The sequence below is a fragment of the Aquarana catesbeiana genome, linkage group LG11 (assembly GCF_042186555.1).
Source record: "Aquarana catesbeiana isolate 2022-GZ linkage group LG11, ASM4218655v1, whole genome shotgun sequence".
Classification (NCBI taxonomy): domain Eukaryota; kingdom Metazoa; phylum Chordata; class Amphibia; order Anura; family Ranidae; genus Aquarana; species Aquarana catesbeiana.
In genome coordinates, this window is record NC_133334.1 from 54,519,702 (window position 1) to 54,580,649 (window position 60,948).

Sequence of the window (60,948 nt, forward strand, 5' to 3'; positions counted from 1 at the left end):
CGTGGATCTGTGTGTGTAAACACACAGATCCACGTCCGGTCAGGGGAGAGGAGAACTGATTGTATGGTCCTTGTATATAGGAACACCGATCTGTCTCCTCCCCTCATCAGTCCCCTCCTCCCACAGTTAGAATCACTCCCTGGGACACACATTTAACCCCTTCAGTGCCCCCTAGTGTTAACCCCTTCCCTGCCAGTGACATTTATACAGTAATCAATGCATTTTTATAGCACTGATCGCTTTATAAATGTCAATGGTCCCTGTAACGCGCCCCTGCTCGCTCGGTTCCACTCTCCCGACACTCCTCTGCGGCTATAGAATCAGATTGCAGATTGCAACATCTGATGGTTCGGTCATCCAATGCTCCAGGACTAGAACTACAGCTATGTGACGTTCTAATCCAGTTGTGTAGCTCAGAACAAACACCAGGCAGGCTGTATGTAAGTTCAACCAGGAATCTCTTTTATTGAAAAATACAGGCTCTTTTATACAGTAAAAGAGGAGGTGTATACCTCCTGCTCATATTACTCTGAACATACACCTGTGACCAGAAACCTAATTAACATGGGCTAATTAACTAATCCCTTTAGACAGCCTAGATGACTCAGACATGATCTTTAGGCCAGACTGGCCGTCTTGCAGCTCAGAAAACCCAATCAACATTATCACAAATCCACACCGAACTCTTTTTCACACAATAGCAGAGTTATTTAACACAAACAACAATGGGGATCTAATGACTCTTAGATCCCATACTAGAGACTTATTTACAATACACATTCTAGCAGGCAACAGACAGACAGGTGGCTGGAATTGACATCAGCATCTCCTAACAGTATTTGTCCCAGCATTATGAATCAGCCACTATTTCTAATATGGCAAATCCAGGGTCCCCAGAGTCTGTGTGTCCTGGGGGACCAGAACCCGAATCCACAGTAATACCACCTCAAGGGTCCCCAGGCATACAGCTCACAAAGAGCACCGTTCCCCCAAATGCCAGGGCCCACGATCGATCGGCAAGAGGCTAGCATTCAGTCCCCTCCAAAAGTCTCTCTCCCGGCTAGGTCTGTCACAGTCCCAAAATAGTGTCAAAATTGTCCGATCTGTCCGCTGCAATGTCACAGTCACGAATAAAAAAGATCGCCACCATTAGTAATAAAAAAAAAAATTATTAATAAAAATGCCATAAAACTATTCCCTATTTTGTAGATGCTATACATTTTGCGCAAACCAATCAATAAACGCTTATTGCGATTTTTTTTTTTTTTTACCAAAAATATGTAGAAGAATGCGTATCAGCCTAAACTGAGGGAAAAAAATGTTTTTTTATATATTTTTGGGGGATATTTATTATAGCAAAAAGTAAAAAATATTGCATTTTTTTTCAAAATTGTCGCTCTTTTTTCGTTTATAGCGCAAAAAATAAAAAACGCAGAGGTGATCAAATACCACCAAAAGAAAGCTCCATTTGTGGGGAAAAAAATTATCAAAATTTATTTTGGTACAATGTCACATGACCGTGCAATTGTCATTCAATGTGTGACAGCGCTGAAAGCTAAAAATTGACCTGGGCAGGAAGGGGGTGAAAATGCCCGGTATTGAAGTGGTTAAGCAATTACAGCAATGTTTTTTTCTTCTGGGATTAAAGTTTTACATAAATGAATTAAAGCTGGTTATTGTAAGCACCCCTGTCAGTGGTACATGATTTGTCTCAAACCTCTTACTACCACTTTTGTTGCACAGCTTGGTACTTATAAAGGAAGAAAATCAACAGACTTACTGGCCAAATGACCAGGTGAAAATAAAAGGAAAAAGAAACTAAAAAATAAACATAATGCAGCCACCACATCTAAGAATTTATGAGCTGACCTAGAACAAGTAGACAGGTCCAAAAATTAAAATAGAAACATAGAAAACTGACGGCAGAAAAAAGTAACCCATCGAGTCTGCCCGTTTTTTTTGTGTTTGTTTTTTGTCTTGTTTTTTTGTTAACTTTTTTGTCTGAGTATAGATCTATGTTTGTCCCAAGCATGTTAGCAGCCATTTAGTGTTATGCCCTGTACACACGATCGGACATTCCGACAACAGAATCCTGGGATTTTTTACGACGGATGTTGGCTCAAACTTGTCTTGCATACACACGGTCACACAAATCTTGTCGTAAAGTCAGAATGTCAAGAACGCGGTGCGACGAGCTGAGAAAAAGGAAGTTCAATAGCCAGTGCGGCTCTTCTGCTTGATTCCGAGCATGCGTGGAACTTTGTGCGTCGGAATTGTGTACACACGATCGTAATTTACGACAACGGATTTTGTTGTCGGAAAATTTGAGATCCAGGTCTCAAATTTTGTGTGACGGAAATTCCGATGGAAAATGTCCGATGGAGCTTACACACGGTCAGAATTTCCGACAACTGGCTCCCATCGAACATTTCACGTCGGAAAATCCGACCGTGTGTCGTTGCACTACCTCTGCTGGAAGTCTTAATGCTTAATCCTTGCCACAATGCTTGTCCCAGGTCAGCAATAGAATATGAGTATTGATGTAATTTGCAGAAGGAGTCCTTTAATGGCAGCCCCCATGTTTACGTCCTGACACCTTTCCTTTAGGCAACTCTTAACAAACTATGAAAAACATAATTTTATGTTTAGAAAACTGCATTGATTTTGCTGTATGTCTAAAAATATGTAATAAAACTCTGAAGCAACTGATATTGTTTCCTTCATTTTATGTATTTTAGAATTAGCTGTAGATCAACTGGAAATATGCTTAAAATGCTTAAAGTGGTGCTCCGCCCAAAAAAAAAAATTAAGAGCCAGCAGCTGCTGGCTTTTAACAATCGGACACTTACCTGTCCTGGAGTCCCGCAATGTCGGCACCGCAGCTGATGTTTCCATCAGCTGTCGGGTGCTGCTGCCACCATTGCGGGTAAGAGTACCCAGTAGTGTAGCCTATCAGCTTCATGCCGGGAACCCTACTGCGCATGCGCGAGGCCCCGCTCCTCTCTCCTACTGGCCGGGGGAGGCAGGAGGAAGCAGGAGGGAGCCCCGCGTTGACGTCACGGGCCGCGGCCTGGATTCCTGGAAGTGGGAAAGGATACCTGTCAAAGATCTTTCTCTGGTTTGGGTATAAGTGAAATATAGGCCTGCATACTTTGTGGGACAAAAGGCACTGATGTGGATACTGCATTAAAAGTCCGCTTCATAATGGGGGTAAGTTCTTCTTTAAATGTTTTATAGAATCTTGGGGTAAAGCCATCAGGGCCTGGGCTTTTCCCAGGTACTAATGCATCGATTACATTTTGTATCTCAGTCTCCGAGAAATCCCGATCTAATTGTACCGTTTCTATCGGTGCTAGTACAGGGAGTGCAGTTTCTCTTACATGTTGATAAATATTTTGTTGGAATCCCTCCGGATCACTAATTGTGCCATAATTAGGTATGTTCTATAATTTCGTGTAAAAAGTCTGAAACTCCTTTAGTATCTCTTTTGAGTCGTACCTCATGTCTCCTTTTTCTGACTTGATCTTGACAATAGGCAATACATTGCCCTGATGGCGCAGAGCCCTTGCAAGAAGTTTACCTGGTTTATTACCCTGCTGATAATATAAGGAACGGTTGCGATCCCTTATATGTAGTGTTTGCTCGTTTATCAGTGTTTTTAATTCTGTTTTCATTTCCGTTAATACAATTAATATTTCACGTGTTGGGTTTTGTTTATGTTGGGTTTCTATTTTGGGTATTTCTTTTAATAGTTGCATCATTCTATTACCTTTTAGTTTTTTCAGTCTGGCCTCATGTTTTATAAAAAACCCTCGAATTACACATTTTAATGCTTCCCACTGGTTCGGCAAAGATGTGGTGTCTTTTATGTGGTCGTGTAAAAAGTCTGTTATTGCCTTTCTAATTTCTGTCACACATTTCTCATCATACAGCAAATTATCATTACGCTTCCAATTTCCCCTACTACTTCTACTCTTAAGTGGGTCCAATACCAAAAATACTGGCGCATGATCTGACCATAACGAGCTACCTATCTCGGTAGATAAGGTTACCTCCATCCCCAATTGGTTTATCAAAAAAAAATCCAGTCTATGGTATGTCCCATGAACTTTTGAGTGGAACGTAAAATCTTTTTCCATTGGATGTATTACCCTCCAAATATCAATCAACTGATATTTTGCCATTGTTTCTAAAAAATGTTTTTTCTCCCTACCCAACTGTACTACTGAAGGTGCTGTAGTATCCTTCTCTTTGTCCAGAACAAAGTTAAAGTCTCCCCCAATTATTGTTATCCCCTCTGCCTTTTCCATAAGCTCCTTTAACATTTGTGTTCCTACTTTATGCTGACCTTGATTAGGTAAGTATATGTTGATAAAAGTATATTTTTTACCGAAAATAATACGTTTGAGTAGTATTGCTCTTCCATCTCTATTACGCCATTCTTCCAGCACTTGATGTGGTATTGTCTTATGTATTGCAATAGAGACACCTTTTGATTTTGAATACATAAAGGAGTCATGATACCATGTAGTGTAAAATCTATTTTGTAGGTTAGAGCCCTTGCACACTGGGGCGGTTTGCAGGCGCTATTGCGCTAATAATAGCACCTGCAAACCGCCCCGAAAGTGCCGCTACTTTCATTCCAGTGTGCAAGCCCCGAGGGCTTGCACACTGGAGCGATGCGCTGGCAGGACGGTAAAAAAAGTCCTGCTAGCAGCATCTTCGGAGCAGTGAAGGAACGGTGTGTATACCGCTCCTTTACCGCTCCTGCCCATTGAAATCAATAGGACGGCGCGGCTATACCGCCGGCAAAGCGCCTCTGCAGAGGCGCTTTGCGGTGGTATTTAACCCTTTCTTGGCCGCTAGCGGGGGGTAAAACCGCTCCGCTAGCGGCCGCATACCGACGGTAAAACGCCGCTAATAATAGCGGCGTTTTACCGCCGATGCCGCCCCCCACCCCAGTGTGCAAGGGCTCTTAGGGACATGGTCCGTGCGGAAATGCGTCTCCTGGAAAAATATCACACCAACTTTTTGTTTATGGAGAGAGTATAGAACCTGAGACCTTTTTGTTGCTGAGTTAAGGCCTCTAATATTGTAAGAGCATATTTTCATATTTCAAAGTCCGAAGGGACAAACACAAAAAAAAAAAAAAAAATAGAAAGGACACACACTCACACCCAACACCCGAACTACCCTAAAGCTATTTGACTTATATAAAGTCTGTCTTACTAACTAAAGTAAGTTCCCTATAAAGGGGTCACCGGACACCGACGTCCAAGATCCACCGCTCTATCGGTGGCGCACGCTGCATTTTTAAAGTTTAATATCTTTTTTTTTTTTTTTTTTCCCTTAATTTCACCTTTTCCTTCCTCCCTCTCTGCTGACTATTCACCATATCCTCATCCTGAGCTAACAGGAAGGGAAGAAAGTAGAGCGTGGGTGAGGGGGGACACAGGAGAGGTCTCTCTAAACATATACATCTCAAAACTTACACATCTCATACATTTATCTATATTCCCCTCTCCATCCCGTCCCGCCACGAGGGAAGTTTCTTTCCGTCACCGCGGGGGGGGGGGGGGGATACAGAGACGCAGCAAGAAGGGAGAGGGAGAGGGGAGAGGAGAAAAGAGGGGGAAAAAAAAGAAAAATTCTTCCTTCCCTTATTTTTTCTTTCTCCTCTCTCCCCTTTATGACCCCCAACGGGGAAAGACCCTTAGCACCCGTCCTAATCATATTATTATTTGAAATCCGGCTACATCTTCATTCTAAACTTCTATATTTGTGCCTATATTCCTAAACCAACATCTTTAATCACTCGTGCACAACCCGTGTCAAATCGACCTGGTGTATTCCCTCTGTATAACATGTGCTTAGTGTCAACCAAAATATTCTAAAAGATTACCCAATTAACATCTATATTTCTATATTGTGATAAAAAAAAAAACACCCCCCCCCCCCCTCAATTCCACATTTCCCCCAACCCTCTCAGTGTCAAATCTGTCGATCTCTACAGTGATGTTACATAATAACGTTTTGCATTGTGCTAACCACCTACCAAAAATAGTGCAAACATCCTACCAAAATATCTACCATATTTGTGCTATATCATTACATTATTTATAAAAAAAAAAAAAGGGGGGGGAACCCCCCATACTACAAATTCCTCCCCCCCCCCCCAAAAAAAATTATTTACTTTTATTGTACCTACTTCTTATTTAATTAAATAGTTAATAATTATTTATAACCCATCCTCCCCCACCCCCCTCTCCCCCACACACTGCTCTTCAAAACTTTCTAGGCAATTTCATATAAGAAACGGGCCAGTCCGGCAGTTCTATTTCTGATAATTTAAGAGTTGCCAAAAACTGTGGTAGATCTTCCAAATCACTGAATGTTGCAGTTGATTCCTCTCTTTGAGCCTGTAGTTGAAATGGAAATTTCCATCTATACTGCAAATTATTCTTTCTGAGTTGTTCCACCAGGGGTTTTAGTGCTCTCCTCCGATCCAATGTATATTTCGATAGGTCTTGGAAGAATAGTAACGGATCTCCCTCATGCTGGATATTTTTATTTTGACGTGCTGCTAGCATGATTCTGTCTTTTATGTGAGCATAGTGCATCTTACAGATGATCTTACTAGGATCTACTCTCCTTATTCCTGCACGGTCTATTATCAGATCTTTTACATCCATATCCTGAATTATTTCCTGAAAGATTTTTTGTAACGTTGTTATAAGATCTTTAGCATTCACTTCTTCCTTTAAACCTCTGATTCTTATGTTGGATCTTCGGCTTCTATTTTCTTGTTCGTCTAGGCTATTTATTAGTTGATTTATTTGATTCCCTTGTTTTTGTATTTTTTCTTTTATCTTCGTTAGTTCTTGTTCTGTTTTTGAAACTCTGTTATCTAATTTAGATGTTTTTTCTTGTGCATCTTTTGTGGATATCTTGAGCTCTTGAATCTCTATTTTGTATGTTTTTTCCAATCTGTGCACGTATTGGTCCATATCTGCTCTAGTTGGGAGAGATTAAATGTATGTTCTCATATCCCAGTTTTCCTTGTCCTCTTCCTTTTGTTCACTTAAAGAGCCTGTTGTGTCTATTGGTGAGCTATTTCTGGGATGGACCATTTGCTCTTCCCCTGACGATCTAGATGTTGCCGATATTTCCTCAATGTTTGAGATTTCCTGTGATGTATGTAAAGCTTGAATTGTTCGGGGCGATTGTAGTTGTAATTGTTGAAAGATTTCCTTTATATCCGCTGTTTGTGTAGATTGAGCCCCTGTAGGGTTTTTATTTTTACTTTCTATTTTATCTTTCTTGTTCTTTTGAAGCTGAGGTGTTTTATTTCCTTTCTTGGGTGCCATATTTTTATTAGAGCTACTATCTATCTTCTCTTTTGTAGAATGGTTATTTTATGTGTTTTTGTGATTGCTTATCAGCCTTAGCTCTTGCTTAGTATTATTGTGCCACATATATTGAGTTATCCTCTTCTAATAAACTCCACATGCCCCATAAATGTTTGTACTTGCACAGAGCCCTTTAATCTTCTCAGTGACACTCTTTCAAGAAAGTTTAGAAACTACAGCACTTTATAATTTCTTATACAGTCTTACACAGTCTTTATGCAGATTTCGCTGTTACTCTACATATCTTCCATAGTCATACCTGGTATGCCGTGACGCCCCTGCAGCTGAAGTTTCCTCTATGTAGACTATGTAGACTGAAAGCCGGGAGATCACCTGGTCTTTCTGATCCCTGTTGTTTGTGTCCCGAGAACCTCCACCGGAGTGCGCGTCCTCCCAGCGAGCCGCCCCTACCGCCTGTGTATGCAGACAGGCAGAGACTCCCGCACGGCTTCGCACCATCTCTCGGCTCCGTCCTCGGTCCCACTCCCAGCACCCAACAGGTACCGTTCCTTCCTCGATCTCCCTGATCTACTTACGCCTCTTCACAACACCGCTCCAATTGTGACGGCTTCTTATCGGATGGCTCGGTCTCTGTCAGAGGTAGCCTCTAGCGCTCAGCCTAGTAGTTAGGCATGTGTATCAGCTGGCCAGGCCCTCCTACTCTACGGCATCTGCAGCATCTGCAGCGTGTCTGCCCCTCGATCTCCCTACGTGGCCATCTTGGGCATCAGCTCCTCCCCCCACCTGCGTCTTTTTAAAACCGCAGCCGGAGGGAAATCGCAAGGTGCTTTTTGCACAATGCGATTTCCTGCACCTGCAAATACATTGGGTGTTTGGGTGCTATTTTATATATATATATATATATATATATATATATATATATATATATATATAGTATCTCACACAAGTCAGTACACCCCTCACATTTTTGTAAATATTTTATTATATCTTTTCATGTGACAACACTGAAGGAATGACACTTTTCTACAATGTAAAGTAGTGAGTGTACAGCTTATATAACAGGGTAAATTTGCTGTCCCCTCAAAATAACTCAACACACAGCCATGAATGTCTAAACTGCTGGCAACAAAAGTGAGTACACTCTTAAGTGAAAATGCCCAAATTGGGCCCAAAGTGTCAATATTTTGTGTGGCCACCATTATTTTCCAGCACTGCCTTAACCCTCTTGGGCATGGAGTTCACCAGAGCTTCACAGGTTGCCACTGGAGTCCTCTTCCACTCCTCCATGACGACATCACGGAGCTGGTGGATGTTAGAGACCTTGCCCTCCTCCACCTTCCATTTGAGGATGCCCCACAGATGCTCAACAGGGTTTAGGTCTGGAGACATGCTTGGCCAGTCCATCACCTTTACCATCAGCTTCTTTAGCAAGGCAGTTGTCTTGGAGGTGTGTTTGGGGTCGTTATCATGTTGGAATACTGCCCTGTGGCCCAGTATCCGAAGGGAGGGGATAATGCTCTGCTTCAGTATGTCACAGTACATGTTGGCATTCATGGTTCCCTCAATGAACTGTAGCTCTCCAGTGCTGGCAGCACTCATGCAGCCACAGACCATGATACTCCCACCACCATGCTTGACTGTAGGCAAGACACACTTGTCTTTGTACTCCTCACCTGGTTGCCGCCACACACGCTTGACACCATCTGAACCAAATAAGTTTATCTTGGTCTCATCAAACCACAGGACTTGGTTCCAGTAATCCATGTCCTTAGTCTGCTTGTCTTCAGCAAACTGTGGGCTTTCTTGTGCATCATCTTTAGAAGAGGCTTCCCTCTGGGACAACACCCATGCAGACCAATTTGATACAGTGTGCGGCGTATGGTCTGAGCACTGACAGGCTACCCCCCACCCCTTCAACCTCTGCAGCAATGCTGGCAGCACTCATATGTCTATTTCCCAAAGACAACCTCTGGATATGACGCTGAGCACGTGCACTCAACTTCTTTGGTCGACCATGGCGAGGCCTGTTCTGAGTGGAACCTGTCCTGTTAAACCGCTGTATGGCTTGGCCACCGTGCTGCAGCTCAGTTTCAGGGTTTTGGCAATCTTATTATAGCCTAGGCCATCTTCATGTAGAGCAACAATTATTTTTTTCAGATCCTCAGAGAGTTCTTTGCCATTAGATGGCATGTTGAACTTCCAGTGACCAGTATGAGAGATTGAGAGCGATAACACCAAATTTAACACATCTACTCCCCATTCACACCTGAGACCTTGTGACACTAACCAGTCACGTGACACCCGGGAGGGAAAATGGCTAATTGGGCCCAATTTGGACGTCTTCACTTAGGGGTGTACTCACTTTTGTTGCCAGCAGTTTAGACATTAATGGCTGTGTGTTGAGTTATTTTGAGGGGACAGAAAATTTACACTGTTATACAAGCTGTACACTCACTACTTTACATTGTAGCAAAGTGTCATTTCTTCAGTGTTGTCACATGAAAAGATAGAATAAAATATTTACAAAAATGTGAGGGGTGTACTCACTTTTGTGAGATACTGTATATATATTTACAAATCATAAATAAAACTTGAGAAAAAATGGCTACATTAATAACTACGTTATGTACAAATAGGGGTCTATTTATCAATGATTTCACCTGACATTCACTTACCCAAAATTCACCAATTTTTTGCCACACAAGATTAGAAAAAAATGGGTGAAACTTTTGTTGGGACCTTGTCATACATGCTTGCTTTTTTCCAAATTTTTATAAAAGCAATACAAAGGTATCTAACACCTTAAAGTGGAACTTTACTCTCCTATTCAACATTTTTTATCCTTATGCTGCTAGCATTAGTAACTGGATAGGAAAGCAGTGGCAGCCCATCCATAGAGGGCACACGGGCACCGCCCCCTCTACCCATGCGTCCGGCCCCCTGATCTACATATCAGGGTGCCAGACTATGGATTCCAATGGGGGGAGTGTTTTTTGAAGCACCTGATTAGAGCCAGAGGCTCTAATAGGCTTCAAAAAAGGGTGGGCTCGGGGCGCAGAGCAATGCGCTCCGAGCCCACCCAGTTGTGTGACGATAATGAATACATTTTCCCTATTTTCACACTAAAGTTCCTCCCCGCCAATCAGGAGGCAGGTCGTGAGACCTGTTTCCCGATTGGCCAAAGTGCCAGGCAATCCTATTGGATTGTGGTCAAAAACCATTTAAATGACCATAACATATACATACACAAATTACCATAAATACGTGACATATAGGATTACTTTTTTTGTATATGTGCAATCAGACATCAAATATGTTGAACAAGGTCCATACAAAAATGTTCCTTTTTTTTAAAAAATGTCTTTCACCAGTAAAAGAATGAAAAGGCATCAATAATATTGATATAAAACACCACTCTTCTGTTGATGTGAAGCATGCACTGTTGTCACCCTGGAGAATGTGATAATAGGGAAATTCCTCCACCAAACAAAACGATCTGCCCCTTACCAGATATTTAGATCTCTTGTTTAAGGAGATCGTATATGCAGGTGGCTGTGTCCCCCAGCCACTGGGTCTTTATCAAAATTAAGGCTCCTAGGGTCTCTACTCAGGGGGTCCGCTGGATGTTAAGCTGGCACTCAAATCCGAATACGCATTAAGTTAGAAAAAATGCATCCTATGAATAAGGTTCCGCCAATATCTTGGCTAAAGGTTGGAACCTCCACAATGAGTCTTTCTGGTAACACCGGTTATTATAGATGATCTTTTACATATGTAGCCAGCTCCCCAGGATGGTCCCACAGCAAATATTTGTATAATATTTTGGAATGGAGGTTGTCTCACATTTAGGGTTGCAGCAGCACTAACACTTTTTTGAGTCTTTCATAGACACGGGTTTTTTGGTTTTTGGTTTACTGAACACTGTAAGGGATAGCGCAGTATATATCTTTTGGTTTTGAATCCTATTGGATGCCTAGCGCTTAGGAGGAACAGAGAGGAGACACACAGCGGAGGAAGCCGTGGGAGGAGTGGACACCGGAGCTGCTGCCTGCACCCCAGAAGATTAGGAGAGGACACCACAGCCCGCAAGCCCTAGATCGGGTAGGGGCGGTGGGGTGCTTGTTTTCTGCCCCCCCAAAAGAAAAACCCACCAGCCGCCACTGTAGGAAAGTATATCATACTGTATTTACTTGTTTTGAACTCTATTTTTACATTTCTTCAGTTGCTTCCTGGTTTCTTGCCTAGGCAAATGATGTCATGCATCCCAGGAGTCTTCAGGAGGGGAGGAGAAGAGGAGGGATTTTCTCAGCTAAGCACAGTCTCTTGCATGCATGCATGCATACTTGAGCTAAGGGCAGATGGATTCCAGGAAGTAAATGTTACATTTGCCCTTACTCAAGATGGCCACGGCCAGAAATGCTAGGGGGGGGGATGGGTGTTTTTTTAAAGTGCTTTCTCAACAAAGTAAAGCAGGAAGACATGTATGGATGGGGGAGTTTGCTTTCAATATTAAAAATGAATAAAATAGTGTTTTTGGTTAGTGGTGCTCAGATACAGTAAAGATCCACTTTAAAGGGGGTAATAGAGAGTTCATCATTTCAGGCATGAAGGACTGCACATATAATTTAGCGTGATTTGCAATTTACTTTCTGATCTTTCCCATTTAGAGAAGCAGTGCTGATCATACAACTGTAAGGGTGACTTGAAGTTTCAGCTGGTGTACAGTGCATAAAGGGAATAAAAAAAAAATATATATATATATATATATATATATATATATATATATATATATATATATATATACAGTATATACACATATAATGTATTTATACAGGCAACTGAAAGAAAAAAGACTATTAACTTGCAACATATTACGCCGTCACCTTCTGTGGGGATGTATTGGCTACAATAGTGTTACAATTAATGTAATAAATAAATAAATATATATATATATATATATATATATATATATATATATATATATATATATATATATATATATATATATATATATATATATATATATATATATATATATATATATGGCAAGCATACTGTATGTGTTGGCCTATTGCAATATTTACAGCACATACAAATCATGTGAAATGTTTTATCTCATGTAACAAATTGCTTCCTCATTTGATATGAAATACATTCTAAACACGTTTATCAGTGGATATGTCATTATACATTATGATATTATTATTGTGGGAATTTCTCTCCCAGCACAGATAATAAGCCATTAATCTGTCAATAAGGTATTATATAGTATATATATATATATATTTATAAGTTTGGTGCTGCGTCAACAAGTAGACTCAGATGAGCAGAGATGGCAGGACGGGAAGTGTTGATTCTCTATGTGTCGGTCATCAATGCTGTACTGGGGTCCCACATGCAGGGTGGGTCTATGTCATTCAGAGCACGTGAGAAGTATTCAAACGGATGGGTGGTAAGATTTCCTGATTTTGGTAAATATATGTATAAGATTTTCACATTTTAGATTGAGGTTTACAAAAGATAAAACTGTCATCTGTTTTATCAGACCAACTGTCATCTGGGGAAGTATTACATTGCTGGCTTACCCACTTGCTTCAATTCCTCCTGGAATCCATATTCTTATTAAACGTTTCTAGCTCAGTGATTGAAAGTATTGAAGTAAATGTGTTAGCATGACAGCCAGTCAACTAGCATTTTTGTAAGGAGGGGTCAGTAATGGCAACATATATGTTTTTCATGTGATAGGTTTCCTTTGTGTAGTTGATTTTGGAGTTATAATTGTAATTTGAACCAGTAACATGGTATGTACTTGTAGTGTGTAGAAGCATATGTGGATTTCCCCATTTACACAAGGAAAATCCGATACATAAAGACATGGATGAGCGAGTTTGGGGTGAAGGAATTGACTGACCTGCACAGAGTCCTGACCTCAACTCGATAGAACACCTTTAGGATGAATTAGAGCGGAGATTGTGAGCATTCTCATCCAACATCAGTAGTGCCTGTTCTCACAAATATGAAGCCGTTATAGCTGCAAAGGGTGGGCAAACTCAGTATTGAACCCTACGGACTAAGACTGGGATGCCATTAAAGTTAATGTGCGTATAAAGGCAGGTGTCCCAATACTTTTGGTAATATAGTGTATATACTGTATATATATATATATAATATACAGTATATATTTTCAATATAATTGAAGTATACATAAGTGTCAAAACACTAAAGCAGCTCATAGATTATGCAATTTTCTTTTTTTCCTCCCTTAGCATAGTCAGTGTTGATGGGGGAGTCCCAGCACTATTCGTGTTGGCAGAACACAATAATCACTGCCGGCGTGTATAGCCTGCATGAAAAAATCCATCAGGCTGATGGATCCTGATCGACTTCAGGATGGGATGGAGTCTGTATTGGGGGTTGTCTGTACAGGGGGATATCTGTGTTTGGGGGTGTCTGTACTTGGGAGTTTGTAATATGTTGGCAGAGGGGATCTGTACTGGGGAGGTCTGCACAGCGGGATTAAGCTGGGAGGGGGGTCTGTACTGGGGGATGTCTTATGTCTGTACTGAGGGATGTCTGTACTGGGGGATGTCTTATGTCTGTACTGGGGGATATCTGTACTGGGGGATGTCTGTACTGGGGGATATCTGTACTTGGGGGTTTGTAATAAGGGGTTAGGCTGGGAGGGAAGTTTGCTCTGGGGATGTCTGTGATGGGGATGTTTCTACTGAGGGGTTAGGCTGGAAGGGTCTGTCCTCTGTTAGCCATAAGGGGGCTTCCTGTGATGTGTCATGGGGATAGACACTTCAGTTTTGGTTACTGAAGCCCCCTGATTCCCTTGTGAAGACTGAGGAGAAGAATAAATTCAATTCCTTTCGCCATCTCCCCATCCTTTGTAACCAGATGTCCTTCCTCATTCTTTACGGGGTCAATATGGTCTGTCCTCCCTTTTTTACTGTTTATATACTTAAAGAATTTCTTGGGATTTTATTTTTGATCTCCCCCGCTATGTGTCTTTCGTGTTCCATCTTAGCCGCCCTAATTGCACCCTTACATTTCTTGTTGCATTCTTTATAAAGTCTGAATGCTGATGATGATCCCTCAAACTTGTATTTTTTGAAGACCTTCTTTTTTGCTTTTATATGCATTTTTACATTGGAGTTAAGCCATCCAGGACTTTTTTTTGCCCTTTTAACCACTTACGGACCGCCTGCCATTGTTATGCGTCACTACTTTGAAGAGGATTACCGTTGTTATGGTAGCAGCTAGCTACCATAACCCCGGTATCCTCTTCAAGAGTGGGCAGTCCGCTTCAAGATTAAAGAGGTCTCTGTGGCGGATTCGCCGCAAGATCACTTTTATCGGCGGCTGGAGAGGGCCCCCCCTCCCGCCGCTCTCCGGTACCCTCCACCGCTTACTGGAGCCGCCGGCGGAGGCGATCGCGTCTGCTCCCTTATGTGACATGGAGACGAGTGAGAGGAAGATGGCCCCTACCCGTCTCCATATCATTGCAGGGTGGAAGTGACGTCAAAACGTCACTTCCGCCCAATGCTCTTAAAGGGACTATTTCTTTTTTTTTTTTAAATGACATTAAAAAAAATATTTTTTTTTTTTATTGCATTTTAGTCTAAATATAAGATCTGAGTTCTGAGGTCTAAGTATGAGATATGAGGTCCTGTCATGCTTTTTTTCTATTACAAGGGATGTTTACATTCCTTGTAATAGGAATAAAAGTAACCCAATAATTTTTTTTTAAAGAACAGTTAAAAATAAAAGGTAAAATAAATAAGAAAAAAAAATTAAATGCGCCCTGTCCCGCCGAGCTTGTGTGCAGAAGCGAACGCATAAGTGAGCAGTGCCAGCATATGAAAACGGCGTTCAAACCACACATATGAGGTATCGCCGCGATTGTTAGAGTGAGAGCAATCATTCTAGCCCTAGACCTCCTCTGTAACTCAAAACATGCAACCTGTAGAATTTTTTAAATGTTGCCTATGGAGATTTTTAAGGGTAAAATTTTGTTGCCATTCCATGCAATTTTGAAGCGTGACATGTTGGGTATCAATTTACAAGGCGTAACGTTATCTTTCACAATATAAAAAAACTGGGCTATCTTTACTGTTGTTTTATTTTTTAATCCAAAAAAGTTCATTTTTTCCCAAAAAAGTGCGCTTGTTATGCCGCGTACACCCGAGCTGACTTTTTGACCGGACTGGTCCGCCGGACCAAGTCCGGCGGACAATTCGACTGTGTGTGGGCTTCATCAGACCTGCAGAGGACTTTTTCGGGTCGAAAATCTGACGGACTTTAGATTTGGAACATGTTTCAAATCTTTACGTCGGAACTCCGCCGGACCCAGTTCCTATTGAAAAGTCTGCTCGTTTGTATGCTAGTCCGATGGACGAAAACCGACGCTAGGGCAGCTATTGGCTACTGGCTATCAACTTCCTTATTTTAGTTCGGTCGTACGTCATCACATATGAATCCGTCGGACTTTGGTGTGATTATGTGTAGGCAAGTCCGTTCATTGGGAAAGTCCATTGGAAGTCCGCCGAAAGTCCGTCGGATCAGCCCGGTCGAAAAGTCCGCTCGTGTGTACATGGCATAAGACCGCTGCACAAATACGGTGTGACAAAAAGTATTGCAACGACCGCCATTTTATTCTCTAGGGTGTTAGAAAAAAAAATTATAACGTTTGGGGGTTCTAAGTAATTTTCGAGCAAAAAAATTGTTTTTAACTTGTAAACACCAAATCTCAGAAAGAGGCTCGGTCCTTAAGTGGTTAAATTTTTTACCCAATGGGATGAACTGGCTAATGCCCTTATTTAATATGCTCTTAAAGTAAACCCATCTCTCCTCCATGTTCTTTGTTCCTAAGATTTTATGCCAATTTATGCCTTCTAGCAAGGTTCGTTTAGGTTAGGGAAGTTGGCTCTTTTTAAATTCAGTGTCTTTGTATTCCCCTTATGTTTCCTATTTGTGTGATTTATACTGAAGCCAATTGACTTGTGATCGCTGTTTCCTAAATTGCCCTGTATTTCCACATCCGTGATCAGGTCTGTATTGTTGGTAATCAGTAGATCTAGTAACACTTTATTTCTAGTTGGTGCGTCTACCATCTGACCCATGAAATTGCCCTGCAAGACATTTAGGAATTGGCGAGCCTTAGACAAATGTGTGGTTCCCTCTGTCCAGTTTATGTCTGGATAATTAAAATCCCCCATTATGATAACACTTCCCTTCCTTGCTGCTAATCCAAATTGTGATAGTAGGTCCACCTCCGCCTCCTCACTCAGGTTAGGGGGCCTATAACATACTCCCATAACTCCCATTTGGTACATCTACCTACAGTATGTCCACTGTCCAGCACTAAAAGGGATGACCAACACTAGCAGCTCATTAGGCTGTGCTGCTGTGCAAATCTACTGACCAGGAACATGCTGACAGGAGGATAGAGTAGAGTGAACAGATTGGAACTGAATATTTTTGTTATGCTGTTTTTTAGGTTGATTTAAAATACGAAACAGCATTCACTGGCCCATCATATAGATTTTCCTGGGGCTGTAATTCTGGAAATTGTGGTAGTGAGTTTCAGAACACCATTATACCTATGGAAAACAGGACCTCCAGCCCCAGCAGTTGGTACCAGAATGAAGGGTATATGAAAAGACGTGTACCCATCGACAAACCTTTCCAACTAAGGTAAGATCTGTGCTGTTGAAGTATAACTCAGTTTTATTTTATAAACTTGGTTCTGAAAGGCAAGACCGTGTGATATTAAATTCTATTAGCATTACCTCTTTGGTTCCATTTTGCTGTCAAAGGGTGAGTAGCTACTCATCCAAGGGTAAATCAGTTTGCAATGAATGCTGAGCTGCACCCTGGAGATCCCACCCCTGGGCTGGTGCTGCGGGAGGACATATTTAGGAACATTTGATGACATCACAGAGATTTTATACAGGTAAATCTATGGCTTTCAGTGCAAATAATTAAAAACTGAAGATAGGATCAATACATTAATTTAGAACTGCAAGGAGTGCAGGCTCACCTACACCTTCATTGAGTCCAATTGCAAAAGTAATTAAAGGAGCCTTTGTGGAGGGTAGTATGAATCATCTCCCAGTCTTCTGCTGTCAGTTCTATACCCAGGTCTCTTTCCCAAGAGTGTGCTGCTTCGGTTAAATATCTTTTTTATCAAAACTAGAGAATAAATACATTTTAAGACAGTTTTCACTGGGAAGGTGTGCTTGGAAGGGTAGGGCGTCAAGTAAGGGTGAGATAGGAGGCCTACCCTGGGGTGGGTTCTTCTGGGCTACGCTAGGCACCTTGAACAGGGTCACTGCCTTACACCTGGGGTAACTTTACTTGTACAGATGACTGAACTCTAGTAAAGTCTCTTAATGTTAAAGAGGTTGTAAACCCTATAAAAAAAACTGTAAGACAAAAGCATAATGAGCTAGTATGCATTGCATACTAGCTCATTATGAAATACTTACCTTAGAATTAAGCTCTCTCAGTGGAGCCTGCACACCGCTGAGACGGCGGACATTTTCCCCCGTGTTTCTTCCCGGTTCGCGGGCTCCGCCGCTGTGACTGTCCGGAGCAGCGATGAAGTCACTCCTGCGAATGTGCCCGGGAGCCACCAGTCATGGCACACGGCCCTGAAGAGAAGGCACGGGCGGTCATTTCCTCAGAGCGCATGCGCCGAAGGCATTTGCGTATATAGTAAATATCTCCTAAACGGTGCAAGTTTAGGAGATTTTTACAGTACCTACAGGTAAGCCTTATTATAGAAAAAAAGGAAGACCTTACTTCCTCTTTAACCACTTCCCATCCGCGCTATAGCCTAATGACGGCTACAGCGCGGATATACTTTGCCGGGAGGCCGTCAATAGACGTCCCCCCTTTGCACGCTCCCCACGCGCCCCCTGTAAGGCATGCACGGCGCACGCTGTCATCACCAAGTCAGAGACTCGGGTGATCACAGGTCCATGTAAGGGGCCAATCCCGGCCCCACCACGTGATCAGCTGTCAACCAATGACAGCTGATCATGTGATGCAAACAAAAGCTCGGTAATCTTTTTTTTTTCTCCTCACACTGTCAGGAGAAAAACAAAGCTGATCACCGGCTTTTGTGCAAGGGACATCGGAAGAGGCACATTCGCCTCACCAGTACCGCCTGCCAGTGACACCTGCCAGTGCCACCCGCCAGTGCCCACCAGTGCAAAACAGTGCCACCTATCAATGCCCACCAGTGGTGCCAATCAGTGCCTTATCAGTGCCACCTAGCAGTGATACTTATCAGTGTCACCTACCAGTGCTGATCAGTGCCCATCATTGCCACCTATTAGTGCCCATCACTGCTACCCATCAGTGCCCATCACTGCCACCTATCAGTGCCCATCACTGCCAGCTATCAGTGCCACCTATCAGTGCCACCTATTGGTGCCAATTCTCAGTGCCCACCAGTGCCACCTATCAATGCCCTTCAGTGCCACCCATCAGTGCCACTTCTCAGTGTCACCTCTCAGTGCCCACCAGTGCCACCTCTCAGTGCCCACCAGTGCCACCTATCAGTGTCCACCAGTGCTGCCTTATCGGTGCCCATCAGTGCCGCCTTATCGGTGCCCATCAGTGCAGCCCATCGGTGCCCATCAGTGCAGCCCAAAAGTGCAGCCTATCGGTGCCCATCAGTGCAGCCTCATCAGTGTACATCAATGAAGGAGAAAAATTACCTGTTTGCAAAATTCTATAACAAAATATAAAACGTTTTTTTTTTTTTTTTTAAATTCTGTGTATTTAAATTTTTTTAACAAAAAATAAAAACCACAGAGGAGATTTGTGGGGGAAAAAATGATAAAAATGTAATTTGGGTACAGTGTTGTATGACTGCGCATTGGTCATTCAAAGAGTGAGAGCACTGAAAGCTGAGTATTGGTCTGGGCAGGAGGAGGGTTTAAGTGCCCAGTAAGCAAGTGGTTAATATACACCACCACAGTCACTGATGCATGTAGGAGGAACACGCAGAGCCAATGCCCTCTCCACCTGTCCAGCTTATCACTGCTATCTATCTCCCAGTGACGGTTAGGTGTCATGCCGTGCACGTAGTGCGGACTCAATGTGTACACTTCACTTAACTCTTCCTCTTCCATACCTGTGCACAAGCTGAAGACCCTTGCAGGGCCGATCTGCTCACGTTGCTATGGGAGACAGACCTTCTCATGGAGAGAATGCCGACAACAACTCCTCCTGCAAGAGGCTATGCCTTCTGCCACATGTACACACTTACGACAGGCTGCTAGAAAATCCTTCATTACCCTTGGTAACACTTGTATCTCACTCATGTACTGCTGTCTTCAATGTGCTTAGCTGACCCGAACTGTGGACTATGTGTGTTGGTTACTTGCATTACACCCCTTTGAGTAACTTTAGACCAGGCAAAGGCAAAGTTTCAGAACCATTACTTTAATAACTTGGCATGACAGTCAAACCAAGGCAACTAATCCCTAACTCAGAGTCGTGTCTGCCCCAGCATACCTGCACTAAATAAAGTCCATAACTGACTGGGTCCATGATGGTAGTATCCAGGATTGGCATCTTCAGGGGGGACTGCAGGTCCCAGCAATCCCCCTAGACTGCAGAAGGATCCTGAAGGAAGATGTTCATTAGTTGGCATTCTGGTCCCGGTGTTCCGTCAGATATGGCGACCCGTCAGAATTGGTAATGGAAGTGACATTCCATCGCCGCCATCTTGCTACACCCCGCACTCCTCAATAGTAATGATACACCGAGAAGGGGGCAAGTGGACATCTTGTTACACCCACCGGAGTTTTGCAAATTACAGTTATTTTTAACACAAAACTGAGCTTATATGCTTAAATACAGTTTTTGGAAATCCGACGAATTGTTTAGATGTTAAATTTTAAAAGCAGCGGCAAACCTGCTGACCTCACAGGTTTGCTAATGTGACAGAACACCTCTGATTTTAAAATTCAACATGTAAACAGTCTGTCGGATTTCCAAATACTGTATTGTACTGAGGAAGCTCCCAAGTCTGGGGGGGGTGACCTTGGGCCTTGGCTCAGGTGCAGTCGGGACCACTTCCAAGAACACGTGAAAAGGTCCTGGACCGGAGGCACGAGAGAGAGGGCAAGGAGAGGACAGTGGGAGAGTGCACTGCTGAGAGACTCCAGGGAGGACAACTGGTCACAGCCAGGAGGGCTGGTGAGTGAGGCACAGTCAGGAGGACTGGAGAGGCACGCTGGGGAGGACTGGGAGCTTGCAGTCAAAGATGGGTGCAGAACCAGAAAAGTGGACTGTGGTATGGGCAGTGGAAAAAGGCAGCTGCAGCCATGAGGGCTGGCAGGGCCTGAAGAGGGCTGACTGGGATCAGTAGCCATAGTGAGGACAGCTAGCATGAGGACTTTCTGCTACAGTATAGGGCCCGCGGGACCTGCCTTCAAAAGGGCGTTTACTTAGGGCCTGGCTGAGCAAGTGTGAGGCCCAACCAACAATATGTGCTAGCTGATCCTGGGAACCAAGAGATGTGCTGGAGGTGACTAAAGCAACAGTCTGCAGCAAGAGATGTGCTGGAGGAGTAAGGAGTGATAGGCTTCAAGCAATTTGCAAGTGATGTGCAGAAGGAGGCTGAAGGAGTATGTACAGGGAGTGTACATAGTTGCCCCAAAACCAATTACTGAGTATTTGTGCTGGGCAACCCATATCTCCCATCCCCATCCAAGTTATTCCCCTAAATCAGAGATCCTCAAACTACGGTCCTCCAGCTGTTATGGAACTACATATCCCATGAGGCATTGTAAAACACTGACATTCACAGACATGACTAGGCATGATGGGAATTGTAGTTCCTGAACAACTGGAGGGCCATAGTTTGAAGACCCCTGCCCTAAATAATATATAAAAAAAACAAAGTTCACTGACTGCTTTATGTCACGAAGTGCCTGAGAGTGAATGCCGGGCTGGACAGGGTGACAGACAAACCACAACACTTAGCAGCCCCAACGGGGGCACCGCTACATAAGGCTCCATGCACAGTAGCATTTTTCATAAGCTCAAAAAAGTTAGAAAATAAAAAAAACGCTGTATGAAAAATACTGATAATAGCATTTTTGTGCCAGCTTCTAGTAGCATTTTAGAAGCATTTGGGCTTCATGCGCACTAGTGTTTTTTTAAGCTCCTAGAAGCAATTATTAGCTTTTTTCTGCTCCTAGAAGCTAAATAGTGTTAGCCTATATGTCTGTCCATGCACATTATTACTTAAGGCTATTAGTGTTTTTTGAGCTTCGGCATCTAGGAGCAGAAAAATACATTTTTTGTAGAGTTTTTCGGAGAGTTTCTCCAGCAGAAAAAAACGCTGAATGCTTCTAAAAACGCTGAACGCTCCCAACTGCTTCTAAATGCTACTAAAATGCTACTAACAGCTTTTAATTTATTTATTTTTATCTTCATGTACTGCAAAAACGCTAATAAAATGCTAGTGCTCCTAAAAGTTTCTAAATGTGACTAAAATGGTACTAGAAGCTGGCACAAAAATGCTACTATCAGCATTTTTCACGCAGTGTTTTTTTCTAGCTTTTTTTGTGTTTATGAAAAACGCTAGTGTGCATGGAGCCTTTGAAGCATTTTTTTTTTAATTAGCGTTTTTGCAGTACATGAAGAAAAAAAAAAAATTAATAAAAGCTGTTAGTATAGTATTTTAGTAGCATTTAGAAGCAGTAAGGAGCAGTTAGGAGCATTCAGCGTTTTTTTCTGCTGGAAAAATGCTCCAAGAAACGCTACAAAAACAATTTTTTTCTGCTCCTAGACACTGAAGCTCAACAAACAAGGCATAACCAGTGGCGGCTGTTTTTTTGGCTCTATTTTTTGGGGGGGGCCACAAACAAACCACCCGACCCCCTCCCTCACCCCCCCTGTTCGTTCATTCGGACAACCCCCCCTTCGCTCAGTTGATCGCAACCCAGCTCCCCCGTCGCTTGCCCGTCTGTCCACCCATCATTCTCGCAACTCACCCCATCCAGGTCACGAGCAGCTTCAGCGGCTTCCCCTTACATCTCCCTCTCGGCGCCCCCCCCTGCTCCCAGCCAATATGGTTTCTTCTCCTCCCGGCCAATCGGATCTTAGGACCCGCTTCCTCATTGGCTGGGAGAAGAAGCAGGAAGACAATAGTGAATATTAATTTGCTATTATCACACAACTGGGTGTGCCCCGAGCCCACCATTTTTTTAAGCCAATTAGAGCCTCAGGCTCTAATCAAGTGGTTAAAAAAAAAAAAAAAACATTGGAATCCATGCGTCCGATGCCCTTCGTGTAGATTAGGGGCCGGGCACCTGGATTAGGGGGGCTGCGCCCCTTATGGAGCGTCCGCCACTTACTATTTAGCTTCTAGGAGCAGGAAAAAAATTGCTAATAACAGCTTCTAGGAGCTTTGAAAAAAGCCAGTGTGCATAGAGCTTGTGACGCTTGGGTAAGCAGAGCTACATTCTGTGATAATATTATGGCGGTAATAAACTCAAAGCACCCCTGTGCCTTAAGAATATGTGTCAATGACTGCTATTATTATTATTATTATACACAATTTATATAGCGCCAACAGTTTACGCAGCGCTTTACAATGTAGAGGGGGGCCCTACACCCATATACAATAATTTATCATGCTCACTAGTGCTACTTTTCATCTCTATACACAGAGAGAGCAGTTGCTGCTGGGTATATAACGTTTACACTGATGGAGGATGGAATCTTTTAACAGCAGTGGATTTAGGAACAAGATCTGATACCAAGAAACCCAACACCTCTCCTGTGACTACTATTATTCCAATTATAAGGTACAGTACCACATTTACAGAAAACTATATATAAGAAATCGCAATGCTAAATTATATGTCAATATCATAGCTCCCAACTGTCCCTGATTTGGAGAAATGTCCCTCTTTCCCCCTCATTTTGGTCTGATCCATATAATTGTATATAAAATGCACTTTTTATCTTTCAAAAAGTGTTTCCCAGTGCTAAACCTTTCATCTGATTTCTAAATTGCTGCATTTCTAAACTTTATAAGCCAATATAAAGGAATAGTAGTGGTAAAAAAAAGCCCTTGTGGATTTAATTAATCTTTATTCTTGGTTAATTCTCCTTTAAGGGGTGTGGCAGGGGGCGTGTTCTATGCCTACATACGTTTGCTAGTAGGTGTCCCTCATTCCCATCTCAAAATGTTGGGTCAATATATTGCCAACATTTGTTCCAAAAAGATCAGAAAATGTTAAAATGTCAAAAACCTGGCTGACTCTTTTGCTGCTAGCTAATATTTCTAGAGGATTGCAGCAGTGAGATCTGCAGCACAGGGCTGCCCACAGTACAATCCCTTTAAAAGTAATTACAAAAAGTAAAGCAGTTTTCATGTAAAATGCCTAGTTGCTGTTGGTCACATTCAAGTGAACTTGTTCAATTGAACAAATTAATCCAAAATAATGACACCTAAGATATTGTTGAGGCAGAGAGTTTCATCAATACAGCAAAAATCAATCAGTGCTGCCCTCTTCAGATGGGGGAATCCTTCCACCAAACAACAAGATAAAAACAAGAGGGTGCAAAGGTCTAGTGCAGTGGTTGCCCACCAGTAGTCCACGGACCACTGGTGGTTCACAAGAAAATGTTGGTGGTCCCCAGGGGTTCTGTCGCAAATCAACATTGTGACAGATGTATATTGATCAATGTTGTCTACAGTGCTGTTCCCGATGCCTCCTCTGTAGTTCCGGCTCCTGTGAACTCAGAGGGAGGCGTTGGGAGTAGTACAGAGAGCGGGAGGTGAAGAAGGAGGGGACTGCCAATGGCAGTGCTGATCACTAGGGTTACACCAATACCGTTTTTGTGCTGGTGAGTAGGAGTACTGATACTTTCGTTCAAGTACTCATGGGTACCGATACCTTTGCAGTGCGATTTGAGTCCAAAGTATGGCATGCGATTTGAACAGGAATGTGGTGCGATTCCTGTCCAATTCACATGAGATTTTCCCCACCGCTCCTGTGTGGTCCCAGTATAGAAAGACAGGGAAGCGCCTGGGGGTCCTTTCTTTCTTTCTATTTCCTATCCCCTCTTTGCCCCCCTGCTTACTCATCTCATTTCTGGGTCTCTAGCCCGCCCTGTTCTCCACCTAACCAACACCCCCCCCCCCTAGAAATATTAGCTAGCAGCGAAAGAGTCAGCCAGGTTTTTGACATTTTAACATTTTCTGATCTTTTTGGAACAAATGTTGGCAATATATTGACCCAACATTTTGAGATGGGAATGAGGGACACCTACTAGCAAACGTATATAGGCATAGAACACGCCCTCTGCCACACCCCTTAAAGGAGAATTAACCAAGAATAAAGGTTAAATAAATCCACAAGGGCTTTTTTTTACCACTACTATTCCTTTATATTGGCTTATAAAGTTTACAAATGCAACAATTTAGAAATCAGATGAAAGGTTTAGCACTGGGAAACACTTTTTGAAAGTGCATTTTATATACAATTATATGGATCAGACCAAAATGAATGGGTAGAGGTACAATGTACCAGATACCCATTCACATGGGGGGGAGTCTGGGAATCTGGGGGCCCCCTTGTTAAAGGGGGGCTTCCATATTCCGATAAGCCCCCCGCCCACAGACCCTGACAAACAAGGGCCAGGGTTGTCGGGAAGAGGCCCTTGTCCCCATCAACATGGGGACAAGGTGCTTTGGGGGGGACCCCAAAGCACCCTCATGTTGAGGGCAAGTGGCCCGGTATGGTTCATGAGGGGAGGCACTCGCTCGCCCCCCCCCCCCCCCCTTTCCTGTCCTGCTAGGCTGCTTGCTCGGTTAAGGGTCTGGTATGGATTTTGGGGGGAACCCCACGCCATTTTTTTTTTTTTTTTGCCGTGGAGTTCCCCTTAAAATCTATGCCAGACCCAAAGGAAGTGGTTTAGGTTTTTGGGGAACCCCACACTGTTTTTTTATTTTGGCTTGGAGTTCCCCTTAAAATCTATACCAGACCCAAAGGGCCTGGTGTGGTCTTTGGGGGGAACCCCATGACGTTTTTTTTCTTAATTCTGTCACGCAGCACTTCAGAAGTTACAATACAATACAAGAGGGTCAGGAGTACACTGCTCATGAGAGCTTACAATCTAATAGCAGATGGGTATAGACATGTATGGATCCATCCATATTCTGAAGCAGGAGACATGTGGAATACAGCCTTATACATGTCTGTAAGTGCTCATGTCCCAGGCAAAGCAGACAGCAGAGAACCTACCTCTAGTCCAAGCCTAAATCTTTAGATATTCAGCTTTATGCAAGAATATAATGCACTTGCCTTTTACTAATAATGTTGCAAATAACAATTTATACTGTTTCTATTTTAAGGATTCCACAGAACTGTGCAACCACTATTACGTTATTGGCCCATGACCCCGATGGAGACCTTGTAACCTGTCGATATGGATATTACTCTGGGGAATGCGGATTATGTAACCAATATTTTTCTGTAGATCAGGCAAGTTTCTAATCACCACAATGGAATAGTTACTAATCATCCAATTTATCTGCTTAAAGGGAAACCATAAAAGTTTCCAATTGATATTATATTATTTTGCTATTTGCACGTTTATAAACTGCTTCTTTTATATATTTTTCTATTGCTTAGTAAGCACTTTATTTTGCAAATACACATTTAACCACTTCCATACCGGGCATTTTGACCCCCTTCCTGCCCAGGCCAATTTTCAGCTTTCAGCGCTGTCACACTTTGAATGAGAATTGTGCTGTCATGCGACGTTGTACTCAATTTTGATCATTTTTTTCCCCACAAATAGAGCTTTCTTTTGGTGGTATTTGATCACCTGTTTTTATTTTTTGCCCTATAAACAAAAAAAGAGCAACAATTTTGAAAAAAAAACACAATATTTATTACTTTTTGCTATAATAAATATCCCATTTTTAAAAAAAAAAAAATTTCCTCAGTTTAGGTCGATATGTATTCATCTACATATTTTTGGTAAAAAAAAATCGCAATAAGCGTATATTGATTGGATCGCGCAAAAGTTATAGCGCCTACAAAATAGGGGATAGATTTATGGCATTTTTATTTTTTTATTTTTTTTACTAGTAATGACGGTGATCTACGATTTTTATCGTGACTGCGATATTGCGGCGGACATATCGGACACTTTTGACACTATTTTGGGACCATTGACATTTATACAGCGATCCGTGCTATAAAATGCATTGATTACTGTATAAATGTCACTGGCAGGGAAGGGGTTAATATAGGGGATGATCAAGGGGTTAACTGTGTGTCCCAGGGAGATGATTCTAACTGTAGGGGGAAGGGACTCACTAGGGGAGGAGACCTCTGTAATGGGAACACACGGATCAGTCTCCTCACCTGACAGGACACACAGATCCACGGTCCTGCTCGGTTAACGGGCAGTCATGGGTGCCCGGTGGACATCGCGGCCGCCGGGAACGCACATCGGGTCCCGAGTGATGCGCGCACTTCCGGCGGCGCGCGCACGCTCTCCACAATGCAGGAAATCCCAGGACGTCATATGACGCCCGCCCGGAGGGACGAAGGGTTCCTGCGGGCGTCATTTGACAATAGAGCGGTAGGGAAGTGGTTAAGCATGCTGCTTTTTTTTAAAAATTTTATCAATTGCATGGTATTAAAGAGGAACTGCAGTCTATTCACATAATTTGTAATAAAAACATCTTTACCATTCTGAAGCTTCCCTCCAACCACTTTGCATATTATTTTATATATACTGTGATTCTGTACTTGCCAAATATGCTGCAGAAATCTCCCTCCACTGAGTCTGGCTGCAACCATTTCAACTGTGGGCAGCTGAATCTGCTGCCTGTTCACTTGCTGGATTTACACAGACACACAGCTCCAGCTCTGCAGCTGAATGAATGAATGAATGACTTGTATAGCGCTGCAAATGCGAACTGAATTGCCTCAAGGCGCTTGGTCCATCCTGTGGGTTCAGCTTGTTAGAGGAGGTAGGTCTTGAGTTTCTTCCTGAAGCCATGATGGTTTTCTTCAATACGGATGTTGGTCGGTAGAGCGTTCCATAGGCGTGGTCCTTGGACTGCGAATCTTCGTTCTCCCTTTGATTTGTAGTGGGATTTGGGAACATGGAGGAGGTTTTGGTGGGTTGATCGAAGACTGCAATTAGGTACGTAGCATTTTATTTTCTCGCATAGGTATTGAGGCGCATTTCTATGTAGGCATTTGTGGGTGAGGCAGAGGTTCTTGAATGTGATCCGATCCTTTATGGTTAGCCAATGTAGGCTCCTCAGGGATGGGGAAATGGATTCCCCGGGTTTTATCTTGCTGCGGTGTTTTGGATGAGTTGTAGGTGTGCAATCTGGTATTTAGGTAGTCCGGCGTAGAGGGAGTTTGCGTAGTCGAGACGGGAGTTAATGATGGTTCCAGCTACTGCCGCTTTGTCCTCTTTTGGAATGAAGGGGATGAGTCTTCGTAGCAGGCGAAGGAGATGGTGAGATCCGCTGACTACTGATCCTATTTGTGCATCCATTGACATTTCTGAGTCAAAAATGACTCCAAGACTTTTGACTTTGGTGCTTGGGGTGTTTTTTGAGGTTTGGTTTGCGTGTAGTAGGAGAAGCTCTGTTTTGGATCCGTTGAGTTTGAGGTAGCAAGTGGTCATCCAGCTCTCATTGGCCCTCTTATGACTCACCCCCCCCTTCCTGGCCAACTCTCACGACAGTGATGGAGGGAGCTGTGCATGATGTCATAGTCCTAGGCTTTTTTCCAGACAAGAAACAGGAAGTGGGCTGTATAAGGTATTTACTGGCAGAAAAAAAAAAAATGTTTTACTATCCAAATATTAAAACAACAAGGGCAGAAGATTTAATAGATGGAAAGATAAAAAAATGACTGAAGCTCCACTTTAAGGTTGAACAGAACATACTGGGCTATATTTTAAGGAAATTTAGTACAGTGGAACCTCGGATTGCGAGTAACGCAGTTAACGAGCGTTTCGCAATACAAGTTTTTCTTCTTCTTCAAAATTTCTGACTTGGTTTGCGAGTGTTGACTTGTAAAACGAGCAGGATTCAAACCTCTGCGGTGTGCAGTACCGCATTTGGCCTGAGGTATGGGGGTGCTGGTGACCTTCGGAGCCGTTCGGAGCCGTTCGGAGCCGTTCGGAGCTGTTCAGAAATGCTCGGAAACACTGCATCCGAACGGTCTCCGAGTATTTCTGAGTCTCTCTGGGTCTCTCTGGCCACATGCGGTATTGCATGCAATAGAAGTCAATGCGGAATGAATTCTCTTCATTACCATTGACTTCTATAGGGAAACTCTCTTTGATATGCGAGTACTTTGGATTACAAGCATTACCCTGGAACGGATTATGCTCGTAATCCAAGGTTCTGTACTGCCTTTTACTTTTGGGTTATCTCTGTCTAAACAGAAATCAATATGGACTCATATTTGCCAGCAGAGGGGGGTATTTATTCTGATTCAGTAAGCTGTGCCAGTGTATTGCTAATAGACTTGAATAGCAGGGGAACTAATTATACAGGCCAATCACAGCATAGTAGTACATCATTACAGAATAACCAGAGTCAGTAACTTTTAACACACCATATGATGGCTGCAAGTGGTAAATATTCATATGTGATGATGTTGTGGCTAATCAGTGTGTGTATATATATATATATATATATATATATATATATATATATATATATATATATATTTATATACTGTAATAATTTTTACCCAATAGGATAACTGCATGCAGACCGCCTACCACAGATTTACTACGCTAAAGCAGCCCCGCTGCACTGGATCACGTATTTGTATAAATGATCCAGCACTTCTGGGTAAGGGGAGCCTGCATGCGCGGCCCCCGCCCCAGCTGTGCTGTAATTTGCTCGAACACACCAATCGACTGAGTGAATGACAGAAGAGAGCTCTGTGTTGTTAAACATCACAGGGCTCTCTACAGACAGCGGGTGCTAAGTAGCGAGTAAAAACAATACACAGTGAACACAGTAAACATTGTAGGCACACAATTAACCCCTTGATTGCCTCTAAATGTTAACCCCTTTCCAGCCAGTGTCATTAGCACTCATCACTGTATTAGTGTTACTGGAGATGTCAGTTCGTCAGTTCGTCAGTACCACCCCAGCGTCAGTTAGTTACAGACTGCCCATCCTACTACTGCAGTCCCAGTGATCGCCATTATTAGTATAAAACAAATTCTATCCCTATATTCCATAGTTTGTAGACGCTATAGCTTTCACGCAAAGCAATCAATATACACTTATGAGGATTTTTTTTTTTTTTTTTTTTGCAAAGACATGTAGCAGAATACATTTTGGCCTAAATTTATGAATAAATTTGATTTTTATTTTTTATGTTTTATAACAGAAATAAAAAAAATATATATATTTTTTTTGCAAAATTTTCAATCTAATTTTCATTTATATTGCAAAAAATAGAAAAACCTAGTGGTGATCAAATACCACCAAAAGAAACCTCTATTTATGTGGGAAAAAAATGATATAAATTTTGTTTGGGTACAGCGTTCCATGACCACACAATAACCAGTTAGAGTAGCGCAGTGCCGAATAGCAAAAAATGGCCTGGTCATGAAGGGGGTAAAATCTTCCGGAGCAGAAGTGGATAAATAAATACAGAATATTTCTGAGTAAGATTAGACAAACCAAAGGTAAAATCACCTTCACGGTAAATCAAACAACTTATCTATATTATTTTGTACTATGTTTTTGGGTACTATATACATTATCTTTCCATTGCACCGTTTTGATCTCTTTTTTCTCTATAGTCCTCATTGACAGTATGACTTATTATGGAAAGTCTTTACATTTATGTCCTTATATATGTTTGTACCCTTGCATTTGTTTGAATAAAAAGTGATTTGACTCAAATAGCTTATCTAAAAAATGAACTTGTATGTAATTCAATAAGAATGTTGTTTTATGCACACAGAAAATTGAAAATACAGATTCAGAAATACAAAACAGACTTATCAAATACGAATTGCTTTCTTAACTGGTAACAATCTGTTTAACTTTTTTTTTTTCTAGAGGCGCTGTATTATATCTTTTCCATCAGGGATGCGCACAGGCTCCTATGTCATGGAAATGGTTTTGGAAGATTTCCCCAACAAAAACATTCACCTTACCTATTATGACCGGACAGTGGTCTACAAAAATAGCCCTTACCATCGCAACACCCGAGAAGCACCAAACAAATCAGACAAGTATTGGTACTGGGATTATACAAGTGAAGAAACATGGACAGATTCATATGAATTCACAGACTTTGTCACAGATTATCCTGAGACTGATTTGTTAACCACATTTACAGAGGACACAGAAAAAACGACTGAGACTTACAATACTCCCGAAGACACTACAGAAACTTCTATAGATACTTCTACACCCTTTCAACTCCCAGAAACTACTGAAGGCACTATTGCAGAAATAACTACAGAATATTTTGAGGGAACCACTGTTGATCAAGAGACAACTCATCAAATTTCCACTGAGGCTGTGACCATCCCATATGAAACTACTGGATGGGATTTCTACACAACTGAACAACAACCAGTCTATACAAACCCCTTGAGTAGAATCCCTCTGCAGTTTTTAGTAGAAGGTGAGTTAAGAGACAACTGTCAATGTCAAACCAAATATATTTTTGTGAAATGTTCTGTAAAGATGCAAAATGTAAAGCAGCCAGTGGTAGATCCTTGGTCCGGGAGTGTTTCCGGTTCAGGGGGACACTTTGTTGTTTTACAAACACAGTGTTCTTTCCCTTTTTATATCACAATAATGTAATTGTCACTAATAGTACTCACCGAGGCCGAGATGCCGAGAGCGGTTCACCCTTGCGACTAAGCGCAGTCCGCGTACCCTGGAGGTGGTACAGGGAGGGAACGGCACGAAGAGGCACAGGCTACCCCAATGGACTGTTGGTGATTTGCTTGAGAGTCTTGGTAGAGAAGAGCCGCTGTGCAGGTACTGGTAGACAGAGGTACAACTGGGACAACAGATAGGAAGTCCAAAACCAGGCTGAGGGTCAAACACAGTAAGCAGTGGTTTTGAGCTGCAGGGTTTGCTGGTTGGTGTCTGAAGACACGGGTAGTCCAGGTGCAAGCAGAGAGTCAGGCTAGGAGACAGGAGGCAGTCCAAGTAACAGGCCGAGGGTCAAACACAGGAGACTGGTGGAAATCCAATAAACAAGCTGAAGTCAGGTCCAGGAGAGAAGCAGAGAAATCCAATGGCAAATCTGGGTCACAACAGGTAGTCAGGCAAGGCACAGGAGACAGGTTCAGGTAATACAGGGAGCTGAGACAAACCAGCAACTTGTTTGATCCTTCTTTTAACTTAAAGCGGAGTTCCAGGCAAAAATTGAACTCCTTTTAAAACATAAGCACATTCGACTCCCCCCCCCCCCCCCGTTTTTGGATAGTTTTTGGTATGTTTTCCTCAGGACTTCCATCCTATGTCACTTCCGCTGTTTTTTGTGTGCCCTCCTCCTTCCGCCTGTGTGTGTTCCAGAAGATGACGGGATCATTCAGAAAGCGCCGCATGACTCGTCCATGCGCAGTAGGAAACTGGCTGTGCAGCCACAAGGCTTAATTTCCTGTTTACCTTAGTAAGGATATCGGCGCTCCCGGGGCGGATGGATGGGTTAGCTTCGGATGCCGACATCACAGGCTCCCTGGACAGGTAAGTGTCCGCATATTAAAAGTCAGCAGCTACAGTATTTTTGGCTGCTGAGTTTTAATTTTTTTTTCACCCAGGCTGGAACTAACCACTTGCCAATTCTGGCATTTCTCTCCTACATGTAAAAATCTTCATTTTTCTTGCTTGAAAATTACTCAGAACCGCCAAACATTATATATATATTTTTTAGCAGAGACCCTAGGGAATAAAATGGTGGTTGTTGCATTTTTTTTTTGTCATACGGTTATTAGTTATTAGCACAGCAATTTTTCAAATGTGATTTAAAAAAAAAAAAAAAAAAAAACCTTCATGAATAAAAGAAAAAAAAACACTATCTACCCCAATTTTTTGTATAATGTGAAAGATGATGTTACGCCGAGTAAATAGGTAACAAACATGTCATGCTTTAAAATTGCACACAGTCATGGAATGGCGCCAAACTACAGTACTTAAAAATCTCCATAGGCGACCCTTTAATTTTTTTTACAGGTTACCAGTTTAGAGTTACAGAGGAAGTCTAGCACTAGACACATTGCTCTCTCTCTCTCTAACAATCGCATCGATACCTCACATGTGTGGTTTGAACACCCTTTACACATGTGGGCGTGACCTACGTATGCGTTCGCTTCTTCGTGTGAGCACAAGGGGATGGGGGTGTTTTCAACATTTTATTTATTGTTTCATTTTATTTTTTATGTTTTTATTTTTACACTTTCCCTTTAATTTTTTATTTTTTGGATTACTTTTATTCCTATCACAAGGAATGTAAAGATCCCTTGTAATAGGAATAGGGCATGACAGGTCCTCTTTACTTAGAGATCTGGGGTCTGTAAGTTCCCAAATCTCTCCTCTATGCCTGAGATCTAAAAAAAAAAAAAAAATCGATCTCAGGATTTCCAGCAAAAAAAAATGACAGTGTTTACATCTGCCGGAGCTGGAAGTAAGGACATGACGTTGTTTTTTGGCCTCTGGGGGTCATAGAGATAGCCGGGGACCATCTGGTCCATGGTCAGCCCTATGGTAAACTGCTGCCAGTGCAAGGGAGAGACCGGAGAAGCACCAGAGGCTGGCGGGAGGGGGTTGACAATCCTTCCCGCCACCTGTAAAAGCAATTAGGCAGCTAAACAACCACTATGATGGCTTTTACAATGTAGGGAGTCGCCGGCTGATAAAAAAGATATTTGTATGATCCCTGTAGCTGCAAGCATTATCCAGATACCTTCACTCAAAGTAAATGACGTCATATCAAGTCTACCCGCGGGAAGTTCTAGTGACAACTGTACATTTTTGGGATTTCCTATAATTTTTTGTCACAGTGACAGCAGTCACCAGAACTGGTAGAGAGGGTAATCCTCCCAAGCATGAACCCAGGCTTAACCATCAGGGACACATTGCACACATCCAGTGGTTGAAAAAAATGAAACTGGGCTAATAGAACAAACTTATATAGATGACAGTTGACCATCATAGAGTGTAAAAAAACTCATAAGAATATATGAAGCATATATATAGTGCTCATGGAAAATATGCATTAAATAAATACACAGAAGTGCATTTTCATGTGCTTCAGTGCAAGTTTACAACATATTGAAAAGTCCATGTAATTGATGCGATGATCACCCAAGTGTTGATAAATATTAAAAATTCTTGATAATTAAAATTGAAGTGTCAGATCCACCGTCACCAATGTAGAAGCTGGCCGCTTACCAGAGACCCATGACCCCCCCACTACAGAGGGTCTGGGTAAGCTGTTAAGAAATGATCACTCCGGACCACCATCAAAAAAACAGATAGTTCCGCTGTGTTAAAATGTTGGGGACCTCGATGTCAGATGGATCAATAGCAGAGCATCAAACCCTCCACTGATACATAAGGTGTAAATTTGCTCCCATTCAATTGTGATTTTTCTTGAATATAATGCACCGGTGTTTGCTTCGTAGTCTCCAATAAACCTTTTTGTCAGAAATCTTACAACCAAAGCTCTTGTTCTTGTTACATTTCTAAATGTTAGATTTCCTATCCATTTCTGTATCAGAGAAAATTTTCATCAGAGTCAATAGTAAATATGTAGGTAAGAGCCCATTCACATAGAGGCAACCCGACTTCCAGCGCGACTTTGGGAGGCAACTTGGACACGACTTGAGTATGAATCACAGCAGTGCCGGATGCGGCCCTTTGCCTACCTGTACCCGGCCCTTGGGGCACTTTTCCTTCCATTGACGCAAGACAACAATGGGGCACTAATTGCTGCTACTAACACTATGGTGCACTATTTCTCCCATTGACACCAACAATGGAGTGCTATTTCTCCCACTGGTACCAATGATGAGGCACCATTTCGCCCACTGACACCAATGATGAGGCACTATTTCTCCCACTGACACCAATGATGAGGCACTATTTCTCCCACTTACACCAGCGATAGAGCACCATTCTTCCCCCCCAAATACCAAAGATGCGTTGTTTAATCCCACTGACGCTAGGATAATTTTTTACTCCCAATGGCCGAAGTCCGGCCCCCGTAAACAGGACTGTAAACTGGCCCTTTGTTTAGAAAGGTTGGAGACCCTTGACATAGACCATGCTCCGCACCGCCGGCTCTCACTGCTGTCAGCCTGCAATCGTGACCAGTAAGACTACCCTGCAGTAGAGCGATCTGAAAGCGAGGCTTGAAGCGCTCGTGGAAGGTTGAAGCGCTCGTGGAAGGGACGACGTTGATGGTGGTGAGGAGGATGGTCCATGGGGACAGCTTTTTCCCAGATGCCTGCATACTTAGATCTGTCTGTTTTAATCATTGACCATGTGAGTTGCTAAATGTTGTGCCTTCATTAAATGTAACCATATTGCTACACTTACAGGCGCCTCTCTTCTCTTTTATACTCAGTTGTGACATGACACTACTTGTATATCACAAGATCGCTTGTATATCAAGTCAAAATTTATTAAAAAATGTTGCTTGTCTTAGAAAACACTTTCAGACCAAGTTACTCTCAAACCAAGGTTTTACTGTATGTATTTTTTTACTTTTGTTAAAATAACTGTAATAGTCGGCCTCAGAGAGGGTGCAGGAATTTTTGTTTGTTAACAACCAATCAAGGGTGCGCTCTGTGAAATAAAGAAACCCTAAAGCAAAGTTTAGTTGTGAAGTTGGGGTGCATTAAAAATGTGTGGTTGAGCCCCCCAACTGCAGCACTTTAAGCTGCAATGAACAGGAGTGTTCACATGCCATGGTTGCAATGCTTCACTTCACAGCCATGGCAAAAACAATCAAAAATATCACTATGGGCAGGTGGCAAGCCTGCCGAACGCAACCCAATCAAACCAATGGGGACACAATGCAAACACCCCTTGATTGTGTGAAATGCATGCGGCTGTGCCATGTTCGTTCATTAAAAATGGAGTTAAAACATCAACTCCTCACTGCCTTCAAAACACCTCTGAAAAGAGTTCCAAACACAGATTGTTTATCAGAGAAGCAGTGAGTTCAGACAGGTGTCTAAACCTAGTCTATATGTTTAGAACCCCAAGAGCCAGTTTACAAAAAAGCTACCATAAACCATCACCAGTAAAGCAGACCATAAATTCTGCAATTGTCTTGCCTTTCACTATGGGTTAAAAGTGGTAAAATTGCTTGACTGTACACTTACATTGGCTGTGTTGACGGGGAAGATCCCTCCCACAGCGCTATTGTGTTCTGCCAGTGGGGAGCCTTTGCTACTGGCAGAACACAATGATCACTGCTGGCCGCTATAGTCGCTCGCTGGCAGTGATCGCATTAAAAAAATCAGACAGGCTGGTTGTACTGAAGTTGAATGATGAATTGACATCAGTACAACCAACCTGCCCATAGATGGATCAAATCTCTGCCGGTCACTGCTGAACTGTCTAAGATTCGATCCATCTATAGCTGGCTTAAGTCAGTTGGTAAACGCCATTTTCTTGGCCTCTCTTTTACTCTAGTAAAATGGCTTGTAGGTAGAACAACAGGCTACTTACTGAAAAGCTTAAAGCCATCTGATAAACTTTTACTCAACAAGCATAATCTTATGATCTCTGCGCATATGTCTTTACCGAGTTGATTTATTAAGGGGATTCTCTCCAACAGGTAAATGTTATTATTATTTTATTATTATTATTATTTATTACGTGACGGGTATGCCTTATCTTAATTTTTATTGTTGGGAATTTGATAAATGCTGTAATTAATCCTGTTCTAACTGGGATACTGAATGTACCTCTAAGTCCTTGTTATTTCTTTGTCTCTTCTGTAAGATTTACTACCTTGCTGAAGTATGCAATAAAAATGTAACTTTAAAAATAAACTTTTACCCAACGGAGGTTCTCATCATCTGCTATAGATAAATGTCCCCCAAACACAGCCTGATTATCATCTGTATCAAAAAAAGGATGATGATTATCTAATATTTAACCAGTTAACTAACAACTAAGACAGCGGCTTAGTGGTTAGCACTTCTGCCTTGCAGCGCTAGGGTTCTGCATGGAGTTTGCATGTTCTCAATTTGGTTGCACTGGTTTTCTCCAGGTTTCCTCTAGGGTTGCCACCTGTCCGGGATTCACCCGGACCTTTCGGGTTTGGCATCATGCGTCCGGGTTTCAGACTGCCTGAAACCCGGACACATTATTCACACTGGACTTTAGTTTCCCAGCAGGGTTGATGACTGCACTTGTCTAAGCTGAGAGTGCCTGTTACACTCTCTTTCATGCTGTCCAAAGCCAACACTAACAATCCCCCCCCCCCCCAACACACACACAGACGGGAGAGGAGAGAGGGCTCAATCTGCACCTCTTCCTCCCGCCCCTCTGTGTCTGCCCACACTCCAATCCCCAGGGCTGTTCCTCAGAAAAGGAAAGTGCGGGCTGGAAATTTGAAGTCCAGCAGCCTCAGATATATCTGGATGAGAGGTGCTGACTGCCAAGGGGTGAGTGAGCTCACCTTCCATCCTTGTCTGTGAATGAAGTCTCCCCCCTTTCTCCCCTGCCTCTGAGTAAGTACACTAAGGTAAATCAGCGTTCTCAGAGCACCCCTTACATCAGAGTTCCTCTATACGCCAGAGGCCACAGTGTTCCCCCTTACATCAGAGTGCTCTCCGTACATCAGAGTTCCCAGTGTTCCCTCTTAAATCAGGGTTTCCAGAGCATCCCTTATGTTAGAGTCCCCAGAGTTCTCCCTTACATCAGAGTCTGCAGAGTCCCCCCTTACAGGTAAAGGGAACTCTGCGAGTTCAGATGTAAAAGGGGAACTCTGTGGACTCTGATGTAAAGGGGGACTCTTGTTATTAACTTCATATGATTAGAAATGTTATTTAATAGCAAAATATATGCATAGTTTATACTACAAAAAAAAAAAAAATCCTGTGCGCCATTAAAGTGTTCTGGTTTGACTTGAAGAAAAGGTGGCAACCTTAGTTTCCTCACACACTCCAAAGACATGCTGGTAGGGTAAAAGAGAAGTATGGGAATCTTGTTTTTTTTTTCAGATTTATACTTATCTAGGTGGATGCAGCATCGGACTGTCCCCCTCCGCCTCTGCACGGAGAACCGGAAGATCGAACATCACCGATGGCTCGGTTCTCTCAGCTCTTCCCGAGCAGAGAGCTGCTGCCTGTCAGTCAGCATCTCTCCTCTCTGTTCCTCCACGCTCATTGGAGCGCTGAGCTGTGGAGCTGTGGAGGGGCGGGGAGCGGCCGTCTCAGGCTCCCAGCAGCTCGCTGAGAGGCTGAGACGGGCATCAGTCCAGGCATCTGGCAGATCCAGACTTTATTGTCGGGATGATGTGATGCCTGGACTGATCTGTGTGTCATCAGCAGAGAGCGGACTTCAGGCCAATTGCAAAACAAATTGCACTCCTGTGACCCATAGGAGAAGCCCAGCCAAACAAGCTCAGACTGGACCTCTCCTTTAATTGTCTCCTGTCAAATATGTATCTTAGATTGTAAGCTCCTTGAGGGCAGGGACTGATGTGAATGTACAATATGTAAAGTGCTGAGTAAATTGTCACTATAAATAAATCTATGCGAATCATTAGTTCAGAATATCAACTCTTTCTTTCATAAATAACAGTTACAATTTTTTGAATTGTACAGCCACCAGTCCGGCTCCAACCTGTTCATTTGGGGAATACAGACCAAGATTTCTTTCTCCAACTCCCAGTCATGGAACAAAGTTGCTGGTCAACTCTGGAAAAAAATTCCAACTTCACCTTACTGCGCAAGCAGCATATGAAAGGTAAATCACACAACGTATGTATCCAGGACTTGTCATAAATTAATTTGACATTTAGGGCTCAATTACACTTGTTTTGGCTTCAACACATATAAACGGCTAGTTTACACTTGGACAGGCTTTGTTAAAGCTCTCTGAACGCTAGTCGAAGCTCCTGTCACTAAATAAAATGGTTAGCTTACAGTCCTGTTTACACCTTGCTTTTGCTTTGCTTCGGCTTCGGTTCGAAAATTATACCCCATGTAGCTTTAGTGGTGCTTCAAAGCGTCTTCAAAGTCTCCATAGAAAGTTTATGGCAAAGCTCGCTTGAAGCCCTACGGAAGCCTCATGAAAGCCCCACAAAGCCCCACGAAGCCCCACCAAAGCCTCATCGAAGCCCCACCAAAGCACCAAGCAAAAACAAGGTGTAAACAGGACTGTAAGCTAACCATTTTAGGGACAGGAGCTTTGACTGGCATTCAGAGAGCTTTAACAAAGCGTTTCCGAAGCCATGTTTTGAAGCAAAACATGGATTAAAAACTAGCCTTTAAAATGGACCTTGTATGAAAAATCCTTCTCCCCCACATACAAAAGCTTTGTGAAAGCTATAAAAAAAATAGGACATGTAAAGAAAAATATTTATGTAGGCACTGTTGACATTGCTGAACCTCACCGCAGGTCCCTGAGAACAGATGACCTCCAAACCCATCTCTGTCTGAATATCTTCTAATCCAATGAGTTGTAGGCCAGGTCATTCCTCACCCCACATAACACATAAACAAAGAGGTGAATGCTGGTGACCTCAGTGCCCTTGTATGGACACATCATATTTAGTCAATGACATCACTAGGATTCCGCCCCTTTGTTGCGGTTTGTTTGCTGCGGGGTGGGTAATAACCCGACCCACAGCTCATTGGATTCGAAAATAGCTGAGGTTCAGCTAGAAATTAGTTGGGAGGATACCCAAGCCCATCTCTAATCCAGAGAAAGCTCAGGATCCCACATCTTGAAAGGAGATGCTCCAGCATTCTGCGTGAAGGCCTAGTGCCATCACCATTACCTAAACAGGATGAAAATCAGAAAAAAAAAACATTTTAATTCAAGCATTTTATTACTTTCACTGTTTAGGAAAGTATCAACAGCATAAGCAGACCTTAAATTTTCATGCATGGTCAGCTTGAAAGAAAGCACTGGCATTTCAGTGACCTTGCTTCTCTCTACTGGAGTAAAGCAGTACAGCTTGGTCACCTCTCAGACCCCAGCCATTGAATGCATATTGAAAAGTTTGTTTTAAAATGTAATATTAAGCTGAACTAGTATAAGAACTTTTAATTTTTTTATTTTAGACACATTTTATAATACCTTGGAGAGTGGTAAAACATTGTATTTTTCTGCTTTATAGAATTTCAGACTTTAAAGTCAGTGGGCTTCCTGGCATGACCAAGACGTTTACATCCTCATCAAAATCTAATACAAGGCGTATGGTCGTGGAATGGACACCAAAGGAAGATAATGTAGGAGAACACGTGGCTGTTTGCTTTGTGGCAGAAACTTCAAATGGGTCAGTATGATACTGCTGAGTCTAAATTCAAATTGTTTTATGATGATTTTTTTCTTCTTGAAGATGAACTCACTCAACAACTAATGTTAAAAAGCCCCCCCCCGCACGAAAAAAAGAAGCCCCACCCGTCCTCCCGAGTTCCGGCTTCCACAGCCGCCTCCTGCACTTATATTGTCCCTGAGGGCCGGTGTTCTGTCAAAAGTTCCGTACTTGGCCGAGGGGGTGGGGGGTGGGGCGGTGACTGGCTACATGTTATTCCTCCGGCAGAGGCTCCGCCTACCCTCCTCCACATGGCCTTTGCATCTTCTCCCCGGCCAGGGGTGGGACCTGTTAGTGACGGTCGCGATGACCGCCTGCCATGAGCGATCGCGAGCACGATAGACAGAACACGGAAGTGTGTGTATGTGCAAACACACAGATCCCTGTTCTTTTCCGAGTGGAGTGACAGATTATGTGTTCCTATTAGCTAGGAACCAGAATCCGTCACTTCCTCTAGTCAGTCCCCTCCCCCTTCAGTTAGAAACACGTAGCAGAGAACATAGTTGACCCCTTGATCGCCCCCTAGTTTTAACCCCTTCCCTGCCAGTGACATTTTTACAGTAATCAGTGCATTTTTATAGCACTGATCGCTGTATAAATGCCAATGGTCCCAAAAATGTGTCAGACGTGTCCAATGTGTCCGCCATAATGTCGCAGTCCCAATAAAAATCGCAGATCGCCACCATTACTAGCAAAAAAAATAATAAAAATGCTATAAATCCTATCCCCTATTTTGTAGACGCTATAACTTTTGGTCAAACTAATCAATATATGCTTATTGCGATTTTTTTACCAAAAATATGTAGAAGAATACATATCGGCCTAAACTGAGAAAAAATTTGCTTTTTTTTAAAAAAAATGGGGATATTTATTATAGCAAAATGTACAAAATATTGTGTTTTTTTTTAAATTGTCGCTCTTTTTTTGTTTATAGGGCAAAAAATAAAAACCGCAGAGGCGATCAAATACCACCAAACAAAAGCTCCATTTGTGGGAAAAAAAGGACGTCAATTTTGTTTGGGTGCAGCGTCGCACGACCGTGTCAGTTAAAGCGATGCAGTGCCGAATCACAAAATAATGGCCCGGTCATTCAGCAGCCAAATCTTCCGGGGCTGAAGCGGTTAAGCTAACCATAAACAGATTTCTCTCATTCGGCTTTACAGGCCAAACAGGAGAAATCACTCAATTCCCTCAACCATGTTAAACATTACCAGCTATGGTATTCAGGCAGCTGCAGCTGTCTGAATCCTTGAACAATGACTACATTTTATTGGATGTAGTAGCTTTTTGGCCAGCAATTTTTTACCCGACATCTTCCTTTTGTAATTAAAGTTTGTTGAGCATGGTGATGCCAGGGCCAGCCACAGCTTGAAATTCAAGCATTGTATAGCTAGCATTAAATTCTGGATATACTTTGAGTAGGTTATATTTTTTAACAGGTATTTAAGAGGGTTATTTGGGTTGGTCCTCAGACTCCTCACATTTCATAGTTCTTAGTCATTCCTGTCATTCTGACAAATCAAGACCTTCAAGAAGGTGAATTAGTGGCCTGGAATGTTTAATTGGTACCAAGAATACAAATAACTCAATTAACATTTGAAATATTTATTAATACAATTTCTTAAAAGAGACAATAGTTTGCAACATATTAAAAGACAACAAAAGAAAATGTATAAAGATTCAAAACCACCATATATACTGTATAGTACAGGACATCTTCAGTACTTAAGTGGAGGTCCACTACAAAAAGTGTAGCTGCTGACTTTTAATAAACAGACACTCACCTGTCCCACGGTCCAGCAATGCGGCTGCCCGATGGCTCGCTCCTCTCCCCCTCCTTTCTAGGGCGCCGTCATTGCAAGTGTAGGCACCCAGCTGTGACAGCTAGCGGCTTCACAGCCAGGTGCGCACTGCGCAAGCTCGAGTCGCGCTGCACTCTCTTAATGGCCAGGCAATCTTCTGCGACCTTTGACATGTCCCAGAAGATTGCAGAGAGATTGCAGAGAGGGAGGGGGAGAGGAGGAGTCGCCTAGGCGTCGAGGCGACAGAAGAAGGAAGTGGGACAGGAAGTACCTGTCAAAACTAAGTACCCACCCCCCCCCAAGAAAAAAAATGACATGCCAAATGTGGGGGAGAAGAGTGCTTAAAGCGGAAGTTCCACTTTTGGGTGGAACTCCGCTTTAAAGTTTACTAAAAATCCCAACGTGTTTCAACTCAACAGTTGTAAGCCTTCTTCAGGGGAAGTAATAGTGATAGGATGCATATAATTACTCAGCATAACATGATGTAGGATGAATGCCTTTACCTGGGGCAGTCACATGACAGCGTTCAATATATCACAAGGGATGCAATAAACTACCTACAGAATGACCCAGGGAATCACCTTAAAAGGTCTCAATCAAAAAGTAACAGGACACATGGCAAAAAAATCCTCCCCAAATGGCAAGATGTAATATAAAAGGCTTTAATGGACTTAACCAAAATGGCCTCAACAGGAGTGGATCATAATTTTTTTTAAAATGGGGGGGGGGGGGATCCTGCAATTACAGCCACAGCCGCATCACTACATTGATAGGCATCCAGAATCCAACATGCATTTGCCATTGCACCCATGATCCACTGCCTGCAAGGTAAAAAGGTGAATTTAGCCTTTACCTTTTGCTGTGCAGGTGCACTGACTTGAGTTCAACTTTAAAGTGTATCTATAGCCCAAATTTTTTTCTTAGAAGAGATAGGACCAATTGTTACTAGAACGGGAGATATAATTAAATCTTGCAATGAGGAAACCCACTGTATATACCGCATAACTTAGAGTGGATTTCCCCTCATTTTGAAAAGATGTATTGGGCGAGATTTACTAAAACTGATGCACACAGAATCTAGTACAGCTGTGCGTAGTAACCAATCAGCTTCTAACTTGTTTAATTAAGCTTTGACAATAAAACATAGAAGCTGTCCTTGCACTGGTGACACGTGGTACCGCTGGCAAATTACCAACTTTTTGTCATCATCTTTTTCTCCTACAGGTACCAGTCAGAACTACGATGTGTCGTGGTAGTGATAGGACCCTCAAAATTAGGTAAAATCCTTTATTATATTTTTGCAGCTAGAACATTAACTTGCACTTTTCAGTTCTTATAATATACATTGTACCTCGGACACTATTTATAGATTCAACTGCCTCATAGAAAGTCTCCTGCTTTTGGTGGGTTGTGAAGAAGATGACATTGTGGTTGTCTCTCTATCATGGTGGAATCTTTCAGTTTTAGTCTCTCTGTCATGACATTGTCTTTGAGATGTTAGTGTCTCTCACATAACTGGCTCTTGTCTCATGGAACCTATCAGCCTTGCTCTTAAAAAATATATATTTTTGCACTTTCTTGAGAAAAGGTTGTCCCGGGCCAATAAAAAAAGGGAAATCTTTCTAACAGAGCCTTGGACCATAATAAAACCCGATAAGTGTTTCATTCCTTCCACATTCTATTCAAAACTAAATAAAAAGTTTTTGAGTTGTCTTGTCTACAAGTTTGGGAAACTATGGTCTGCAGATACCGTATCTCTCCTTTTCCTGGCCACATGATGCTAATTGTGTTAAATCAATAAATTATTTACTAGGTTGTACAGATCTCTATCGATCATTCACAAGATAAAGCCCTCCATCTCGACCAATGCTGGAGATGTGGAGAGCCAGGTGGTACACATTCCCATCTGTGGTTGCACTGTCCACGAATTTAACCATTCTGGAAGACCATTTTTAGGTTAAGTCACCTAATCACAGGTAAGAAATGTGTTGAAACGACAGAGGAGGCCTTTTTAGCCATCATCCTGGAGTTTATCAAAAAAAATCAAGCAAGGCCTTTTCTGGTCGGGCTTAAATTCCCAGACACTGGAAGTCAGCCACTGTCCCCTCAGTTAGGGAATGGGTCATAGTATTGAACCACTTGATGAGGATTGAAGAGTTAATGGCTGTTGCGATGGAAAACTACAAGAAATTCTGGGACCTATGGTATGCGTGAATGGAATTTTCCACGTCACCTGAACTATTACCCTTTCTCAGATAGTAGGCGCCCTCACATTTCTTTACTAACCTGCGTCAATCACCTCCTCCCATCAGACAGGACCTTTCCTTTTTCCTTCCTCTCTTCCCCTCTCCACCAATTTGCTAAAATGGTGGCACCATATTGTGCTTATCCTAGATTCTAGTAGACCCTTTCTCACAGGGAAACATATCCCTAACTCCACTACCCTGGAGCCCAGCCTGAACCTTACCTGTTCCCCCCTGGCTATGCCGATTTTACTACCACCTATGCCATTGTTCAGTTGGATATTTGTACCTGCAATTGCTCACTGTTGGACTGCAGTTCCTATTTTACCTTGCTGTGACATTTGGCAATATTTATTGTCTAAAGTTACACAAGTATGCAACTTGTTCATATATTGACTTGGTTCTGTAAGACGTGCTTGTACCATTTATTGTCTTTTGTGCCACTGACTCAATAAAACTTTATTCTTAAAAAAAAAAAAAAAAAAGAAAAGAAGTTTTGAGTAGAGAATATATAAGGCCCTATTCACACCTTTGTGTGTTACTTGAGGGTTGAAACTGTAGCTCAAAAAAGTACAAGTTTTATTTTCTTCAAGTTTGAAGCGTTTTTGGCCCCTATAGACTTCAATGGGAGCACCCAAAAAAAAAACAGAATTGCTAATTTTTTGCCTATTAACTAGCTTCCATTAGCTCGAAATAAATTTTAAAAAGTCACAGACACCCTCAAAAGTGCCTGTGCAAATATTAAAAGATGCTTAGCTCAAGTGTGAATGCAGCATAATAGTTTAATTTTAACACCCGCACACCTTGCAAGACTATAATATAATACAATTTATTAATATTTATTAATTAATTATTAGTTATATATGAGAAAAAGTTTCCTGAACAAAAATAAGAGAAAAAAAGGACAAACCAACAAACTAAGAACAAACGAACAAACGAACAAACTAACGTGGCACTATATATATTTTTTTCACAGGTATTAGTACTACATATTTAATTGTGAGATGATACAATCTTGTGTTGCTCTCATTGAAAACCCTTTGGAAAATAGTGCAGAAAGCTTAACCTGAATGAGCCTGAAGCTTTATGTAACACTTTACTATTTCCCACCCTACAGACACCTCCTTGATATGCCATGATAACACCATGACTTTGACCATTGCTACGTCAGCAAATGATGAACTTAATAAGATCCAGTTACGCCTGAATGATCCCAAATGTCTGGTTAGCTCCAACAGCACCCACCTTATAGCCAGTGTTGGATACAACTCCTGTGGGACAGTGACTGAGGTAATGTAAAGGAGTCATTCTGCTTAGTAGGATAGGACTTTCTAGGCATCATCTGTACTTGGAGCTGAAGGCAATTTTTTAAAAATTTTAGCTCCTCACCTATTTAGATGCATGAGCCCGGTGGACTGTTTATTGTTTCCTGTAGCTGAAGCGGGTCTTCCATTATGCATTCTTTCAAAATGGTACCCATAAAAGATAAGATAAATGGTGTCTAGTAGGCACCTTAAAGTATATGGAAACTCCTTCACTAAAATGTCATATAAAAGTTTATGTGTTAATGTCATTTCAAAAGTAATTTTCAATCTTATTAAACTGCAGATTTCATTACAATAACAGGAAATCCTGCCATGCAAGTCCTTGTTCAGGCACTTTCTGTTATAAGGGGATAATAAGGACACCAGTTAAGCTCCTGTGTTGAACAAGGACCCTAGATGTTCTCCTGCATTGTCACCCACACACTGGCATCCGTTAGAGAGAGACTACGAATGGTCAATGCTCATTCGTTTGTCCCAATTGTCCCCACTGGTCCAAATCATTTAGTGGAGGGGGGATTATGGTGTGGGGTTGTTTTCAAGGGTTGGGCTTGGCCCCTTAGTTCCAGTGAAAGGAGCTCTTAAGGCATCAGCATACCAAGACATTTTGGATAATTTCATGCTCCCAACTTTGTGGGAACAGTTTGGGGACGGCCCCTTCCTGTTCTAACATGACTGCGCACCAGTGCACAAAGCAAGGTCCATAAAGACATGGATGGGTGAGTTTGGGGTGGAGGAATTTGACTGGCCTGCATAGAGTGCTGACCTCAACCCGATAGAACACCTTTGGGATGAATTAGAACGGAGACTGCGAGCTAGGCCTTCTTGTCCAACATCAGTGCCTGACCTCACAAATGCGCTTCTGGAAGAATGGTCAAACATTCCTATAGACACACTCCTAAACTGTGTGGACAGCCTTCCCAGAAGAGTTGAAGCTGTTATAGCTGCAAAGGGTATATATATATACCCTAATTATTATTATTTTTATTTTTTTTTCAGGCCTCATGCACACTTAACTTTAGCTTTCCAAAGATTCCAGAATTTTCATACAGGCGGAAGACGCAGGCGAACGATACAGCCCTGTTGCTGGCAGCCTGTAAAACTCTATGAAAGGCCCAAATCTGCTTCGGCTGACAGTGCATTAAGTGGTTAGGACAGTATGCAGACTTCTTGCATTCAGCGCATTCGGTCCTGAGCACATTCTGCCCTAATTGTTTGTAACAGCAAGGTTGCCAGCGGTGGGGCTGGATGATGTGCCTGTGCCTTCTGCTCACACCTAAACACTAGAATCTCATGCACAGAGGCTAAATGCCCAGTGTGCATGAGGCATTAGCTTTTTGTAAGGGTGTCATTCTGACAACCATTGTAATATAGGCTTTCTTTCCACTGACCACCAATGTAAGGGGCATTTTTCCACAAAATAATTTTAGTAGGGGTTCCCTAAGACCTAAACTTTATTTTAAGGGTCCCTCTGGGGTAAAAGAGGTTGAGAAAGGCTGTGCTAGATAAAATGATGACTTGATGTTGGCAGAAACAAAGAAATGACTCCTTTAGTATGGACGAACATTTTTTTTTTCTTTGAGATACCACTTTCCATACAAAAACCCTAGAAAATGATTACATTTATTTAAATACATAATATTTATTAAAGATGGAAAGAAAGTGCCAGTCATTTGCAGGGTTGTGTATACCTGTATATCTATTTCAGCATTTGTCATTGCCTATTTTGCTACTCACCTCCTCATTGCCTATTTTGCTTTTATATTTTATAGGAAACGGAGGAAAATATAGTGTTCAAAAACACAGCCACCAACCACGACATGTCTGCTGTGATCACAAGACAAAATGGGATTTCTATCCCCTTTAACTGCTCCTTTCCTAAAAAGAACAGAATATCGGCTTCATTCCGTGCCCATAGGTCAGATTTCATATTTACTGAGGCCGGCTTTGGTAATTTCACCTACAAGATCCAGTTCTTCACAGACAGTCGATTTGCGGAGGTGAACACACAGTCTCCTCTGGAGGTCATACTGAAGGAGCTACTGTATATGGAGATTCAGGTTTCTTCATCGGTGCCCAATATCAATTTATTTGTGGAGTCCTGTAAGGCCACGCCACATGACAATCCATCCGATCCCATCTTCTATAACATTATCGAAAACGGGTATGTTCTATCACTTTTGACTTAAATTACAGATTGTATTATTTGTCATCACACTGAACTAATTAGCATTGTAAAATAGTGTCTGCTACAGTATGTCTCGTGTTCTGCTATCTCTGTACAGGCTTTGGAGGAATCCAGTGAGCCAAAAAAAAAAAAAAAAGGAAGAAGAGTCCAGTTGTTGCTTGTTGTCAGAGGGAAGCTACACACATTTGGCACAATCTATCAAAGGAATACTCTCACAGACACAGATTTCATTGTTACATATCCACCCTGGCAACAAACAACACTTGAACGTTGGCCACTGGCTACAGTGCTTGCTTCAAATTTGTTGTCCAGACACTTGAAATCCTGTCGTAGGTGATAACTTGCAGGGGACAGAATTGCTATAGAGAGCAAAAAAGTATTTGGAATACATGTGTGGCATGCATGCGCTTCTAGGTTAAAATGGGTTCTTTTCTGGTTAACATCTGTTATCCTTGCTCTGTCTAAACAAAAGCTCAAACTGAGTTTCCAATAAAGGAAGCGTGACTCCACTGCCTCATAAACTTATATATATAAATTTCAACTTGAACTACTGACCTATGTAAGCAACAGGTTTTATTTACCAAAGGTGCTAAGAAGATAGAGAAATATGACAGAAGGCAATAAAATATTCATATGCATTTTTTTCGTATTTTCTTTTTATATTTCTTTAGAAAAAAAGCACCAGTATAAACATGAAACCATCCATACAGTTCGACAACACAACTGAGGTTTATTCATTTTTTACAAAATAATAAGTGCACATATAATTTATCAAATCATAAAGTCATCCAATAACAAGTGCATTAATAAATAATATTTACATTAAAAATCAAACTCATGTGCATACAATACAAGAAACCACCCAAAAGTTCTAATAGGAAATGAATAATAAATGTATATAAAAAGTCCACAAAATCAATCTAAAGTCCACAAAGTGAATTAAGGTGTTTTAGTGACATTGAAACCCATATAAAGTGCTTCCAATGTTCAGATGCTGCTCCTCCATGCACAACTTCTTACCGGAAATTTGGATCTCAACACAGAGGACAGTTTGTACGTTTGCATAACACTGGGGTCCAGGCAGCCAGCTCCTAGTTAATGACACCAATAGATATTGCTCATGGGCACTTTATCTCACTCTTTAACCATCACAGTACTCCACAGTGTCAGAAACCATGAACCAGACCGAGACAGAAGTACAGTAAAATCACACTTGTTTATTAATAAAAATAAAAAGGTAAATAGAGTAAGCGCAGTCAAAGCATAGCCAGAGTAGAGTAACCGGATCGGGTAGTCAGCCAAGCCAAAGTTCAGTAACCAGATCGGGTAATCAGCCAGGCCAGAAGTCAGGGATCCAAGTAGGGGAACAGCAAGCAGGATAAGGAGCCAGAAGGGATGTCAGCAAAGCCAGTCTTTAAACAGGAACGCAGGAGATGGTTTCTTGTGATGTGACCAAGGCGAAGGCAGGAATGAAGTGAGCTGTAGATCTTTAAGTAGGTGGGACTGACAAGCAGATCCACAACAGCTGGTTAACTGTGGAGAGAGATGAGAGCTGGCAATTAGCCGGCATCTGAGCGGCAGGCTCAGAGAAGGAAGGGCTGAGCCAGCCCTGACACACAAACAGTATTCAGATAACACAATGGAGGGGCCTCATGGTGCAGTATGCTTACAACTTAATTTATTTCAAAGGAAGATACACTCACATGACAGTAGAAACAACCAAGCAATATCAATAAGCAAGCACCACTGCGGGACCAGCTGGCATGCAAGATGACGTCACAAAACTGCTCCGACCGATGCGTTTACCCTAAATAGGCGTCTTTTGTATAGGATTTTTAATGTCCTGTATTCAGATATTTTGAAGTGCTGCAGTCTCATGCCACACCAAGCACAAGTATATCTCTGTGTTTTTTTTTTTTGTTAGTTTTTTTTTTTGTTTTTTGAGGTTTATTAATGACAGGATTATATTTGTGACATTTTAATAAGAAACAACAACAGCAAAGATATTTTGAGATATTAAGAATAGACAAAATATTCATGCATTTTCCACTTGGCTGGACCCCAGAAATAGCACTTTGACTTATTACAAGAGAATATAATAGTAAGGCGTAGCATCTTACAACTGTGCATTCCTGTCCAAATCGATTTTCAATAGGAAAGGGAAAGGGGGTAATTGGGATACAATAGGAGGTCTTCAGTGTAAAATATCTGATCCGTTTTTAGGGTGCCCTCATGGGAAATAGTTTTTCATACTTTTATAATCAAAAAAAAAAAAAAAGCAACAGCTTTTGTCCTGACTACATTGAAAAATCAACTTTGCACATCATAAACAAAAAAACAAACAAAAAAAACCCCCAGATTTTTCTATTTTGGTCAGTATTTAAAAACGTTATAGAGTAAATAAAAAGTATACATTTAATTCTATAATTTGTCCAATTAAAAATAACTAAATTAGGATTCTGGTACAAAGCATTGCAATTATCATTTTTTAACTTTTGCATTTTATTTTTAATGTGACAGTAGAAAAAAAATAACAAAGAAAATGAATAAAAATGAAAATAAATGTAAATGTTAAAGGATAGAAAAATGGAAATACCAAAAAATCAGCAGGAAAATAATTACTTAGTGGAGAATGGAAAGTAGTAAACGTGGAAGTCCATGATAAAATTAAAATCCCTGCATCTATAGCTACCAAGATTCTAACACTAACCTCTCTAGCCCTGAAAAGAAAAACTCGCTATACATACATTTTCTACAGGCGATCTGACCCGATCTTCAGCGGTGGAAGCTCTGATCTCACGCCGAGCTGTCAGCTGCGGTTTTGCTGTGTGGGCGGGTGCAGAGGAAACGTCCGTCAACGGAAGCCCCATAGTAACTTTATGGGTGACGTCACTTCCCATTCATTTCACAGCCGTTGTCGGACGTCTTCTCTGCAGAGCTTCCACCGCTGGACATCGGGTCGGATCACCTGTAGAAAAGATATGTATAGCAAGTTTTTCTTTTCAGGGCTAGAGAGTTTAGTGTTAGAATGTTAGTAGCTATATTGCAGGGATTTTTAGTTTTATCATGGACTTCCACTTTAAGTAGAGTTGATTTGGGTAAACGGAGGGTTAAAAAGGAACACATCACATGCAGCTCAAAGCTCAACCCTTTGATCTGGAGATGGATGAAACAGAGAAGATACATAAAGTAACCATGGTACTTTGTATCTCTGTCTTGCCTCTGTACTATACATTATGTCAGAATTTCCAGTTTTTGACAGCAGGTGTTGCATTTTCACAGCAACTCCTTATTGTCATTTTGACTAGCTAATACAAGGGGGAGTAGCAGCAAGGCAGAAGGACAGGGTGTATCACACATGGCCTGAATACTTCAATTAAGTTTTTTTTGGGTGTGCTTAGCACACCCAATGTCCACAACTGGTTAATATTAACATCAACAATTCAGTTCCATTATTATTGCTGTTGCAGGTGTATAAAGGATAACACAGTGGTGGTTTATCCCGGATCAAATAAAAATTACAGGTTTGCAATGGAGGCCTTTGCATTCATTGGAGATTATCCAGAGGTAAGCACACTGTATATATACTAACCATTGTTATATAACACCAGGCATGGGTCCTGGAAAGCAGGTATGTTTCCACGTTATTTGGGTTGTGGTCCATTTAAGTGGGACAATTTGAATCTCAGGGGTTCTCACCCATGTAGGGTGAGGGGTTCCGGGGTGGGCCAGTTGCAGAGGAGAAAATCAATTTACAGTTCTCTCAGGATTGGTAAGTCCTCATTTGGGACCTGGAATTCGGAGGTTCAGGAAGACTTTAGGTGGGAAAGGGCCTCCATCCTTGATTGCCTGAGAGGCCTGAAAAAGAACAGAGAACTGTCAGCAGGGGTCTGTGAGGCCACTCAATAAGACAGTTGTATATTGGCAGAAAAAAAAATACAACTGAGCTAAAGACTTCTCTTTAGCCCAGGAGTATATTCTGATGTCATATTCTGATGTCACACACACATTCACAACCTCAATGCCAGCTGACCCTAACAAAATTGAAAGCCTGGGAAAAGGCCTTCTTGTCTATGGCTACTTAGCTAAAGCTGAACTCTAGGCAGATATGAAAGACACAAATGAATGTACATAAATTAAAATTCCAGCTTTAACATGACTTTAAATAGTTTGTTGGGGCCAAGCTGGCCCTAACAAACTATTTTTTTTTACGGAATGATGCACCCACTGTTTGCAATAATGAACTGTTGTAGCATTAGCAACCTACACCTACGCAGGTTGAACTAGATAGACTAGTGTTTTTATTCAACCTTACCAACTATGAAACTATACAGTATATGGCAATGTGTTCTGGCAGCAATACAGGCAACTTTCCATCTGCTGCTGGAACTAGAGTCGGGCTGAATGCTTCTCCACCACCACCGGGTGACAAGGAGAACCCTTGTATTTTTATCAGTGAATATAAGGCTTCCTCTGATTGTCAAAGATGGAAATAATGATGTTCAATGCCTGCCTCTTCATCTCGGCCAGTCAGAGGAAGCCCAGATAGCAAGGGTAACTTGCCACAGATTTGTGGCAGTGTTGAATTGTAAGTCTGTTAACTTGCTGCACATTTTCACTGGTAAGTTGTACACTTGCAGAGCACTTGAAGCACAAGTTCTAGTTGACACGTTTCCAATTTGTAGCAAATTTGCATGGCAAGTCTCTAGGAAGAGTAAAGTTGCAGTGGTGAGTCTACAGCAAGAGCTCTGCAAGGCTAGAGCAAGAAAGTTCTGACACAGTGACCCCTGTGGTGGGATGACTGTTGCACAACATAACTGTACCAGAACTTCCAGCAGACTTTCAGAATGTTTGCAAAGAAAGTTGATCTGGAGTCATGCGATGCGGACTTGCTGCAATTGTGCAACAAATGTGGGAAGCCTGGCGAGTCCAGCAATAGCTTAGCAAGTAATTTTCAAACTTGCAGCACAATTACTTGCTATCTGGGAGCCTTGTATTCACTGATAAAAATGCAAGGTTCATCATGAATAGTGGAGAAGTATTCAGCCCAACTCTAATTAGTTCCAGCAGCAGATGGGAAGTTGCCGTGGCTAATGCTACAGCCATGGCCAAAAGTTTTGAGAATGACACAAACATTAATTTTCACAAAGTCTGCTGCCTCAGTTTTTATGATGGCAATTTGCATATACTCCAGTATGTTATGAAGATTGATCAGATGAATTGCAATTAATTGCAAAGTTTCTCTTTGCCATGAAAATGAAATTAATCCCATAAAAAACATTTCCACTGCATTTGTGAAGAAGGCTTCAGGGCGCCCAAGAAAGTCTAACAAGTGCCAGGACCATCTCCTACAGTTGATTCAGCTGTGGGATCGGGGCACCACCAATGCAGAGCCTTCTCAGTAATGACAGCAGGCTGGTGTAAGCACATCTGCACACACAGTTAGGCAAAGACTTTTGGAGGATGGCCTGGTGTCAAGAAGGGCAGCAAAGAAGCCACTTCTCTCCAGGAAAAACATCAGGGACAGACTGATATTCTGCAAAAAGTACAGGGATTGGACTGCTGAGGACTGGGGTAAAGTCATTTTCTCTGATGAATCCCCTTTCCGATTGTTTGGGGCAATCTGGAAAAAACCTTGTCCAGAGAATTAAAGGTGAGCGCTACCATCAGTCCTGTGTCATGCCAACACTAAAGCATCCTGAGACCATTGATGTGTGGGGTTGCTTCTCAGCCAAGTGAGTGGGCTCACTCCAAATTTTGCCTAAGAACACAGCCATGAATAAAGAATGGTACAAAAACATCCTCCAAGAGCAACTTCTCCCAACCATCCAAGAACAGTTTGGTGATGAACAATGCCTTTTCCAGCATGAGTTGATTGACAGCATGTCAGGGCGAAATGCAGAGGTCTTGAAAAAGAAAGGTCAACACTGCAAATATGGACTCTTTGCATAAACTTAATGTAATTGTCAATAAAAGCCTTTGACACTTATGAAATGCTTGTAATTATACTTCAGTATACCATAGTAACATATGACAAAAAGATCTAAAAACACTGAAGACGCAGGCTTTGTGAAAATTTATATTTGTGTCATTCTCAAAACTTTTGGCCATGGCTGTACTATAGTATTTTACAGCTCACACAGTGATCACATAGATATGTAATAAAAATAGTTAATTTGGGACATCTTGGCCAAACAATCCATTTAAAGTCATATTAAACCTGAAATTCCACTTTATAGTGTATCTAAAGCCAATTTGTTTTCTGTTTCCAATGACGTGGAGAAGGGTTAGAGTGATCCAAATGAAACTTGCAGTGCCACTGTAAGCTGAGACAGAAATCTCCCTGCTGGTTGCAGTGAAGAGGTATAGGAGCATTATCAAAGAGAAGAAAAGGCACCGCTTACTAATCCAGTATATTAGCATGCCGCTCCAGCCCCCCCCCCGACGTGTTTCGCCCCGCTCACCAGGGCTTGGGCACAGAGGTGAAAGAACCCCTGTCGATATTTTTTTATAGCTTTCTCTCTCCCCTCACATGAGGATTGCTCTTTCGCTTTGTCCTGGTGACCACTATCACTGGGACTGTAAGCAAAAAAAAAGAACATTTTGCACTGCCATCACAATAGGAAAAAAAAGAAAATCTTCCAATAGAGACACTTGTTCTAGTGGCAACTGTCTAACAGGGCACTTTTTTCACTTTGAATAGTTTCTACAAGGCAGGAAGACAGGAATCTACAAAATAGGGCGAAGATGGCTAAAAACTGCATTTTTTAGCCATCTTCGCCCTATTTTGTAGATTCCTGTTCCTGTTTTAACCAGTCTCTACTCAACTCAAAACAACAACAAAAAAATTTTTCAATTTAGATATTTATCAAATATGTTTTTTTAACGCAAACAGTGCAAGTACCTGAATTAGTTACTACTGTCAGCTTCTTGCTGTCCCTGTACAGCAGTGCTGAAGTGTAAAAGGAAGAAGCAGCTCATGACGCCAACCAGTTCACGTGCTGACAAGAAGCATGCTGATAGAAGGAGAAAGCAGAGTGGGAGAGCTGAGCTGCTTCTCCTTTTACTGTCCAATCATAGACTGACAGAAAAACTAAAGTCGCAATGGGGAAATCTTTAGGCTGAAGGTGAATATTGCAGAAAAAGCTGATTTTGTTCATTTACATTTTTAATAGGCTATTAATGTTTATCTTGATAATTTTGGCTGAAGTTCTAATTGCTTTCAGGTTTACATAAACTGCATTGTTATCTTATGTAAGACGGGAGCTCCAAATACACGTTGTACCCAGGGCTGTATCACAAAATCAATGGAAGCTTCCAGCAAATACAGACACAGACGATCTTTAATATCGGAATCTCAGCAGCACTTTATCTCTCAGGGCCCTGTGAGCATGAAAAGAAAGACTCCCACTGACAAAGGTAAAGACAAGCTTAAAGCCTAAGTGTATCTAAAATGAAAACGGATGTTTACTGTATCTGAGCGCCACAAACCAAAAACACTATTTCATTCATTTTTAACATTCAAAGCAAACTCCCCCATCTACTTTTCTATCCATCGAGGTCTCCATGCTTTATTTTGTTGAGAAAGCATTTAAAAAAAAAACACCCACCTAGCATTTCTGGCCATGGCCATCTTGAGTAAGGGCAAATGATTCATGTAAAATTTACTTCCTGGAATCTATCTGCCCCTAGCTCAGGCATGCATGCCAGAGAGTGTGCTTAGCTGAGAAAACCCCTCCTCCCCTCCTGAAGACTCCTGGTATGTAAGACATCATTTGACTAGTTAAGACACCAGGAAGTAACTAAAGAAATGTAAAACAAAGTTCAAAACAAGTAAATATAATATACTTTCCTATCTATTTACTAATGCTAGCAGCATAAGGCTTAAACATAATCAGTGGCGTTGCTACGGGGGGGGAGGTGCATTCCGCACCTGGGTGACCCCGCTAGAGGGCTGACACCACCCCGAGGGTCACAAAAGCCCTGGCTCCCTTTTTTTCTTCTAGTGCTGCTGTGTCTTCATCCTCCTACTTCACTGCTAAGCCTGTCACTATCTCAGCTGCACACTGTCCTCTACTCTTCAGCTGCTGCCCGGGTGTACCATTTACCTGAGCCGCCCTGGCCCCGAGCTGGTCAGGTAACGGGCAGGTGGGGGTGTCGGCTTGCGATGAGGGGTGTCCGCCGTAGCCACCGCCCCGAGGTGAGGTGTGATTTGGGGTTGCCATGGTGTCGCCATCCAGACCCAGTTACACCTGGGCCGCTCAGAGCTGGTGTAATAAAGGAGAGGAGTGTATATGTGTCCGGCACCCTAAGCGGGTCTGATAAGTGGGGGGTTGGTTTTTGCTGCTGCACACAGCTATTCTATCTATCTATCTATCTATCTATCTATCTATCTATCTATCTATCTATCTATCTATCTATCTATCTATCTATCTATCTATCTATCTATCTATCTATCTATCTATCTATCTATCTATCTATCTATCTATCTTCCAGGTGTAGACAGACAGTGACCCTAATCAGATCAGTCCAGCAAGCAGAAGGTCAAAGCAGCATCTTGCCATCTTTCCTGTGGCCATCTGATTCCATCCAGCAAGAAACACACCGTGTCAGCAGGTCAGCTCCAAAATCCAAATCAAATCATCAAAGCCAATGATGCCATTATCTGCTGTCCTCAGGAACAGATCCAATCCAGAGATCGCCATACAAAGTAGTACAAAAACCTTTCTTGGAGTCGCTGTGACTTGAGTCACACCAATTAGAACGGGGACCATTGAAATACATGGATTTTGACTTGTCATGCAACTTGACATGTGTCAAGTCGCACAACAACTTGCAGTAGTGGAAACAGAGCCTAAATCCTTTTTTATTGTTGATTTAAATGCCAGTCTAAGTAATTAAAGTCAACAACTGTATTTTCAGCTACAGGCAGCTTTAGTTCCATCATACTAACAGCTGACTTGGATTTGGTGGTCACTTAGGCCATCTTCTGGTTGATCCTTGAAATGCAAAAGACTTTTCACTTAATATCCCAGCCAGCAGATAATGCAAAGTATGGGCAGAACTGCAATGACGTCATCCCCGTGCATGTGTGCGGAAGCCCTCGGTTGTGGCACGGTGCTCTGAGGGTCCAGCACAGTATGCCGGACCTTCAGAGCGCATGCGCGGTAACATCAGTGTTTAGGAGATATTCATTTTACCTACAGGTAAGCCTTAATATAGCAAATCAAATTTGCTAATTGCTTGATTGTTGTTAACGACACTACTATTGCCAATATATGCAGTGTTCTATAGGGAAAAAAATATTGGGGGGTGGGGTGACACCATGTTTTATCACACCAGGTAACACCAACCCTAGTGACGCCACTGAACAGTAAAGTTCCACTTTAAAAAAAAAAATCAGTTCAAGAGATGGTACTTATACGAAAAGTGTCCCTTGCTCTGGTCACTGGTTGTCTTGTCGAAATCTTTAGCCCTCTGCCACCCATACCCCCACAGCAGTTATCATCCAGTGCTGTGTGGGTTAATACAGCTGCTGGACCTGTCATAGTCACTCATCAAGAGTGCCAGTTATGCCCTCTTTGCCCTTTCTGCCCCCCTTCTTTATTCATAGAAGCTGTGCTTTAGTTTCCACCAATGACAAGGGCTCTATGAATGGAGTGCTTTTCATTAATGAAAGTTAAGGTACAGCTTCTATGAATTGAGGAGGTGGCAGGCAAAGTTAGCACTCCTGACAATTGTCTAAGACTGGTCCAGCAGCTGTAATAACCCCCACAGCACTGGAAGATTACCGCTGCTGAGGCATGGGGAAAGGGGCTTAGGACTGCAGATCTCATCAAAGATAGCTGGCACCAGCACAAGGGACACTTCTTATTTAATGTAAAGCAGGCCATATCTCGTTCGCTCAATTCCCTCATCAACACAATGTCAGTGGAATCCCTCCTACAGAGTAATTGTGGGGGGAGGGGGGGCGTCCCCATCAGGAGAAGACAGTAATTATAATCGCATGTAAGATCCATTGATCAACCTGGTACATTCAGCTTGCCTATTAATGGTTTGAATCTCGGGACGTTCAGCAGGAGATTCAAACTGTCTATGGCCTAATTGTTCCTGATAGAACTCTTCACAAAAGAACTCTGTATGTTACACAGCTGCACACAGTGTACGGCTGATCTGTAAGCCAGGGTTCCACCCTAATGTTGACTTTCACATAAATGTGCCTTTGCCCAGATCTGGGAAATGATGGGTGTGTGCTTGAGAATAGAGCAACCAATTTTAGAGGAATGGTGCCTTGTATCAATGGGAGAAATATTGCCCCAAGAGCATCTGGTTCTCGGGCCACAATTTGGAGGCCACTACTGTAATGATTGGAGGTCAGATAGATAAACCAGTAAGCACTGCAGATGAGTTTGACACTCCTGGAAGTGTCGGTTTCCCAGCAAATATCAGACAAATATTTTTTCTGACTGTTATGCCGCGTACACACGAGCGGACTTTTTGACCGGACTGGTCCGACTGACTTTTCGACGGACTTTCGAAGGACTTCCAACGGACTTTCCCAATGAACAGACTTGCCTACACACGATCACACCAAAGTCCGACGGATTCGTACGTGATGACGTACGACTGGACTAAAATAAGGAAGTTCATAGCCAGTAGCCTATAGTTGCCCTAGCGTCGGTTTTCGTCCATCGGACTAGCATGCAGATGAGTGGATTTTTCTATAGGAACTGGGTCCGGCGGAGTTCCGACGTAAAGATTTGGAATATGTTCCAAATCTAAAGTCCGTCAGATTTTCGACCGAAAAAGTCCACTGCAGATCCGATGAAGCCCACACACGGCCGAATTGTCTGCCGGACTCGGTCGAAAAGTCTGCTCGTGTGTACGCGGCATTACGGTACTTTAGCAGCAGAAAAGATAAGTATGTACTTGTTTATTTTTGAATTATGGTTCTTTATAATAGTTTTTAATTAATGACAGGGTCACTCCAAGATTGAGTAAAATTTTAAGCATTTATATACTGTATACTTTCTTGTTAAATCTTGCAATTGTGCTGCATTGCACAGTGACCTATCAGCTTTAGTGTGTCTTGTGCTAATGTACTGCAGAAATTAAAGGCACATATGTGATTGGTTGGAATGTTATATTGTACTGCTCTTGAACCAATAATTGTGCTGTTTTGGTCTCCCAATGACCAACTTATTCAATTTAAGAAATAATATGCAAAAAAAACTGTAGCAGCCAATTGAATTTCAGTAGTCAGAACAAAGAAGGGTAGTTTTTAATAGCCTCCTGTGGGATACTGCATATGGCTCATTTCTTGGTTAAATATGACTGTATCTTCTGCACTACAATTTCAAAATGTCCATCCTTTTTGCAGATGAAGAGAAAACCTTTGCGGTGAATGGAAACACGTTGGTGATCGCGCTATCAGTAATGGCCACTGTGGGGATGATCTCAGTAACGCTAAATATCTACATGAAGAGAGCCAGGGCTGTCAGATATCAGAGACTTCATACACAAGATTTCTGATCCCTGTAGAAGCAAAAATCCCTGTACTAAAACATCACTGAGTTATACATAATTATTAAGATCAATAAGAAACCAACATTTCTTTGGGCATTGCTGGAGCTTACATTGCTATTCCCGTGTTTAAAGTACTCAGGTACATAAAACGGACCTTCAGTCATTTTTTCAACTTTCCATCTATTAAATCTTCTGCCCTTATTGTTTTAACTTTGGATAGTGAAACATTTTTTTCCTGCTAGTAAATACCTTATACAGCCCACTTCCTATTTCTTGTCTGGTCATTAGCCTAGGCTTATTACATCATGCACAGCTCTCTCTCTCTCACTCTCTGAGAGTTTTCCAGGAAGGGAGGGGGGATGAGTCATAAGAGGGCCAATCAGAGCTGCAGAGCTGGAGGTGTGCCTCTGCGTGTCTGTGTAAATACAGGAAGTGAACAGGCAGCAGCTTCAGCTGCCCACAGTTAAAATGGATGCAGCCAGACTCAGTGGAGAGAGATTTCTGCAGCATATTTGACAAGTACATAATTACAGTATATATAAAATAATATGCAAAGTTGTTGGAGGGAAGCTTCAGAATGGCAAAGATGATTTTATTACAAATTATGTGAGCAGACTATAGCTCCTCTTTAAACTGGTTCATATTCTGTTTGTCTGAGAACTGACATATTTAGCCAAATGCCAATCACAAAGACGCACTGGGGTTGATTTACTAAAACTAAAGAATGCAAAATCTTCTGCATCTGTGCAAGGTAGCCAATCAGCTTCTACCTTTGGCTTGTTCAATTAACCTTTGACAATAAAACCTGGAAGCTGATTGTTTTTTTTTTTTTTTAAATTGTATATATATTAATGATTTTCAGTTATACAAGGATATCAAAACGTTATCAATGACAGATACAATAAGAAGAACAAAATTAGAAGAATTACACTAAAACATTCAATTAAATTACAGAAAGGTAGCCGTCTGACAAGTCTGGGGGATTCGAGTACGGCATAGTACCAGAGAACAGATTAATATAGCGTTAACCTCCAGCTTGACAAACCTAAGTTCATCGAAAAGAAAAAGAAAAAATCAAGAAGTACAAGGAAAGGGCAAGGGACACCATGGGTCAGTAGACTATGGAATCAAACAGCAAAGCATTATAGGGATAACTGAACATAGGAGATAACTATATATCATTCTGGAAGGGACCTTTCTGGACAGTAGTCAGAGTCGTCCCAGGCTCCCCAAATTTTGCTAAACAGGGAGTCATCAATAGATGCAGTCAGATGTTCCATCCTACGGATGTCAGCTATATTGGATAGAAGCTGAGAGCTAGTAGGGGGAGAGGTGGACAGCCAACAACATGGTATTGCTCTTTCAGCTGCTAAGAGTATGAGTATAAAGGCCACAGTTTCTGTGCTGATTTTGGAATACCCGGGAGAGGTAGTCCTAACAGGTAATGTAAAGGGTTTAAGGGTATAGTCACGTGCAAAAGGTCTTGTAAAAGGGTCTGGACATAGGCCCAGAAGGGTTTGATGAGGGGACATTCCCAAAAAATATGATAATGGGAACCTATCTCCTCGACACATCTCCAGCACATTCGGGAGGCCTTTGGACTACGGGCATGTAAGACGTCAGTAGTCCTATACCAAAATATAATGATTTTGTAGGCTGTCTCCTTCTGCGCCACACAGCAAGATACCTTAGAAGAAGATTCCCAAATTTTATCCCAGTCTGCCAGGGAGATGGTTTGTTGGAGTATACAAGCCCATTTACCCATATAAGAGTAACTGGATTCAGTCAATGTGGCAGCCTGAAGAATTTTGTATATAGCAGATATTAAGTGGGGTTCATAAGGGCCTTGAGTGCATAGAAATTCAAAGCTAGTGGGTTTATCTAACGAGAGGCCAGGGGATTTAACAGA

At 42.1% G+C, this 60,948-nt stretch overlaps 1 protein-coding gene across 1 annotated transcript; it reads left to right on the top strand.

The window, feature by feature from the left end:
• Positions 1-25,554: 25,554 nt before the first annotated feature.
• LOC141111703 (CUB and zona pellucida-like domain-containing protein 1) lies at positions 25,555-60,585 on the top strand. Its single transcript, XM_073603850.1, has 11 exons — positions 25,555-25,616; positions 25,771-25,900; positions 30,490-31,063; positions 38,241-38,382; positions 39,761-39,919; positions 42,985-43,037; positions 45,121-45,293; positions 47,098-47,489; positions 50,984-51,080; positions 54,740-54,932; positions 58,894-60,585. The coding sequence occupies exons 1-11, from the start codon at positions 25,555-25,557 to the stop codon at positions 59,043-59,045; spliced, it is 2,127 nt and encodes a 708-aa protein (XP_073459951.1). The 3' UTR covers positions 59,046-60,585.
• Positions 60,586-60,948: the final 363 nt, after the last annotated feature.

Excerpts from the sequence above, each read along its gene's own strand:
- LOC141111703 (XM_073603850.1), top strand. The coding sequence starts at position 25,555 with ATGTATGGATCCATCCATATTCTGAAGCAGGAGACATGTGGAATACAG. Across the intron at positions 47,490-50,983 it reads TATAACATTATCGAAAACGG|GTGTATAAAGGATAACACAG; the intron begins GTATGTTCTATC and ends TTGCTGTTGCAG. Across the intron at positions 54,933-58,893 it reads AAAGACTCCCACTGACAAAG|ATGAAGAGAAAACCTTTGCG; the intron begins GTAAAGACAAGC and ends TCCTTTTTGCAG.